We start from the raw sequence: 67,632 nt of genomic DNA on the forward strand, positions 1-67,632 counted from the left end.
ACTCTTCTGTACTCTTGCATTCAATACAAGATCATATGCCTCATGTAGCCTTTATTCCACCACAGTGTTTCTCATTGTCCTCTAACCATCTGTCTTCTTCATATGCAACATATACTCCACATTATTGCTCCTCCACCCATCTGCCTACCACACTGTTTTATCTTTCATTCCTTTTTCCTCTGTTTCAGTGTGAGTATATTCTGAGTAGACTTTTAAAGAATATATCACATGGCAAACATGACTTCAAGGTTGATGTGATCACTCCAGATAAGGGCTGAATGATATAATTTTAATAGAAATTGCAATATTTTATCAAATGCTTCACTAAATTTTGTTTCATTTTTTCAGTGTAGTCAAATCTGTTTATTTAAATATTAAACATTTAAAGTAAAAGGGCCAAAATGTGCTCTAAGGAGAGTGACTGCTGAGTCTTGTCAGCTGTTTAAATACATTTTCTCCTTAACAGAGTGGAATTCCCTTGCTGAAGATGTGTGTGCCTTAATCAAGGACTTTGAGGTGAGTGCAATAGATGACTTTCAGTATTCTCCCTACAGTAATCTGTAAATTTGAAAGTGTTTCCGCTGAATACATAGTCAGCTATAACAACTATTAATTGGCACTTTGACTTTTTCTGTCTATTGGAAAGACTGCAACATTAGTCTTGTAGGTTATATCCAAATCAGTTTGGATTTTGCAAACATAATACTACATAATACTACATAATATTATCTAAATTAAAAGTAATTCCATATTGGCGTGACTATCAATTCATATCTATTTTATTTATATAGTGCCACTTAACAACATGTAATCTGCAGAGAGGACTTATCTTCACATATAATGTTTCATTTCAATAGTTTCTGTTGATTAAAAACAGTGTTGGTCAAGTTACTTTTAAAAAATAATTACATGGATTAAAGTTCTCCGTCGCTGTGACGAATTTCCGTCAGCTGAACGGCCTGCATAGTTTGTCCAGACGGATTTTCCGTAAACTGAACTCTACTGGGAGATCGTCCTGATCGAGAAAGGGGAGGGTGGGTTGTGACGGGTGTTTGGTGTATGGATTTTATTATAATACTGATGTGATGTAACAGATTAAATTAAGTTTTGATTCCTTTGTGTTTGAGCCGCGCCCTCCCCTGATAAGTAAGGTGCGGCAAAAAAAAAAAGGAACACAAGTTGTCAATGGCGGGGGGGGGACTGGGGCTACAACTGTGTGGAAAAATTACTTACAGTAATTATTAGTCCTAGCTAGCTATAATTTACAAATACACGCCTTAAAATAGTATTTCGTTAGAGCAATATAGAAGGAATGCTGGACCGGTACCTGAGGCCTTTACATATTGGAAACCCCCATTAGAAAAGGCGTTTGTCAAGTCTGTGAACTGATGTCCACATAAGGTTACTCCTGGTCGCAGCTTTAATTCGCTGAAAGTCATCAGCGTTCAATGACCCAAACGGTCCAAATTATATAGTTTCAGCGTGGACAAGACAAGTAAGTCTGGAGCATGTAGAATTATCTATGCTATTTAGTTATTTGAATGACCTAAGGGGTTGCAAGACAAATATACAGGGCGAAGCTGTTCTATTTAGTCTGCATGCCAGGCATGAATCAGACTGCTTGCACGCTTGTCAACGCCAGCAAACTGACAGAAATTAGTCCTGATTTACAGTTTCCAAATAGACGGTCCAAATTATTTTTTTTGTCAGACTAACAGGGATGCTCAAGCCTTTACCTTATGGACAATCAAAAAGACGTTTTGAAAAGTGTACGGGCGCAATGATGTTCCGACATGATTCGTTGTAAACCAAAGCCGAGTAGGCTCCATCAGTTAACACGTCTCGCATATTAACATATCAGCATGCCAACAATAGGTTGGTTGATAATATAGCCTACCACAGGGTATGCTACAGCGTGAAATGGCCCTTAGGCTTTTGGGGAAACATGCGCTAATGTCTTAATGAAATGTTGACGTTACTGGAACAGGAAGACCATTGCATTTTATTTCAATTGAAGAGCTCACCCAAACGATTGCCTGTAGCTACGTTCACACACCTCAATTTGGCTTTAACTCGCAAAAGTAAGGCTATTCCTGTTTTTCTTTCTCAAACAAGGTTATTTCAAGACGTTTATGCATGGAACCTACTTAGAATTGATTTATATATGGAGGAAAAAGGAGTTTGAACTTGTTTTGACTGAAGGAATTAATTTTATGGCAAAAATACCAATTTGGCTTTAACTCGGAAAAGTAAGGCTATTCCTGTTTTTCTTTCTCAAACAAGGTCATTTAAAGAGGTTTATACTAGAACTAGTTGCTCAGCGAGTTAGAGCTAAAGTCATAGAATGTTTTTGTTCCAGCGGAGCCTGGACTTGGACAGGTGGGCACTGTTGCCAGATCTTGGACGAGAAACAAGCGACTGCCGTCCTGAAAACAAGCCAGAAAGAAACAATCGGTTTCTTTCTGGCTTGTACTAATAATACTAATAATAAATTAAAAAAAACGTGGGCAGCATTACAACTGTTTTGTGATACAGTAATAAATCTCTGCACTTAATTCTTTTTTTTTGTTGTTATTTGTAGCTGATCAACAAAAAGAAGGGCACCTATGACAGTGTGGGCCTCCATATACACAGCTCAATTAAAAACCACTTGGTATTCAGTAGAATTCTATAGAATAGAATTCTACTGAATCCCACAAGAATGCAAAGACTAAAACTTTTCCCCCCTTCCAGGCGGTTAAAATGAATGTGTGTGTAATCCACTGTGAAAGTTTTTATCCCTTGGAAACAAAACTGAACACTTGCATTAGGTCTTAGGAAGGTATGTGTAAAATTGGGCTAGGACAGTGGTTCTCAAACTTTTTTGGTCATTCCCCACATTGAACAAGTGGGGATTTCCAAGCCCCACCTGCCCCGGTCGCCCCAACAAAAATATTAAATAAATTAACATGAAAAAATAATATTAAACGCTTTTATTTTCTCTTTTTGAACTTTGTGTTATTTGATGTTATTGATTTTGATTCATTATAAAATATGATGTTACTTGGTGTTAGTTCAATCGAGTTGAAATGTAATTTATCGACAGGGGCAGGTGGGGCTTGGAAATCCCCACTTGTTCAAAGTGGGGAATGACCAAAATAGTTTGAGAACCACTGCCCTAAAACCTGAATTTTTTCTGGAAATTCAGCAATTACTAAATGATTGATTTCTCAACCTCTGTAGCAGATATAAACAAAATTCAATAAGTATTTGAGAGCTTACACCTGTGGCTTACTTTGGAAATTGAGTTTATTTACATACACCTTCACGAAAATAGAACATGTAAAAAGTAAAGTGCAGGAACAGCACTATTTTCAATAAGAAAAAACAGTAATAAAATTTAATTTAATTAAATTTAAATTTCATTTAATTAAATTTTATATTTAAATTATTTATCTATTTACAGTTTTTTCTGTTCGCTAAAGCACATTTTTTTGTAACTTTGGCTGTTTAAGCTGAACTCTTCACATATATACACAAACATTTCACCAATGTAGCAAAACTGTAGGCACAAAAACTGATTTGCACTGAGTTTGAAATGTTAGAAAGCAGAGTTTGCAAAATGTACCAAAGCAATCCATTGCACAACACTCTTTTTGCATAACTGTAAACACAACTCACTGCTTTACACACAATTTCCAAATGATGAACACACTCCTAGAAAAACTATACACATTAATGGATATTTTGTACACTATACTACTAATTATTAGACAACATGTGACAGGTGGACACAATTTTAGATAATCACTTCACCTTGCAATCAGCCTAGAAATAAGTCACAGGAAAGCTTTCTGTGTGGAGAACAATGGAAGGAGAAAGACTTGTCGGAAGAGTGAGGATCAGAGGAGGACGAGGCAGAGGACGTGAAGAAATAAGAGGAAGAGGACAACATGGACCGAGACAAGAAAATGAAGTCTTAGGAAGAGGACAAGGGGGGCAAGGAGCAAGAGGACGAGGAAGGAGAGGAAGGAGACAAAGACACATAATTACAGATGACATAAGGGCCACATTGGTTGACCATGTCATCAACCATGGCATGAGCTACAGGGAAGCTGGAGAAAGGGTTCAACCCAATCTGAGCCGCTACACTGTAACAAGCATAATCAGAACATTTCACACTGAGAACCGGTATGTAGAGTCATTTCATACTCTATACATTTCATACTTCATATCAACATTGCAGTATAGGCCTACTTGCAATTTGTACATAGAAATACATTGTACATGTAGGACAATATGTATACTTCTGTAATATGTAAAATACAGTAATGTACAAATGATGCCATTGCTACTTTACAGAATTGCTAGAATTCCGAGAGCTGGGGGCAGAGAAAGACTGTTCACACCTGAGCAGGAGATCCACATTGTGAATATGGTGATGGCGAACAATACCATAAGGCTGCGTGAAATTCAGCAGCGTGTAATTTAAGATGACACAACTTTTGCAAATGTAAATACTGTGAGCATCTCAGCAATATCACGCTTACTTGTCAGAAACAAAATTTGCATGAAGCAGGTCTACAGAGTGCCCTTTGAAAGGAATTCAGAACGAGTAAAGCAACTGAGTTGTGAATATGTGCAGGTAAGCAACAGTATTGGTGTTGAATTCAGAAGTGTATACATGGTCCTTTTACATACTGAAGTGTATGTATTTTGTTTGTTTTTTCTTTTTCAGAGAGTAATGGCGCTAGAGGCAGATGCCATGGGCCATGAGCTCATATTTTTGGATGAGGCAGGGATCAACCTCACTAAAACAAGAAGACGGGGCTGGAATGTCATCGGACAGTGTGCCATTACAAATGTGCCAGGGCAGAGGGGGGGCAACATAACAATGTGTGCTGCGATCAGCCAGAACGGTGTCCTTCACCATCATGCCACACTGGGCCCGTACAAGACAGACCTCATCATTGCATTCCTCAACCAGCTAAATGCCATCCTGACAAATGCACATCGAGCACACCAAACAAGATATGTCGTAATATGGGACAATGTTAGCCTTCACAGATCTGCTGCAGTCCGTAACTGGTGTCAGGATCATCCACATTTCACTATCCTCAACCTCCCACCTTACTCTCCTTTCCTCAATGCCATTGAGGAGTTCTTCTCTGCCTGGCGATGGCGGGTCTATGAGCGTAATCCCCAGCAGCGTATGGCCCTGCTACAGGCAATGGAGGAGGCATGTGGCTGACCAGGCAGCATGTCAGGGCTGGATACGCCATGCAAGGCGATACTTTCCCCGCTGTCTTGCACTTGAAGACCTAGCATGTGACGTTGATGAAATCTTGTGGCCAGATCCAGATAGGCGTATGGATGTTCAGTAACTTCCTTTAGTTTTCAGTACACTTGTATTGAGTTTTCTTGTGTTTTTATTTACATGTAAAAAAATATTTTCAGTTTGTTTTGGTGAATGTAAATAAACAGTCATGATTGAAGTGATTCCCTGTGTGTTTATATCAAACGTATTCATGATAAAAGTATGATTTACATTATGCAAAGAAAAGCACAAGCCAAATGTGTGTATCATTTATACCATTTGTGTGTAGTTGCAGTGTGGCCGTGTTAATCAAAATGATAGGTTGTGTGAATGATTTGCCACTGAAATGCAATTTTTACAAAGGTGTATAATGTTTTTCAACTTTAGTTTGATTTTGCAATGTATCTACAATGCTTTGCTAGATTGGTGTGAAGTTCTTGTAGTTGTGTGTAGAGTTTTGCCAAAGTTGCGAAAATTGAACTTTAGCAATCAGAAAAAACTGTAATTGCCATAATGCATTGTACTGAAGTTATGAACATTTTAGCCTTGGATGAAAGCAATTGTGCGCATCTGGAGAATGAATCCAAGCAAGCACAAGTTTCACACTTTAGACTTCTCTCTTATTTCAGGGAGAAATAGAAAGATTCCTGAGTAAGAGTGAGTGTGTCATAGCCCTGCAAAAAAACAGTTGATAGATGACTAAATAAGGGTCTGTCAGGGCATTGGTGGTATAGTGGAGAGAATAGCTGCTTGCCAAGCAGTTGACCCGGGTTCGATTCCCAGCCAATGCATTCTCTGCTCCTTGAATAATCAACTTTCAAATGTACCTTGCTATCTCTGGTTTCACATAAACTGGACCTGCAAAGTCCACGCCAGTAATTTCAAATGCTGGGGCCTCATTGATGCATTCTTTTGGTAATGGTGCACTGACCTGTTCTCCTGGTTTTACTCGTGCGCGTCTGCAGATCAAACAGCTCGTGACGCAGCTCTTGGTCATCTGTCGGGATTTCAGTATCCAATACGTTTCTCTCAGTTGGTTCAGTGTTGGTTGTAAACCTGAATGCATCACGTCTTCATGTGCCTTAATGATCAATAGTTCTGAAAACTTGTTGTTACTTGGCAGTATGTATGGATGTTTCTGATTGAAAGACCAGGTTGTTTCCTGTAATCTTCCTCCCACACGCAGAATTCCACATCCATCCAGAAATGGTTTCAACGAGATGATTTTTGAATGTCTGTCCATTTCCGTATTTTTCAACAGGCTGGCGATTTCCTGTGTGAAGTTGTCACTTTGAGTTTGTTTGATCCAGTACTGTCCTGCTCGTTGAATCTCCTCCGTGCGTAATGGTCCATTTCGTTTGTTTTGTGCCCGTGCGTTATGTACAAAGCGTTGTATCCATGCAGTGATCCTCAAAACTCTATTAAGTCTGCTATAACCTACTTATTTAAACCGAACAGCGGTGTCACTTTACAGTCTGGGTCAATCTTTTTGTCATTTTTTATGTTATGCACGACATACTCCATCACTTCATTTTCATTTGTCACCTGTGATTGGGATTCCTGTTCATGTGTGCAGTCTTTCAGCCACTCCGGCCCGTGCCACCAGAGCGCATCCTCTTGGAGCGCTTGTGCGCTCATTCCACAAGTTCCGTGGTCAGCTGGATTCTCCTTTCCAACGCAGTGTTTCCAGTTTTCCGGTGATGTCAGACTTTGAATTTCACTCACTCGATTCTCCACAAATGGCTTCCACTGTTTGGAGCTACTCCGTATCCAATGGTATGTTATCATTGAGTCTGTCCAGTAATGAATTTCATTGTCACTCACGTTCAGGTTGTTTGATATGAATTTTCCAAGTCTAGCTCCAATGAGTGCTGCCATTAACTCCAGCCTGGGAATTGTCATTTTCTTTAGTGGAGCAACTTTTGTTTTGGAAGCGATTAAGCTGGTTGTGCACTCTCCGTGTTGTTTTACGCATCGCAAGTAAGCTGCAGCACAGTAGGCCTTTTCACTTGCATCTGTGAATACATGAACTTCACACTGAACTGATTTGTTTTCACGCATTTCATCGGCTTTGTCATCACTGTCGTAACGACGTGGTACAGTTATTCTTTTCAAATGAGGAATTTCTGCGCACCATTGATGCCAGATTTGCGTGATATCGAAGGGAAGCTCTTCATCCCATGATATTCCTCTCTCCCACATTTCCTGAAAAAGGCATTTGACTCGAATGGTAAATGGTGACAAAAATCCAACAGGATCAAAGATGCGTGCAGCTGCCTGTAGCACCCCTCGCTTCGTGTCTTTTTTGTTCTGCAAGAATTCAATCAGTTCGTTAGTTTCAAACCTGAATTCGTCGGTATCTCTGTTCCATGTTAGTCCAAGTACTTTGAGTGGGTTTGGGCCTTTGATTTCGACCGTTTCCTCGTCATTTCGTTGTTTCCATTCGTTTCTTAATTCAGATGAATTTGTATTCCATTTACATAATTTCATGTTTGCGCTTGACATTATTTCTTTGGCTGTCTGAGACAATTTGAGTGCCTTTTCCATATTATCCGCTCCAGTAATTAGGTCATCTACATACATGCATTGATCCAGCATTTTGATATCCTCAGGGTATTTCTTTTCGTATTTCGTCAGATGGTGTCTAATAGTTGCGGCTAACAGAAAGGGGCTTGATGACGCACCAAATGGCACGCGTTTCATTCTCATTGTCACCAACTTGGGCTCTGTATAGGGAGTAGGTTTCTCTCTGAACCAAAGGAATCTGAGCACATCGCGGTCTTTCTCTTTCAGGCCAATTTGTAGGAAGGCTTTCGTTATGTCCGCCATCATGGCAACTCTGTGCTTCCTGAATTTAATCAGGACACTGAGTAAATCTGGGTTCAGATTTGGTCCCGTAAGGAGACATTCATTAAGCGAGAGACTGTCTTTCTCATGAGATGACGCGTCAAACACAATGCGCAACTTTGTCGTGGTCCTGTTTTCTTTAATTACTGGATGATGTGGCAAATAGTAAACTGGATTTTCTGTTTCTACATTTGGCACCTCTTCCACTATTCCCTCAGCCAAATATTCTTGAATTACTTCATCATATTGCTCGTAGAAGTCATCATTGTTATGGAAACGTTTTTTAAGGCCTTTCAAACGATTTCTAGCAATGCAATAATTATTTTCTAAATGATTTTTTTCATTACGCCAAGGTAAACTGACTTCATATCTACCTTCTTGTTGTTTCACAGACTGTTCGAACTTCCACAGTGCGTCGGTCTCTGGGTTCTGTTTGATGTCCGTAATTCCCAACGATTCTGTTTCCCAGAAACTGCGTAGTTGGTCACTCAGCGCTTGTCCCTCATCAACGCTGAGATGTAGTGTGTTCACGTCCACTGTTTCAGTTGTCACACTCATTGCATGGATTGAGACAGTTCCTTGTATTAGCCATCCGAATTTGCTTTCTACTGCCACTAGTCCGTTTTCCAGACTCTTTGTATGTCCTGTCACAATATGCCAATAGTAGTCTCCTCCGATCAGAAGTCCAAGGCTTTCCTGTTCCATAACTCTCACAGGATGGTCCGCAACTTGTAATCCATCGGCTTCGAGAGAGCGCCTTATTTCCTCGCTGGCCCTTCTGATAGGAGATGAACATACGCTTGGGGTTTCTAATAATTCCACTTCCACAGACATGTTGGTTTTAAGATTTCTCAGACTGGCTTTTACTTTTCTGGCTGTTATTCTTTTGGCATTACTGGATCCAAATACGTGTAATTTGATTACTTCTGTTCCCACTACTCGAAGATTCAATGCTTTGGAGATGTCTTCTCGTATGAAGCTACGCTGACTACCTCCATCTAACAAATATTTGGTAATTTGGCTTTGTCGTAGCGCATCTATCCAAATTGTTGTCGTTTGTAACAGTATCGCTTTTCCTTCACCTGGCGCAACTGTACACTGCGCTTGAGCGGTGTCTGCATTTGTTGGGTCTCGTGTCGGGTTTGACTGTTGGGCATTACAAACTGTTTTATGATGTCGTCTTTTGTTAAATGGATTAGAGGATCGTTTACCCGATTTCTTAAAGTTGTGTTTTTTATTTTGAATAGTGACATGGATAAGGCACTTGCCTCCTAAGCCAGGGATTGTGGGTTCGAGTCCCATCAGAGGTGTGCAGCACAGTGGGGCAGCGGAAGCGTGCTGGGCCCATAACCCAGAGGTCAATGGACCGAAGCCATCCTCTGCTATGTATACATTTTCACGTCAAACTCAACATCTACCACTAAAAAAACCCTGCAAAAGATGATGTAACGTTCAGCAACATCACAATTGACACTTGACCAACTCTGAAACCCTTTCTACACACTCTTAATTCAAACTCGTTTGGTGTGCACATGCGTGTCCTCCAATGTCAACTTTTCTGATATAAGTAAGAAAAAAAGAATTACTGTGTCAAAAGACTGAAATCTTTCACTTTTGTTAAATGGATTAGAGGATCGTTTACCCGATTTCTTTAAGTTGTGTTCTTTATTTTGAATAGTGACATGGATAAGGCACTTGCCTCCTAAGCCAGGGATTGTGGGTTCGAGTCCCATCTGAGGTGTGTAGCAGAGTGGCGCAGCGGAAGCATGCTTGGCCCATAATCCGGAGGTCGATGGACAGAAGCCATCCTCTGCTATGTATAAATTTTCAAATCAAACTCAACATCTCTCAATAAAAAAAACCTGTTAAAGATGATGTAACATTCAGCAACATCACAGTTGACAGTTGACCAACTCTAAAACCCTTTCTACACACTCCTAATTCAAACTCGTTTGGTGTGCACGAGTGTCCTCCAATGTCCACTTTTCTGATATAAGTGAGAAAAAAGAATTATTGTGTCAAAAGACTGAAATCTTTCACTTTTGTGAAATGGATTAGAGGATCGTTTACCTGATTTCTTTTTATGTTTTTTATTTCGAATAGTCACGTGGATAAGGCACTGGCCTCCTAAGCCAGGGATTGTGGGTTCGAGTCCCATCAGAGGTGTGTAGCAGAGTGGTGCAGCGGAAGCGTGCTGGGCCCATGACCCAGAGGTCAATGGACCGAAGCCATCCTCTGCTATGTATAAATTTTCACGTCAAACTCAACATCTATCACTAAAAAAAACCTGCAAAAGATGATGTAACGTTCAGCAACATCACAATTGACACTTGACCAACTCTGAAACCCTTTCTACACACTCTTAATTCAAACTCGTTTGGTGTGCACATGAGTGTCCTCCAATGTCAACTTTTCTGATATAAGTCAGAAAAAAGAATTATTGTGTCAAAAGACTGAAATCTTTTCAAAGTGCTTTACAGCTACATAAAATCACAAGAAGGCAATAAAACCATTAAAAAGGAATAAAAAAAAGAAAAGAAAAGAAAGAAATTAAAAAAGAAAGACATTTAAAACCCATTAAAATAATCATTAAGTAATTAAAAAGTGAAGAGTGCAGATAAAATACTTTCAGGTGTCATATGCACAGCTAAATAGAACTGTTTTCAGCCTGGATTTAAACATTGTCAGAGTTGAGGCCTGTCTCACATCTTCTGGAAGACTGTTCCAGATTTTAGGGGCATAAAACTGAAATGCAGCCTCACCTTGTTTAGTCCTGACTCTGGGCACCCGCAGGAGACCCCTCCCTGAGGTTCTCAGAGCCCGAGTTGGTTCATATGGCTCTAACATGTCAGAGATGTACTTTGGCGCTTGACCGTGAAGAGACTTGTACACAAGCAGAGCTGTTTTAAAGTCTATTCTCTGAGCGACAGGAAGCCAGTGCAGAGACCTGAGCACTGGACTAATATGGTCGTATTTCCTGGTTCTAGTCAGGACTCGAGCAGCAGCGTTCTGGATGTACTGCAGCTGTCTTATAGCCCGTTTAGAGAGCCCAGTGAGCAGGCCGTTACAGTAGTCTAACCTGCTGGAGACAAACGCATGGATCAGTCTCTCTAAGTCTGGTTTAGACACTATTCCTTTGATTCTGGCAATGTTTTTTAGATGGTAAAAAGCTGCTGATGTTACAGATTTAATGTGGCTGTTAAAGTTCAGGTCTGAGTCCAATATGACCCCGAGATTTCTAACTTGATAGTTAGGTATAAGAGAGAGAGTCTCAAGGTGACTGATAACACTTTCTCTTTGTTTCTGTGGGCCACAGACAATGATTTCAGTTTTGTCTGAGTTTAGCTGGAGGAAATTGTTTTGCATCCACACACTGATCTGTTCGATGCAGCGACACAATGTATCTACAGGCCCGTGTTCTCCAGCCGTAAGTGACACGTAGATCTGAGTGTCATCTGCATAGTTGTGGTAGGACACATTATAGCTGCGTATTAGCTGGCCTAGTGGAAGCATGTACAGATTGAACAATACGGGTCCCAGGATTGACCCCTGGGGAACCCCACAGGTCATAGCCATTTGGTCTGAGACACAGTTACCAATTTCAACAAAATATTTCCTGTCCTCCAGATAGGACTTGAACCAGTTTAAAGCACGACCAGAAATTCCCACCCAGTCTTCTAACCTCTGTAATAAGATCGCATGGTCAACTGTGTCAAAGGCAGCACTCAGGTCCAGCAGAACTAAGACTGTGACTCTACTTGCATCTGTGTTCAGGCGGATGTCATTTGTCACCTTGATCAGAGCTGTCTCAGTGCTGTGGTGGGGCCTAAAGCCTGATTGGAAAGTATCAAAAGCATTGTTAGACAGGAGAAAGTCACTAAGCTGTTGGTATACAACTTTTTCTAGGACTTTGCCTAAGAATGGCAGGTTTGATATGGGCCGGTAGTTGTTCAGTACTGTGGCATCAAGATTGCTCTTCTTTAGAAGAGGCTTAATGACAGCGGTTTTTAAGGCCTTTGGAAATGTTCCAGTCTGGAGTGAGATGTTGACTAGATGAGCAAGTTGTGGTAACAAACTGCTCAGCACAGACTTTAGGAATCTAGTTGGCAACTCATCAAGGCAGCACGTTGATGAACTCAGACTGCAGATGGTCTCTTCGACTGTTTTGTCAGTAACAGGTGTGAAATGTGTCAGCTCTAGGTGTCTAGCTGGCTGCAGAGTAGTTATTTGTGTTGTGGAAATTATTGCATTTTTAATGCCTTGAACTTTGTCATTAAAGAATATTGCAAACTCATTACACTTGGATGTAGAAATGAGTTCTAAAGGCAGTGAAACTGGAGGGTTTGTTAATCTGTTTACTGTAGCAAACAGGACACGAGAGTTGTTACTGCAGTTTTTGATGATTTCAGAAAAATAACTCTCCCTTGTTCTACGCAAAGTCTGGTTGAACACACATAGCTTTTCTTTGTAAGTCTCATAATGAACCTGGAGCTTTGACTTGCGCCATTTCCGTTCGGCTCTCCGGCACTCCCTTTTCTGTGCCCTGACCGACTCTTCTTTCCTCCATGGCGCCCTTTGCCTACTTTTAACCATTCTAACCTTGACAGGAGCAATGGTATCCAAAACATTTAAGAGACTTGATGTGTAAGAGTTCAACAGATCATCAACATCAGAACACAGGGTGTTCTCAAACCTAATCATTTCCATAAACTGTGTCCCTGTTCTGTCATTTATGAGTCTTCCCCGAACAACTGCAGACCCAGCTGGTGTTTTGGGTAAAGTAGATAGGTCGAAGAAAACACAGAAATGATCAGATAAAGCAACATCAACGACATTCACGTTTGAAATAACAACACCCCTTGAAATGAGCACATCTAGAGTGTGCCCTCTGTTGTGGGTGGGCTCAGTCACATGCTGAGTTAGACCAAACATTTCAAGGACAGCAGTGAGCTCTTTAGCTTCCTTGTTATGCGCTACGTCCACATGCACATTCAGGTCCCCTGTTATGACTAAACAGTCAAAAGCAGTGCACACAATTGAAAGTAGTTCAGTAAAATCATCAATAAAACAATTCTGTGGTGGTTTATAAATGGTGATATAAAGTATGGAAGATTGTTTTATCTCCATTTTGAATGACACATACTGAAATGACGAAAAAAACCCAAATGACAACTTGTGGGTGGGTATATTGTCCCTGAACATGGCACAAACACCCCCACCCCTCTGGTTTTCTCGTGTTTCAGACACAAAATTGAAGTGAGGTGGACTAGACTCAATCAGGACTGCATTTGCTGTGTTTTTGTCGAGCCACGTCTCAGTTAAAAACATAAAATCAAGATTGTGAGAGGAAATAAAACTATTAATTAAGAATGATTTGTTACTTAAAGATCTGACATTGAGTACTGCGTGTTTGAGATTAGTTATAGTTGAACTGGATGCTGTGTTCTTGCAAGTGATATGGATAAGGTTTCTCTGATTGGACAGTCTGATTGTCTCTCTCTTCACTCCATCCTTGGACCTCTGGTTGAGATGGTGTTTACCAACACAGAGGCCCTTAGTGTCCTAGACAACAGCATTGACGCTGTTGGAAATGACAGCTGTGGGCACCGTGGAGGCGGGCCAAGCTGGGGGGGCTTTGGTCGATGGAGTAGGCTGGGGAGGGAGAGGGGCTCGATGCTTCTTTGAGGATAGAATTCTTGATCTTGCCATGTTTGGCGTGAGAGGAACCATTTTAATCCCCGATTTCACCAAGCTTTCAAGGTGATCAGGAAATCTCCTGGGTGACGGTGGAGAAGAGAACGATGGTGAAACATCTCTGGAAGGTGTAGATGCAGCAGGTGGGTCCCAGGCCTGTGGTGAGGCCCGTGGTGAAGGCGATGGTGGAGCTGCTGAATCCTGTGTTTGGGATGCTGAAGGTGCTGCTGTGGCTGCTGTGGCTGAATCCTTTGCTGGGTCCTTGGGTGGCGAGGCAGGAGCTCTTCTCTGGCTCGTCTTCTCTCTCGGCGGCAGCACAGGACCCGGTCCTGGTCCTGGTCCTGGTCCTGGTCCTGGTCCTGGCCCTGGCCCCTTCTGATGCCTCAGAGCGTGGAGAAGATTATCCGTCAGTCGTCTCACTCCACCTCTGTTCAGGTGTGGGCCTTTTCTTTGAAAGAGATCATCTCTTTGCCAGAAAAGATTAAAGTTCTCGATGAAATGAGGTCCTCTGGACTCACAGACTTTGGACAGCCATGTGTTCAACTGAAGCAGCCGGCTGAATTTGTTGATCCTCCTGTCGATGTTTGGGAGAGGTCCACTTATGAATGTTGGTATTGTCACTTTATCAAGAAACTCAAACAGTTTCTCAAAGTCTTTTTTTAAGATTTCAGACTGATTCTCTCTGATGTCCACTGCACCCACGTGCACAATCAGCTGTTTCACCCCTTGGTGTTTTGCCAGTACCTCTGGTAGTAATCTTGTGATGTCAGAGACAGTGGCACTTGGATAGCTGCATGTAACCATTCTGTTTATGTTTATATTAGATATGGCTCCGTCTCCAAGCACAAGAGTATCTTTGACCTTGACACTCGGCACAGTTTCTCTGTCCATCTGCTGCTTTGTACCGTCTCTCTGTCTGTTACACTCAGTCACATTTGGCTCTGACAGTGGTAAAAATCTGTTTGTTAACTTTATTCCGGGTGATGTTACATATTCTCTGTTGATACCAACAGTTTGACGATTCTTCGGCTTTGCACCAAGTCCATCATACGTGCCTTTACAGAGTCTTGGAAAAGACACAGTATCATTTAGCTTTAAGTTGGAGGTAGCAGTTTTTTCACCCTTTCCTTTGGAAGTAAATGTGGACTTCTTACCACTGGACCGAAGCCATCCTCTGCTATGTATAAATTTTCAAATCAAACTCAACATCTCTCAATAAAAAAACCTGTTAAAGATTATGTAACATTCAACAACATCACAGTTGACAGTTGACCAACTCTAAAACCCTTTCTACACACTCCTAATTCAAACTCGTTTGGTGTGCACGAGTGTCCTCCAATGTCCACTTTTCTGATATAAGTAAGAAAAAAGAATTATTGTGTCAAAAGACTGAAATCTTTCGCTTTTGTGAAATGGATTAGAGGATCGTTTACCTGATTTCTTTTTATGTTTTTTATTTTGAATAGTCACGTGGATAAGGCACTGGCCTCCTAAGCCAGGGATTGTGGGTTCGAGTCCCATCTGAGGTGTGTAGCAGAGTGGCGCAGCGGAAGCGTGCTGGGTCCATAACCCAGAGGTCGATGGACCGAAGCCATCCTCTGCTATGTATGCTTTTTCAAATCAAACTCAACATCTATCACTAAAAAAAACCTGCAAAAGATGATGTAACCTTCAGCGACATCACAATTGACACTTGACCAACTCTGAAACCCTTTCTACACACTCCTAATTCAAACTCGTTTGGTGTGCACATGAGTGTCCTCCAATGTCCACTTTTCTGATATAAGTAAGAAAAAAGAATTATTGTGTCAAAAGACTGAAATCTTTCACTTTTGTTAAATGGATTAGAGGATCGTTTACCCGATTTCTTTAAGCTGTGTTTTTTTTTACTTTGAACAGTCACGTGGATAAGGCACTGGCCTCCTAAGCCAGGGATTGTGGATTCGAGTCCCTTCTGAGGTGTGTAGCAGAGTGGCGCAGTGGAAGCGTGCTGGGCCCATAACTCAGAGGTTGATGGACCGAAACCGTCCTCTACTATGTATAAATTTTCAAATCAAACTCAACATCTCTCATTAAAAAAACCTGGAAAAGATGATGTAACATTCAACAACATCACAATTGACAGTTGACCAACTCTGAAAGCCTTTCTACACACTCTTAATTCAAACTCGTTTAGTGTGCACATGAGTGTCCTCCAATGTCCACTTTTCTGATATAAGTAAGAAAAAATAATTATTGTGTCAAAAGACTGAAATCTTTCACTTTTGTTAAATGGATGAGAGGATCGTTTACCCGATTTCTTTAAGCTGTGTTTTTTTTATTTTGAATAGTCACGTGGATAAGGCACTGGCCTCCTAAGCAAGGGATTGTGGGTTCGAGTCCCATCTGAGGTGTGTAGCAGAGTGGCGCAGCGGAAGCGTGCTGGGCCCATAACCCATAGGTCGATGGACCGAAACCCTCCTCTGCTATGTATGCTTTTCCAATCAAACTTAACATCTCTCATTAAAAAAATCTGTTATAGAGGATGTAACATTCAGCAACATCACAGTTGACAGTTGACCAACTCTAAAACCCTTTCTACACACTCCTAATTCAAACTCGTTTGGTGTGCACATGCGTGTCCTCCAATGTCAACTTTTCTGATATAAGTAAGAAAAAAAGAATTACTGTGTCAAAAGACTGAAATCTTTCACTTTTGTTAAATGGATTAGAGGATCGTTTGACCGATTTCTTTAAGTTGTGTTTTTTATTTTGAACAGTCACGTGGATAAGGCACTGGCCTCCTAAGCCAGGGATTGTGGGTTCGAGTCCCATCTGAGGTGTGTAGCAGAGTGGCGCAGCGGAAGCATGCTTGGCCCATAACCCAGAGGTCGATGGACAGAAGCCATCCTCTGCTATGTATAAATTTTCAAATCAAACTCAACATCTCTCAATAAAAAAAACCTGTTAAAGATGATGTAACATTCAGCAACATCACAGTTGACAGTTGACCAACTCTAAAACCCTTTCTACACACTCCTAATTCAAACTCGTTTGGTGTGCACATGAGTGTCCTCCAATGTCCACTTTTTTGATATAAGTGAGAAAAAAAGAATTATTGTGTCAAAAGACTGAAATCTTTCACTTTTGTGAAATGGATTAGAGGATCGTTTACCTGATTTCTTTTTATGTTTTTTATTTTGAATACTCACGTGGATAAGTCACTGGCACTCCTAAGTCAGGGATTGTGGGTTCGAGTCCCATCTGAGGTGTGCGGCAGAGTGGAGCAGCAGAAGTGCCTCAGTGGCCTAATGGATAAGGCACTGGCCTCCTAAGCCAGGGATTGTGGGTTCGAGTCCCTTCTGAGGTGTGTAACAGAGTGGCGCAGCGGAAGCATGCTTGGCCCATAACCCAGAGGTCGATGGACAGAAGCCATCCTCTGCTATGTATAAGTTTTCAAATCAAACTCAACATCTCTCATTAAAAAAATCTGTTATAGATGATGTAACATTCAGCAACATCACAGTTGACAGTTGACCAACTCTAAAACCCTTTCCACACACTCCTAATTCAAACTCGTTTGGTGTGCACGAGTGTCCTCCAATGTCCACTTTTCTGATATAAGTGAGAAAAAAGAATTATTGTGTCAAAAGACTGAAATCTTTCACTTTTGTGAAATGGATTAGAGGATCGTTTACCTGATTTCTTTTTATGTTTTTTATTTTGAATAGTCACGTGGATAAGTCACTGGCCTCCTAAGCCAGGGATTGTGGTTCGAGTCCCATCTGAGGTGTTTAGCAGAGTGGAGCAGCAGAAGTGCCTCAGTGGCCTAATGGATAAGGCACTGGCCTCCTAAGCCAGGGATTGTGGGTTCGAGTCCCATCTGAGGTGTGTAGCACAGTGGCGCAGCGGAAGCGTGCTTGGCCCATAACCCAGAGGTCCATAGACCGAAGCCATCCTCTGCTATGTACACATTTTCAAATCAACATCTCTCATTAAAAAAACCTGGAAAAGATGATGTAACATTCAGCAACATCACAATTGACAGTTGACCAACTCTGAAAGCCTTTCTACACACTCCTAATTTGAACTCGTTTGGTGTGCACGAGTGTCCTCCAATGTCCACTTTTCTGATATAAGTAAGAAAAAAGAATTATTGTGTCAAAAGACTGAAATCTTTCGCTTTTGTTAAATGGATTAGAGGATCGTTTGCCCGATTCCTTTAAGTTGTGTTTTTTATTTTGAACAGTCACGTGGATAAGGCACTGGCCTCCGAAGCCAGGGATTGCGGGTTCGAGTCCCTTCAGAAATGTGTAGCAGAGTGGTGCAGCGGAAGCGTGCTGGGCCCACAACCCAGAGATCAATGGACCGAAGCCATCCTCTGCTATGTAAAAATTTTCAAATCAAACTCATCATCTCTCACTAAAAAAGAACCTGGAAAACATTATGTGACATTCATAGCATCAAATTTGACACTTAACAGACTAAGAAACCCTTTCTACACACTCTTAATTCAAACTCGTTTGGTGTGGACATGAGTGTCCTCCAATGTCCACTTTTCTGATATAAGTAAGAAAAAAGAATTATTGTGTCAAAAGACTTAAATCTTTCACTTTTGTTTAATGGATTAGAGGATCGTTTACCCGATTTCTTTAAGTTGTGTTTTTTATTTTGAATACTCACGTGTATCTATTTGATACATTCAACCACTCTGAAAGACACTCTGAGAAAAACAAACAAGCTTCAGTTGTGAGATCTATTTCTTTTTGATGTATCAAGGAATGGATCGTTTGGTCACAAATGGTTGTTAATTTGGAAGCGTTAAGAATGTAGCAAACAAAGGGGAATTAGCTCAAATGGTAGAGTGCTCGCTTTGCATGTGAGAAGTAGTGGGATCGACGCCTGCGTTCTCCAGTCATCTTTCCTTTGTTCTTTTGCTCTGTGGAGGAAATGATTAACAGCTGCATGTAGCAAACGTGGGTGTAAACTGAAAGAAAGTCAGCTCTTTCATATTAGCCTGAAGTCAGACTCAAAATTCTTCACTATAGATTCAATCGCCCAAATTAACTTAGTGTAAGCAAATAAAAATATTGCGACAAAAGCATTGTTTGAAAAGCCTGCTTGTAAAAAGTCGAATCAGAAATATTAACAAACCAACAACTTAAAATTCAAACCCAACGAGAATGGAATTTGACCCCATGCGTGCAAAGCACAATGGATTAGCAGTCCATCGCCTTAACCGCTCGGCCACCTCGTCCTGTCGCTTGTAAGTTTGACCATAAAAATTTCCGTCTTAAACTACAGCTGGTATAATTTCGATCTCAAATTGAAGCCTCATTAGATACACTGGCCTTGCGTGCAGAGGGTATGAATTCATCCCCCTTTCACAAAAATTGAATCATTATTATCTAAATGTGGTTTCATGTAGGGATGTTTGATTTAAAATTGGGCGAAACAAAAGCAATTACACTTAGGACAAGTCAAATTTAGGGTTGGGGTTATTACAATCTCTTCAGTATATACCCAAATCCATTCATTTAGTCACCACTCATAAGGAGTTACCAGAGGTAAGCGTTGGAAGGAAGATCGACTGGTAGAACGAGATCCTCCAGTCGTGGTCAAAATGGTCTGATCCCTAAACTCTTCCACTTGAGGCAGCAACTGGTTCTAAGCAAGAAGAGAGCCCTCAACCCTTTTCCAACTAAGGATCAGAGCCTCAGACTTGGAGGTACAATTTTATTCCTGGCTGTTTCAGACTTGGCAGCAGACCACCCCTGTACCGGCCGGATGACTCAGGTGAGACCATGTGGCCTAACGGACAAGGCGTCTGACTTCGGATCAGAAGATTGAGGGTTCGAGTCCCTTCGTGGTTGTCTTGTTTAGTTGTATGCTGTCATATATGTACAGAAATCAAGAGCACTGTACTGAGTACTAACCAAATAAACATATGGTGAAAGCTGGTAAGTACTTTGCTAGTTATACTCCATGTCAGAAATCCTCTGAATGGCATTCTATTAAAGTCGGAGGATTTTACCAGTCTGTTACTGGTAAAAAAAAAATCCAAAGTTAAGCTGATGTTGCGCAATGATCTTGGCTTCCCCATACTGCCTACACTCAAGCAGTACAAAAAGATGAGAGACTTGAATGAGTAAGTTCTATCATGTCGAGTCATTGTAGCATATAACAAATGATAAAATAATTGCATTCAAAGCATTTTTTGAAGAACTAAAAGTCTTTCAACTCACCTACTGATAACATCCAAATCCGCAATACCAAAGGAAAGCTGTATACAATGTTTGTGTGACTTAAATAGTATAGTATATGTATTATATTATCTTAGAACTTATAATACTTATAATACATTGCACAAACACACACTAAAAAATTTAAAAAAAAAACGTCTCACATGCCCGGCACAGACTACCCAGGCTCCGCCCTCGCAGTGACGCAACACCTTCGGCTCTGCTACACTTACTCAGGCAAACTGCTCATTCAGGTGGATTCGAGTTCCCGAAAAAATGGGAACTCCACCCACTTTGTCGGGAAGCAATCAACTTTGAGCAGCGCCCACGGCCCAGGGTAGAGGCTTGTTCAAGGTAGTGACGTGGTTGAACTGCCACTCAACCCATGGATTGTACACGGAAGCGCTTCATTCAATATCAACATGGAGCAGCGTCAAGCTTTCGACACTGCTGTAGATGCTGTAATGAAAGTGTTCGACGGGAGATTCTCGTTAAAAATCGAGCAAAGAACAGCCCTTGAATCATTTCTTGACAGGAAAGATGTTTTCGCCTTGCTCCCTACTGGCTTTGGTAAGAGTTTAATCTACCAGTTAGCCCCGCTGGTAGCTAAATCATACGTCAAAGGAAAGAGTGGTGTGATTGGCTTAATCTTAGGCACAGCCTTTTCTGGCCACAACCAGTAGCAACCCGAGGGAGGCGGGTTGACCAGGCCATTTCGAATCGTATTCGTTATGGTCTTGGTCAGACCAGAATCTCGAAGAAATTTGAAATGTTAATCAGGCTAGGCACAGACTGGGACCTGAACCTGAACAATGTGATGACAACAACGCGACAATTCATTGGAGTACTGAAATGCGCGGTTCCCAGAAGAAGAAGAAGACATGCCATTGGCTGTTACAGGGACACTGAACATCCGACTTTGACGTGACGGACGGTTAACAAGTTCAACAACCACCGCGGCTCTTCCCGTTTGGTCGACAGAAACTTTGAGCGAACAGCAGCTAATGTCCAGGCAGGAGGAAGGACGAAGGCAGAAGGCAAGAATCAAACTGAAGCTGAGTAGCATTAGCTTTATTTACCACCATGGCTCTGACTTTACTCAGCAAAAGGCACCGAATCCGCTAGCATGTCATCAATTGAAATGTTAGCTAACTATGATGACAAAAGCATGGCCCTTGGCGTCTTCACCTGTTGTCTGGCAGTGTAAGCTGCATTTAGTAGTCAGCCAGACCAGCCACTAACGTTAGTGAGTCATTACGTTTGCTTTTGTGAACTAACTGACACAGGCAGAGACAAAGAGGAACAACATTTGTTTAAAGCTGCAATAATGAACAATAATCGATTATTAACCCTCTTCTACATTTTCACAAGTTTTTTGGCCATAACTTTCACTGTATGACTTGAAATGGCATGATTTTTGACTAGGATAGGAAGCTTAAGTTTATGTAATGTCTCAAAATTTGGTTTTTAATTTTTTCCATTGTCAATAATACACTGTGGGCAAAAAAAATGCATGGTTGGGAATGAAAGCTTTACAGACATACTAACAGTAAATAAGGGGGGTGGGGCTTAGCAAAGGGTCAATACAGTTGTATACATGTGAAAGTGAAATTTGGGAATTGCACAAAACTAATGTCAATCTTGTATTCTGGTTATTGATTGGTTCCTTTGGCACTAAATCATAGATTAGCATGAAAAAAAATGCTTTGTCAGAAGTCCCTGTCCTCTAGCCTCCACTTGCTCCTTTCTTTTCACGCAGACTGCTCCTTCTCCATTTGCAGGTGTCGCTAGTGAGCCATTTTAAGTGTATTTTCTTCCAAAGAAGAGAGAACAAATATTTTATAAATGATACTGAGATTTGGTAATGATTTATTTCAACCAGTTACTCTTTCTTAAAACAAATATTTTGATCTTCCTCTTGCCTCAAAAAATAGCAGGAGTGAGCTACTCTGCCGTTTTCAAGGTTTTTCAAATTTAAATTTTTAAACACTAGTCACTGGTCAACATGGAATTCAAAACAATACTGAAAAATATGTGAAGAATAAGCTAACAATCATCTTTTAGTTTATTGTGGGGAGATTTGCTAACACAGTTTAAGTCAACTACTTCACAACCAATGGCATTTATTTAGATTTTTGCAAATTTCATGTTTCATAAATTTTTTATTTTTTCTTCTTTCACTATGCAGATAAGTGTTGTGAATTGATTTCGTGGAGTAAACTGAAAAGGTGAGTACTGCACTGCAGTTAAGGATGTCAAAAGATTACACCTGTCGTATTTGTGGTGCTACAGTGAATACCCTAAAGGGGTTAGTGATGCATCAAGGGCTTCATAAAAATGAGCCACATTATCAGTATGCATGTTGTATGGAAAGTTGTAAATTTCAGTTCAGAAATTACAATGCTTTTCAATTTCATGTTTACTGCCATCATTGGCGGTCTTCTAACGTGTCACAGTGTCAAACTTTGCAGGATCCCTTTCTTTGTCAACTTCCACGTTGTCAGAAACAGTTGCTCAACCTTAAAGACCTTCTCTGTCACCTAAAATCTCACATTTCAAGAAGAGAGGTAGTGAATTGCCCATTTAAAGACTGTGATAAAACTTTTTCAGTGACATCATCTTTCACAGCCCACCTATCTAGGAAGCACAAAAAGTCCACAGCTCTGCATGTCTCTGGTGCATACTGTCCTCCTTCAGTTCCTAGTGAGTCTCAGCCTTCTGTTGCTGAAAGCCGGGCAGATGAAGGGTCGGCTGATGAGCCTTCCAAGTACACCATGTATTGTTATGTGTGGTATGAATATTTGTCTTTCTAAACCACAATATATTAAAACCAGAAAACTATTACTACTATTACTTTGATTGTTATTGTTGTACTGGACTCAGTTGTAACAAAATTAATTCAGTTGTTGTTGAAGTTACTTTTAGCTCAGTTTGTCACAAAAATGTTTCCATTTTCTCTCGTCCTTGTACACAACCGGAAACTCGACTTTGGCAGCGGAGAATTTTATGCTGTCTGTGGACCAGACCATTGTGAAGGCCATATCAGAATCTTCAGTGACGCTCTTGCTCTGATGTTTGGTTCGTACTACTGTATGAACATATCTTACCCATCAGCCAAAGCATCAACTTTGGAGTTCTTACAGAGGTAAGACAGCACAAGTCAATTTAATACATCAAAATAAGATGTATAATGCACATACTGTAAAACTGACCACTGCTCAAGTGCTGAAATGATTAGTACAAGGTTCCCAAACTTTGGCAACTCAAGGCCCACTTGAGCCAGCATTTGGGACAGACAAGCACTTGACCAAAGTTATGTTCTTCTCCCTGAAATAGTATTTACAATACTACTACTAATAATGATAATCACTTGGATTTATATTGCGCTTTACAGAAATCATTATTCATTCATACACATTCTCACCAGTGGTGATAAGCTAAGTTTGTAGCCACAGCTGCCCTGGGATAGACTGAGGGGAGCATGGCTGCCATTTCGCGCCAAACGGCCCTTCTGACACTGCACGAAAAGAGGGATTTGTGTCACTGTGGACGGCAGTGAACTTCCGCGAATTTGCCTAATTTTCGGACGCACCTGGGCGCTTGCAGGCAGACAAACTTTAAGTTTGTTGAGCGAGAAAATCGTTGGAAACGAACGCGACTCGCGGCGGGCTCTCACAGCGGGGTGCTAATGGCCCAGCGATTAGCACCCCGCTGTGAGAGTGCCTGGACCTCTCACTGGCCTCGCTGGTATTGGACAAAAAAGGCACGTGATTACATGAAAAAGCTCCTGTAAAGCTGTCCGCCCATTGGCCAATAAGGTTAATATATGCATACTTTATATGGGCATATCACTCAGCAATTATGATTAATAATTGTGATTATGATTACTAATATTCCTGGGATGTTTGTGTACTTCATATATTCACGTCAGTCTTATAAGCTGCACTATGACTAGGCTAATGCAGGCATGAATGATGTGAATCTATTGAGAATGAAAAAGGAAACGTCCTCATCCTGGATCAGAAGCTGGCTTCTGGGAGCTGTTGGAATAACCAATAAATAATCCATGCACAGCATATTGACAACTTGTCTATAAAGCAACGAAAGTCATATTGACAGCGTGTATGTTCTTACTCTCTTTCACTCTTCTGTGGTGAGACTGTGAGTATTTCGGGTTGGCTTCAAGACGCGCCTGTAGCACAGCACACAGGTCCGTCACGCTGCTGAAAAAAACAAACAAGAGGAATGAATAAAAGACCAGTGCTTAAAAGTATCAGTGCCAGCCGTGGTAAAAGTCAGCGCCGCTCACCCTCGATAGTGTCCCTGTCTGCCTCTCTGAAGTTCGGACTGTTTGACACCGCCTCCTTCAAGCGACTCGTTACATCCATATTGTGAGGTGACCGTAGCCTGTAAAAACAACAGGCCTATGGTTAATAAAAAAAAAATGCATTAACGTAACGTAACATCGGGTCCAACTAGATTTTGGGAGAACATTCACTTATTCTTACCCTTGACCTGGATTATAATGCCACGGTGAGTTATGCAGGCGGCGAACTGCTTCCTATAAATTGAAAACACGAAATACATTTTTTTAAATACAGCAACTCACACTGGTTTTCACGTGATGGACAAAATTAAGTTGAGTTTAGCCTAAAGCCACAGTCAATAACCTACTCTTACCGCGATTTTCGGATTCTGTATCCGCCTTCTCTTGGGGGTGCGCTCTTCAACTTCTCTGGAATGTAACTCCAGTCCGTTCTCGACGGCCATCTTGCCTCCAACCTAGCGAATCTCGGTCATAGCATTCAACAGGACTTTCATTTTATCTGCCTGTAAGCAAATGAGTAAGTAAGTTTAATATACAGCACATTTAAAATCAGCGAGAACTGTCCCAAGTGCTGTACAGTGTCAACAAGACTAAAATTAAACAATCAAATGGTCATGTGCAAGTAGAAAAAAAAACACAAACCTGTAGACCCGCAGAGAGTTGCTGGGGAGTTGAAAGCAAGTTGTCTTCCAGCCATTGTATTCCGCAAACCAGGGCAGTTTTCAGCGATTTCTGTCTGCCTTTCTGCCGCCAGATCTGCTCCTTAAACTTTTTGTTTACACTGCACGACACAATGTTTCTCATACGTGATTGAACGAGAGCTTATGCGAGCCGTTAAGCTCCACCAATCATATGCGTATACGTCATTACACGGAATACTTGCGAGACAACCTCCCGTCCTTTTGCTATTTAATGTTGTCTGACCACAGCTGGCAATTTGCACTGTGTTGACACAAAAATGGACTCTGCAAGGAGAAAGAAAAGACCTCGGCGATATTGTGACCATTGTGACACTAAATTAAGCCATACACAATAAAGCACTGAGCGCACTACTGCACATTATGTATACAGGCCAGATTTCTATATTTTTATTTCTATTTTATTTAAGAAACCTTTTAGAATATTGCTGTTGCATGCTTATTTTATCTTTATCTTATCTTTATTATTATACATTTGGACATCCAGTGCGGGCAACAAAGAAAATAATTTCTTTGTTCAGGGAAACACGTTTCTAACTGCACACATGACAATAAACCTTTGAATCCTTGAATCCTTGAATTTTGCCCACAAAAAGCGGTATTACAAAAGAGGTGTTTGGGAGAAAAAAACCCAGATATGCATCACCTGTCACCACCAGACAGCGTGCACCTCTTCTTTTTCAAGACAACACAGCAACAAACTTGGCTGGAGTTGGAGGTGATGGTGAACGTGTAGAAACAGGCCTGCCCACCCCCCACCTCACCTCACCCCACCCCACTTGAAAATGACTGTGGCAGCTCCTGACCTGATCACTGGCATTTACATATTAAAGGCTCTCCTAAGTAGGGGAAGGGAGGGGGGCATGGGGGAGCAGTTGCCAGGTCAATTTGTGACAATTTGAGCCAAGTTTTCACTTTTACCACCGCAAATGCAGGGGCTCAACGTATGCGGACATGTAAGGGGCCACATACATCCGCAAATCCCTCTTTTCATGCAGTGTGACCACCTTCAAACATTCATACACATACACAGTACTCACATTTTAATCTTTTCATTATGTCACTGTTCCACAGTTCCCTGTATGTCCAAACACTCTATCACAAGCAAACTCTATCTACACTGTTGTGTAACCTTATTGCAAAAGTAAGAAAACATTAAATTACAGTACAGTCCACAGTTACTAAAGCTATTTTTTTTTTCATTTGACAGGTACCCCTGTACCGGGCTGATGACTCAGGTGAGACCATGTGGCCTAACGGACAAGGCGTCTGACTTCGGATCAGAAGATTGAGGGTTCGTGTCCCTTCGTGGTTGTCTTGTTTAGTTGTATGCTGTCATATATGTACAGAAATCAAGAGCACTGTACTGAGTACTAACCAAATAAACACATGGTGAAAGCTGCTAAGTACTTTGCTAGTTGTACTCCGTGTCAGAAATCCTCTGAATGGCATGCCATTAAAGTCGGAGGATTTTACCAGTCTGTTACTGGTAAAAAAAAAAGTTAAACTGATGTTGCGCAATGATCATGGCTTCCCCATACTGCCTACACTCAAGCAGTACAAAAAGACGAGAGACTTGAATGAGTAAGTTCTATAACATCGAGTCATTGTAGCATATAACAAATGATAAAAGAATTGCTTTGAAAGCAACTTTTTGAAGAACCAAAAGTCTTTCATCTCACCTGCTGATAACATCCAAATCCCCAAATGTGTAGGCGCCCTTCCATGACACATGACTTTTAAAGATATATCAATATATTTGATGCTGCTTGTCCTGGATCGGATCACAGGGGAAGCAATGTGAGCAGTTGGTAGAGCGGAGGACTGTAGGTGCCCAACAACAGTTATCCTTAGGTCGCTGGTTCAATTCCGGCTCGAAGGATGTGCCAAGCTTTTGTATACAGAGGCTCTTTTGGCCAACTCCGTCAATCCTTTCAAAGCTTTTGGAATATGCTGTTTTACGAAAAACTGTTCCACTCTCTATCGAACTTGCTAAGGGCTAGTGGCGCATTGGATACGGATCAGAAGATTCTAGGTTCAACTCCTGGCTAGCTCGGCACGCTGGTTTTAGTCTCTCACTTCTCCCACTGCTATAGAACAGGATCGCTTTAAACCTTCTACTCCCTGGGTATCCCAGCTCACTCACGCCCCAAAGATACCTCACAGTGTGTCGTCTTGCAACACGTGGCTGACCCCACACCGTAAGGAAAGCTCGTCTTCCTCTTTATCTCTGCTGTCAATGATTTTGCTCCAAACACAAAAAAAAATATGCCTGCCAGCCACATGCCGCTGAGCTACATATGCTATCCTTGGGATACGAAGGTGTTTCGGATCACATCAAAGCCACACATGACAAAAACCCACAACCAGCCGTGATCGTATAGTTGTTAGTACTCTGCGTTGTGGTCGCAGCAACCCGGGTTCGAATTGGGGTCACGGTAACCCCCCGACCGAACTTATTTGCATCGCTGAAAAAAGATCCCACTTTCAACTTAGATTTCTTAAACTTTTAAAAAAATTATTTTGTCTACAGGCCTCTGTCCCATATCAAAGGTCTGAAAGAATCAAACAGCACAAATGCAGAAGGTCTGCCCATTTAAAGAGCATAAAAAGGGTCAAAGTATCAAACAGGCCCCAATGAGAAATAGTGCCTTTTTAATGAGTCGCTAAGGCCGCATATGTTCTGTGTTTTTTAGCTCTTCTAAAGGGAGGGTTTCCACACACCGTCACACCCAAAGTATAAACATCCTAACAACAGAAGACGAAAATCATGTGCCAAAAGAATGGATGGATAGACCTGACAAAAAAGAACCAAAACAAAAAGGCTGAACTTTTGCGCTGGACAATGTGAGGGTATATTGAGCATCAACATCTGTGTTGGACGATGTGGAGACTTTCCCAGATAGATGCCAGATATGTTTTTGTAAGGACTAAATGCATGATAGAAACTGGGGCTGATTTGATCTGAAACGCATCTGAAACTGATGGTTTCTCATCACTTTTTGTGTTTATTTAACTGATAAACAGGCCCAAGCCCCTGGCTCCCTTCCATAACTCATTTGGTACAGCAGAGAACTGCAGGTGTCCCATGATACGCATCTTAAGCCTGGTTACATGCATTTATACAGGATTCATGAAAAGGATGTGGGCCTTGCTCCCTTCGATAGCTCAGTTGGTAGAGCGGAGGACTGTAGGTGCCCAACAACAGTTATCCTTAGGTCGCTGGTTCAATTCCGGCTCGAAGGATGTGCCAAGCTTTTGTATACAGAGGCTCTTTTGGCCAACTCCGTCAATCCTTTCAAAGCTTTTGGAATATGCTGTTTTACGAAAAACTGTTCCACTCTCTATCGAACTTGCTAAGGGCTAGTGGCGCATTGGATAATTCGTCTGACTACGGATCAGAAGATTTTAGGTTCAACTCCTGGCTAGCTCGGCACGCTGGTTTTAGTCTCTCACTTCTCCCACTGCTATAGAACAGGATTGCTTTAAACCTTCTACTCCCTGGGTATCCCAGCTCACTTACGCCCCAAAGATACCTCACAGTGTGTCGTCTTGCAACACATGTGGCTGACCCCACACCGTAAGGAAAGCTCGTCTTCCTCTTTATCTCTGCTGTCAATGATTTTGCTCCAAACACAAAAAAAATATGCCTGCCAACCACATGCCGCTGAGCTACATATGCTATCCTTGGGATACGAAGGTGTTTCGGATCACATCAAAGCCACACACGACAAAAACCCACAACCAGCCGTGATCGTATAGTGGTTAGTACTCTGCGTTGTGGTCGCAGCAACCCCGGTTCGAATAGGGGTCACGGCAACCCCCCGACCGAATTTGTTTGCATCGCTGAAAAAAGATCCCACTTTCAACTTACATTTCTTAAACTTTAAAAAGAAAAAAAATTGTCTACAGGACTCTGTCCCGTATCAAAGGTCTGAAAGAATCAAACAGCACAAATGCAGAAGGTCTGCCCATTTAAAGAGCATAAAAAGGGTCAAAGTATCAATCAGGCCCCAATGAGAAATAGTGCCTTTTTAATGAGTCGCCAAGGCCGCATATGTTCTGTGTTTTTTAGCTCTTCTAAAGGGAGGGTTTTCACACACCGCCACACCCAAAGTATAAACATCCTAACAACAGAAGACGAAAATCATGTGCCAAAAGAATGGATGGATAGACCTGACAAAAAAGAACCAAAATAAAAAGGCTGGACTTTTGCGCTGGACAATGTGAGGGTATATTGAGCATCAACATCTGTGTTGGACGATGTGGAGACTTTCCCAGATAGATGCCAGATATGTTTTTGTAAGGACTAAATGCATGATAGAAACTGAGGCTGATTTGATCTGAAACGCATCTGAAACTGATGGTTTGTCATCACTTTTTGTGTTTATTTAACTGATAAACAGGCCCAAGCCCCTGGCTCCCTTCCATAACTCATTTGGTACAGCAGAGAACTGCAGGTGTCCCATGATACGCATCTTAAGCCTGGTTACATGCATTCATACAGGATTCATGAAAAGGATGTGGGCTTTGCTCCCTTCGATAGCTCAGTTGGTAGAGCGGAGGACTGTAGGTGCCCATCAACAGTTATCCTTAGGTCGCTGGTTCAATTCCGGCTCGAAGGATGTGCCAAGCTTTTGTATACAGAGGCTCTTTTGGCCAACTCCGTCAATCCTTTCAAAGCTTTTGGAATATGCTGTTTTACGAAAAACTGTTCCACTCTCTATCGAACTTGCTAAGGGCTAGTGGCGCAATGGATAATTCGTCTGACTACGGATCAGAAGATTCTAGGTTCAACTCCTGGCTAGCTCGGCACGCTGGTTTTAGTCTCTCACTTCTCCCACTGCTTAAGAACAGGATCGCTTTAAACCTTCTACTCCCTGGGTATCCCAGCTCACTTACGCCCCAAAGATACCTCACAGTGTGTCGTTTTGCAACACATGTGGCTGACCCCACACCGTAAGGAAAGCTCGTCTTCCTCTTTATCTCTGCTGTCAATGATTTTGCTCCAAACACAAAAAAAAACATGCCTGCCAGCCACATGCCACTGAGCTACATATGCTATCCTTGGGATACGAAGGTGTTTCGGATCACATCAAAGCCACACACGACAAAAACCCACAACCAGCCGTGATCGTATAGTGGTTAGTACTCTGCGTTGTGGTCGCAGCAACCCCGGTTCAAATTGGGGTCACTGTAACCCCCCGACCGAACTTGTTTGCATCGCTGAAAAAAGATCCCACTTTCAACTTAGATTTCTTAAACTTTTAAAAAAAATATTTTGTCTACAGGCCTCTGTCCCATATCAAAGGTCTGAAAGAATCAAACACCACAAATGCAGAAGGTCTGCCCATTTAAAGAGCATAAAAAGGGTCAAAGTATCAAACAGGCCCCTATGAGAAATAGTGCCTTTTTAATGAGTCGCCAAGGCCGCATATGTTCTGTGTTTTTTAGCTCTTCTAAAGGGAGGGTTTTCACACACCGCCACACCCAAAGTATAAACATCCTAACAACAGAAGACGAAAATCATGTGCCAAAAGAATGGATGGATAGACCTGACAAAAAAGAACCAAACAAAATGGCTGGACTTTTGCGCTGGACAATGTGAGGGTATATTGAGGATCAACATCTGTGTTGGACGATGTGGAGACTTTCCCAGATAGATGCCAGATATGTTTTTGTAAGGACTAAATGCATGATAGAAACTGGGGCTGATTTGATCTGAAACGCATCTGAAACTGATGGTTTCTCATCACTTTTTGTGTTTACTTAACTGATAAACAGGCCCAAGCCCCTGGCTCCCTTCCATAACTCATTTGGTACAGCAGAGAACTGCAGGTGTCCCATGATACGCATCGTAAGCCTGGTTACATGCATTCATACAGGATTCATGAAAAGGATGTGGGCTTTGCTCCCTTCAATAGCTCAGTTGGTAGAGCGGAGGACTGTAGGTGCCCATCAACAGTTATCCTTAGGTCGCTGGTTCAATTCCGGGTCGAAGGATGTGCCAAGCTTTTGTATACAGAGGCTCTTTTGGCCAACGCCGTCGATCCTTTCAAAGCTTTTGGAATATGCTTTTTTACGAAAAACTGTTCCACTCTCTATCGAACTTGCTAAGGGCTAGTGGCGCATTGGATAAGTCGTCTGACTACGGATTAGAAGATTCTAGGTTCAACTCCTGGCTAGCTTGGCACGCTGGTTTTAGTCTCTCACTTCTCCCACTGCTTTAGAACAGGAGAGCTTTAAACCTTCTACTCCCTGGGTATCCCAGCTCACTTACGCCCCAAAGATACCTCACAGTGTGTCGTCTTGCAACACATGTGGCTGACCCCACACCGTAAGGAAAGCTCGTCTTCCTCTTTATCTCTGCCGTCAATGATTTTGCTCCAAACACAAAAAAAACCATGCCTGCCAGCCACATGCCGCTGAGCTACATATGCTATCCTTGGGATACGAAGGTGTTTCGGATCACATCAAAGCCACACACGACAAAAACCCACAACCAGCCGTGATCGTATAGTGGTTAGTACTCTGCGTTGTGGTCGCAGCAACCCCGGTTCAAATTGGGGTCACTGTAACCCCCCGACCGAACTTGTTTGCATCGCTGAAAAAAGATCCCACTTTCAACTTAGATTTCTTAAACTTTTAAAAAAAATATTTTGTCTACAGGCCTCTGTCCCATATCAAAGGTCTGAAAGAATCAAACACCACAAATGCAGAAGGTCTGCCCATTTAAAGAGCATAAAAAGGGTCAAAGTATCAAACAGGCCCCAATGAGAAATAGTGCCTTTTTAATGAGTCGCCAAGGCCGCATATGTTCTGTGTTTTTTAGCTCTTCTAAAGGGAGGGTTTTCACACACCGCCACACCCAAAGTATAAACATCCTAACAACAGAAGACGAAAATCATGTGCCAAAAGAATGGATGGATAGACCTGACAAAAAAGAACCAAAATAAAAAGGCTGGACTTTTGCGCTGGACAATGTGATGGTATATTGAGCATCAATATCTGTGTTGGACGATGTGGAGACTTTCCCAGATAGATGCCAGATATGTTGTTGTAAGGACTAAATGCATGATAGAAACTGGGGCTGATTTGATCTGAAACGCATCTGAAACTGATGGTTTCTCATCACTTTTTGTGTTTATTTAACTGATAAACAGGCCCAAGCCCCTGGCTCCCTTCCAGAACTCATTTGGTACAGCAGAGAACTGCAGGTGTCCCATGATACGAAGCTTAAGCCTGGTTACATGCATTCATACAGGATTCATGAAAAGGATGTGGGCTTTGCTCCCTTCGATAGCTCAGTTGGTAGAGCGGAGGACTGTAGGTGCCCATCAACAGTTATCCTTAGGTCGCTGGTTCAATTCCGGCTCGAAGGATGTGCCAACCTTTTGTATACAGAGGCTCTTTTGGCCAACTCCGTCAATCCTTTCAAAGCTTTTGGAATATGCTGTTTTACGAAAAACTGTTCCACTCTCTATCGAACTTGCTAAGGGCTAGTGGCGCATTGGATAATTCGTCTGACTACGGATCAGAAGATTCTAGGTTCAACTTCTTGCTAGCTCGGCACGCTGGTTTTAGTCTCTCACTTCTCCCACTGCTATAGAACAGGATCGCTTTAAACCTTCTACTCCCTGGGTATCCCAGCTCACTTACGCCCCAAAGATACCTCACAGTGTGTCGTCTTGCAACACATGTGGCTGACCCCACACCGTAAGGAAAGCTCGTCTTCCTCTTTATCTCTGCTGTCAATGATTTTGCTACAAACACAAAAAAAAATATGCCTGCCAGCCACATGCCGCTGAGCTACATATGCTATCCTTGGGATACGAAGGTGTTTCGGATCACATCAAAGCCACACACGACAAAAACCCACAACCAGCCGTGATCGTATAGTGGTTAGTACTCTGCGTTGTGGTCGCAGCAACGTTGTGGTTGCAGCTTTTTATGTATTCTCATGCTGGTGCTGTCGTTGACAAACGAGGGTGCTTTCATGTTACCTCAAAGACACCTAAATTATTTTATTATGTTACATCAAATACACCCAAACTATTTCTCAGTCTAACGACCTCATAACATGACTGGCGTCACACAGGTGTCCGTGTGTGTGTGCGTGTTTGTCTGTGTGTGTGTGTGTGTGTGTGTGTGTGTGTGTGTGTGTGTGTGTGTGTTGAATTCAAGATATATAGTTTGACGGTTGGAGTGGAGGAATGTTAATATGTCAACATGATCCGGCGTCAGACTTGCCCTTTTTTTGGTTACAATATTTCCAGCATCTGAAAAGAGACGTTCTGATGGAGTGGAGGTTGCAGGCACAGACAAGTAGGATTTGGCTAGAACTGCCAGGTTGGGGAACCTTCCTGCATTTTCCTTCCACCATTGAAGTGGGCTAGTATCCCTTGGAATGCAATTCTCCCCAAAATACAAAAGAACCTCATTTCTCACAGATTCACCCTCACCACTGTCCTCCTGGCCAATATCCTCAGTGCTGCCCTCCCCCTCAGAGTCCGAGCCAAGCAGAATGTCCAGCAAAGAGGTGTTCTTTTGCTGGGGATCGGCCGAGTGCTCCTGCTCAATCGTTTCCAGTTGTTGCTTGGCTCTTTTGATATAAATTATCAGAGCCTGAATCTGTACTTGTACCTTCAAAGCATCCTCGGGTGACAGGAACTTCATCCTACGAAAGCGGGGGTCACGGGCAGCCGCAATGATGGCCACATTTTGTCCATTCTCTTTGAAAGCAGACTCAGACTCCCACCTTGCCTTCATCTCTTGGTCTGCAGCAATCTGAAAAGAGTTCACAGAAGCAGACTTGTATGTGGTTTTCTTTGTAGACTTATCAGAATCAGAATCAGAATCGCTTTTTATTGCCAGGTATGTGGACACACACGAGGAATTTGATTCCGGTTACACCTCACTCTCTTTAGTGCAACAATTACAAAAAAAATAGACAAAAAATAGACATAGTACAAGATTAAATCAGAAGTGCAAATTGGTGCATGGTGCAAGGATGAAACACTGAAGTCCGGTTTTAGCTGTTTAACACAGAGACAGCCTGAGGGAAGAAACTGTTCCTGTGTCTTGTTGTTTTGGCGTACAGAGTTCTGTAGCGCCTTGCAGAAGGGAGGAGTTTAAACAGTTTGTGTCCAGGGTGTGATGGGTCTGCAGAGATGTAACCTGCCCGTTTCCTGACTCTGGACAGGTACAGATCCTGGATGGAGGGCAGGCTGACACCAATAATCTTCTCTGCAGACCTTATTGTCCGTTGCAGTCTGTTTTTTTCCTGTTTGGTGGTTGATCCGAACCAAACGGTGATGGATGAACAGCGAACAGACTGAACAATGGCGGTGTAAAACTGGATCAGCAGCTCCTTAGGTAGGTTGAGCTTCCTGAGCTGCCGCAGGAAGTACAACCTCTGCTGTGCCTTTTTGATGGTAGTGACTGTGTTGGTCTCCCACTTCAAGTCCTGAGAGATTGTGGGGCCCAGAAACCTGAAGGATTCCACTGCAGACACTGCGTTGTTGGTGATGGTGATGGGTGGCAGAGTGGGGGGGCTTCTCCTAAAGTCCACTGTCATCTCCACTGTTTTTAGCGTGTTCAGCTCCAGATTGTTCTGACCACACCAGCAGACCATCCGTTCAACCTCCCGTCTGTATGCAGACTCATCACCGTCCCGGATGAGGCCGATGACTGTTGTGTCATCTGCAAACTTCAGAAGTTTAACAGACGGGTCTCTTGAGGTGCAGTCGTTGGTGTAAAGGGAGAAGAGCAGTGGGGAGAGTACACACCCCTGGGGGGCACCTGTGCTGATGGTCCGGGTGCTGGATGTGATGCTCCTCAGCCTCACCTGCTGCTTCCTGTCAGTCAGGAAGTTTGTAATCCACTGACAGGTGGAGGAGGGCACAGTGAGCTGGGTGAGTTTGGTGCTGAGGATGGCTGCGACGATGGTGTTGAACGCCGAACTGAAGTCGACAAACAGGATCCTGGCGTACGTCCCTGCAGAGTCGAGGTGTTGCAGGATGTAGTGCAGTCCCATGTTAACGGCATCATCCGCTGACCTGTTCGCTCGGTAGGCGAACTGCAGGGGGTCCAGCAGGGGGTCTGTAATGTCCTTCAGGTACCCCAACACCAGTCTCTCGAAGGACTTCATGACTACAGATGTGAGGGCAACAGGCCTGTAGTCGTTCAGTCCTGTGATGGTGGGTTTCTTGGGGACCGGGATTATTGTGGAGAGTGTGAAGCATGAGAGGACTTCGCACAGCTCCAGGGATCTGTTGAAGATCCGGGTGAAGATGGGGGCCAGTTGGTCAGCGCAGACCTTCAGGCAGGAAGGTGACACACCGTCTGGGCCGGGTGCCTTCCTGATCTTTTGTCTGTGAAAGACTGACAGAACATCCTCTTCACAGATCGTGAGTGCTGGTGGGGGGTCAGAGGGGAGAGGTGGCAGAGTGGCAGGTGATGTCAATGGGGGGGGGGGGGGGGGGGGGGGGGAGGAGGTGTGAATGTGTCAAACCTGCAGTAGAACACATTCAGCTCGTCAGCCAGTTGACGATTCGCTGCAGTGTTTGGGGATGGTCTCCTGTAGTTGGTGATGGACTGCAGGCCTCTCCACACAAGGGTTGGGGAAAAACGGATTACATGTAACGCCGTTACGGTAAAAGGATACAAAATAAAAGTAACTGTAATCCGTTACAGTACAAGCAAAAACGATGTACTCAGATTACACGGAAGCCTTCACCTTCAACAATCGCAAGGGGCCTCATGTCCTTCACAATCATAGAGACGATCCTGTTTGTGTACACACTAGCCTCCTGGGGTGTGCAAGGTGCCTGGTTCTTTTTATGAAAAAGGTCCGCCACACTGCTTTCCTTACTCCTGTAAAAGCAAAAAACATAAAGTACATGAATATTCACAGCAGCAAATCAAAAATATAGCATCGTCCACATCATTGCTGTTATTATGATACATTTAGCTAACAGTAGGCTATACTACTGCCATCTCAGAGGCTCAACTTAAAAAATGATTTATGTAATTGAAATTGTCAACTTGTAATGCGTGTTTACTACATGGATCTGGTTGCTACTAGATCGTGGAATTTCGACAGTCAACAGGTAGACCAGAACTACATAATGGCAGAGTATAAAATCCACCGTCCGGTGTTAGCAAATAGATAACACAGAAGAAACATGTCGGGACTGGTAGCGCTAACAGCTTTAAACTAGGCAAACATGGGACCTGTTCTAGTCGTAATTAAAAGACGTAAATTTTACGCCGGGAATATAACTAGAGAACAACTCAACAGTCTAACGTAGCGTTTATTCAGAGAGGATCTTGAAATTAACAGAACTTACGGTGTTTTGCTGCCATCCTGACGAGCTCCAGGGTGCTTTCGTTTTAAGTGTTCGTGCATCGCTGATGTACTGCTGTGGTACGCCAAATTAAATTTGCATAGTCTGCAAACAACCACATTGTTAGCAGCATTAAGGGTGAAAAATTCCCAGACTTTGGAAGACCATGTGCGTGATTTTTTAGCTATATGCTCTTCAGTGCTCCAACTACTGCTTGCCGCCGCCATCGTTATGAATTCTTCTTTTTCCGTTTTAAACTAAGGCATCTACACCGATTGGCGACTCTGGTGCATATTTGCTGCCACCACTGGACTGGAGTGAGAGTTCATCTAGTAGGTCGTTTGGAACGCGGACAAAAAAAAATAAAAATTAGCGACGTATAAAACGCAAATTATTCATGTCGACGAATTTATGACGTCGAATAAGTCGAATACGTCGACTATTTGACCCAGCTCTAGTGCCAAAGCATGCTGAGCTGTTTGATGAGAGATATTACAATTGTATTGTAACTGGTAATCTTGCTGTATAGCACCTCCTACTTTTCAGTTCAAGTTTGACATAGATTTAGTCAGCAGTCAAATGTTCACTCAAGTCTCATCACACAAAAATACAGAACTCTTGCATCTACCGCCATGAGGGGGCAGCTCTAAGCCACACTCACTGCCAACAAAAGACAGGCAGAGTGTCTGTGGCGCAATCGTTTAGCGTGTGTGGCTGTTAACCGAAAGGTTGGTGATTCAAGCCCACCCAGCGACAATTTTTTATACCAAAAAATCCACTGGTCAGCAACCAGTTGCATGTTTGGTAGCAAATCAAAAGATTCACGGGGTAACTTGTCCCACTGAACCCACAAGTTATCCTTTAAGTCATTTGGTTGACATGCTTGCAAAATTCAAAAAGGCTGAGAGACCAAATGAGGGCAGTTGGGAAAAAATTTGACATTAAATCTCTTTCTTTAAAGCTTTAGTCGGCAGGTTTTCAAAATTAAGAGTCTAAAGTCGAACTGATACAACTTTCAGGTCCCTCCCCGAACCTCTAACAAGCTCCGAATCGCCCCCCAAACCCCTCCCCCTCTGTGGACGAGGTTGTGCACGTAAGTTCACAGCAGTGTGAGCGCACACAAGCTGTGTGCAGACTCACGCTCAGCAGCGTGTGCACAAGCTGTGATTGACAGGTAGGATTCCTCCACCCTAATTTGATTGGTTAAAAACAGCCGGGAGCGCTCGGTTTTTGCAAGCATGATTACAGGCTTCAAAGGGAGGTACAGATTTCGTTATTTTTCCTAAACAGACTATTTAATATTCTACTTCCAGAATCCCATGACAGTTCAAGCTAATATGACTAAAAAAAAGTTGCAGACCGCAGCTTTAACAAGTCAGAGCAGGAAGTTATTGACTACTTGTTGTGTGCTACTTTACTTGTTACCTACACAGCAGATATCAACCTTATGACAAACATAAATAAATCGAACACATACTCTAATGAAGGGATGAGAGGTGGTAATGATCGATGCCACGCCCACAGACAGCTACAGCAAGTCTCTGTGGCGCAATCGGCCAGCGCGTTCGGCTGTTAACTGAAAGGTTGGTGGTTCAAGCCTACCCATGCGTTCAACTACAATTCGACCAGAACTGGATCGCACCATTTTGCAAGAGGGGGAGGGCCGAGTAAATGTCAATATGCCAAAGAACTAAAGAAAAGTTATTGAAATCGAAAACTGTGTTTAATTAGTTTATTTTCCATTAAAAATGTTGTAATTCATTAGAAAATTCTAAGAATGGGCAACAATATTAATATTATATTATCACTACCTCCGAGGGCCCCCCAGGCCGCTGGGCCCTTAGAAACGTTACCACCTTTCCCCGCCTGGCGGCGCCCCTGGTGATGCCCGCCTCCACCAGGCTGTGCACCTGCTCCACCTTCGCTAGAAATAAAACCACCGCACTGTTCATGCGGGCAGCGGACTTTACCGAACCGTGCCCGATCACCTGCCCCACGGCCAGCGCCACTTCCTCCACGCTGCACGGAGAGCCGGCACCGACTCTGATGCCGTGCTTCCGGGACAGCATGGAGAAGCCGCCAGACGCCATTGCGGCCGGGAAGCGCACCAAACAAATGCGAAAAAAACCTCGAAATTAACCTCACAAGACTACACAAAGTACACAGAACTAACACAACTAATGAAACATTTAACAGAGAAAACAAGGATAGCGAATAAAGGGTAGAAAAACCCCCTTTGCACTTAGCCTTTCTCTCAGCTCTTCCACTCACACTCCTCTCACCAGCAGAAGAAGAAGAAGAAGAAATGGAGAGTGAGGATGCGCAGTGGTGGAATAGGGGGAAAAGGCCGAGGAGCACGAAGACACCGTGCTGTCCCAGATGAAATTCGGGCCATAATTATAGATCATGTCATCATTCATAGCCACATAATTTAGCTTGTTTTTTGTTTGTGTTTATATTACAGTATATGTGTGCTATGTATATTTTTCTTTTCCTTCTACAATACTATACTGTATGGAAGTTACGTACCTCACAGTATTTGTGTGAATAAAAATGGTTGGTATGAGTGTATTGTGTGTGCTTTGAGGCTACTCTTACTGTGAAACTTTTTTCCTTCAGTTTTATACACTATTGTATTCTGTTAGGTAGTCCTATGCCATAGTGACAAAACAGCTAAACAGTTTGACTTGTAGTGCTCACGCAATGCCAAAAGGACAATGCATTTTGGGGGCACTGACTATTTGAATGAGAAAGAAACTTCATTTTGACACATGGCTGAACTGTTTAGAGGGAGATATGAGCTTTTGCTGGTGAACCATGGTGTTTTGCTGAACCATTCAGTTTAGTTTTGCAAAAAGTACTAAAGAGTGTTTAAAACGTCCGGTCTGTTTCAAGAAATGAGCCTAGGCAACTGAGAAAGATCTTTGCAATTTGGGTGGCACTGACTCTTTTCATGGGAAAGAAATCAGGTCTGAAGCATGGGTGAACAGTTTTGGGAGAGATATGTGCTTTTGCAGGTTAGCTATGGTGTTGTGCTGAACTATAAGAGTGTTATGCCAAATGATCTTAGAGTTTTGAGAATGTAATTTCTGTTTCAAGAAATGAGCCAAACCAATAGAGAAAAACTGTAATACGACGTTTGTTTGAATGGAAGGATATATAAGAAACAATATAACTTGATACTTACTGTAAGATTGTTTTTTTTAAGTTGGCAGAGACAACGGCTCGATGAAAAATCCCTCTTCTGTAACGGCTAACTTTTATAATACTCTAACCTAACGAAAACAAAATCTTTAATTTGTTTTTTTGTTGGTTTTGTTGGAGGAGGGGGAGCGGGAGCGGGAGGGGAAGGGAGGTTAACTCCAAGTTAGGGCTTCACCTTGATTGGCCGAGTTCCATTGTGAGCTCGGGCGCTGATAGGCTCGGTTCATTGCGAGTCGGTGCGACATTGGCTAAACCGTTCAATGTGAGAATGGAGAAGTAGGAAGCCTATTGGAGGGGAGATGCAGACTAACGTGCGCGAGGTAGCGCCAACGAGGCTTAAAAATCATAAACATGCATGTATTGTCAGCCTAGGCTCACTTTCACACACCCATTCATTGGTCCTGCAGACTTTGCTAAAGGTATGTGATGCCCACTTGCCCATCTCACATGGATTGCATGGCAATCAAATAAATGGATTGTAGGAAATAAGATCTTCTAACCTATGGGGGGAGAGAACGGCAAAGCTGAAGAAAAATGTGTCTGACTTGACAAGTTTAAGTAGATAATAAAGGAAGCAGAAACTGAAAGGCGACAAATATCTGATTGCAATGCTTTTAAAAAAAAGAGATGGTTCGAAACCCCATAAGTTGCGTTTGACGCCTTCCACACTTTGGAGTGACTGAGCTTCCGAGTGGGCTTTCTGCAGCTCCAACAGAGAATAATCGGAGGCACCTGTGCCCAGCAAGTTTCCAGCTGTAATTGAGGTGAAGTGCTATAAACACCACATCAAAACAACTGCCCCGTGTGAGGGTCAAACTCACGCCCTTCACATTATGAGACTGACGCACTGCCTACTGCGCCAACGAGGCCTGCAAAACATAAATATGCATGTATTGTCAGCCTAGGTTCACTTTCCCACACCCATTCATTGGTCCTGCAGACTTTGCTAAAGGTATGTGATGCCCACTTGCCCAGCTCACATGGATTGCATGGCAATCAAATAAGTGGATGGTAGGAAATAAGATCTTCTAATCTGCAGCCCCCTGTGACACCTATGGGGGGCGAGAACGGCAAAACCGAAGAAAAATGTGTCTGACATGACAAGTTTAAGTAGATAATAAAGGAAGCAGAAACTGAGAGGCGACAAAGATCTGATTGCAATGCTTTTAAAAAAAAGAGATGGTTCGAAACCCCATAACTTGTGTTTGACACCTTCCACACTTTGGAGTGACTGAGCTTCTGAGTGGGCTTTCTGCAGCTCCAACAGAGAGCAATCGGAGCCAAGTTTCCAGCTGTTACTGAGGTGAAGTGCTATAAACACATCAAAACTCCTGCCCAGTGTGAGGATCAAACTCACGACCTTCAGATTATGAGACTGACGCACTGCCTACTGCACCAACGAGGCCTGCAAAACATAAATATGCATGTATTGTCAGCCTAGGCTCACTTTCCCACACCCATTCATTGGTCCTGCAGACTTTGCTAAAGGTATGTGATGACATGGCCTGTTGAGCACGTAGCTACTTGTTCAAAAGACCTGTTGTCTGGACTTGAGGTTAAACAATCAACTCACAAGTTTCTTTATCTGGCTTTCATTCTCATTTTGAAAGTTTATGGAAAGTTGCAAAAGAGGTAGTTTCATATGGGATAAACTTGACTGAATTGTCCCATGTCAGTCTATGTCAAGAGAAGGAGAGTCTGCAAAGGTGCTTTTGTCACACAGCGTATTCTATTATGCTAGCGTGATTAACTTCCTATCCTTTGTCATGGGTCTTGGCCAGGGTGCAACTTGCTTTTCTAAAAGAGACATAGTTCAAATGCCCATAAGTTGCGTTTGACACTTTCCACACTTTGTAGTGAGTGAGCTTCCGAGTGGGCTTTCTGCAGCTCCAACAGAGAATAATCGGAGGCACCTGTGCCCAGCCAGTTTCCAGCTGTAACTGAGGTGAAGTGCTATAAACACCACATCAAAACACCTACCCCGTGTGAGAGTTGAACTCACAACCTTCAGATTGTGAGACTGACGCACTGCCTACTGCGCCAAAGCTCTATCTATCTATCTATCTATCTATCTATTGACATTTTAAATTAAAAGGTAGCTGTTTAGCTACATTAATACAACGTTTGTTTGAATGGAAGGATATATAAGAAACAATATAACTTGATACTTACTGTAAGACTGTTTAAGTCGGCAGAGACAACGGTTCAATGAAAAATCCCTCTTCTATAACGGCTAAATTTTATAATCCTCTAACCTAACGATAACAAAATCTTTAAGTTGTTTTTTTGTTGGTTTTGTTGGATGAGGGGGAGCGGGAGGGGAGGGGAGGTCAACTCCAACTTAGGGCTTCACCTTGATTGGCCGAGCTCCATTGTGAGGTCGGGCGCTGATAAGCTAGTATATCGTCACGGTGATTGGCCGAGCTCCATTGTGAGCTCGGGCGCTGATAAGCTAGTACATCGTCACGGTGATTGGCCGAGCTTCATTGTGAGCTCGGGCGCTGATAGGCTCGGTCCATTGTGAGTCGGTGAGACATTGGCTAAACCGTTCAATGTGAGAATGGAGAAGGGCGAAGCCTATTGGAGGGGAGATGCAGACTAACGTGAGCGAGGTAGCGCCACAGAGACTCTGCCTGGCTTTTGTTGGCAGTGGGCGTGGCTTCTAGCTTGACTGCCCCCTCATGGCGGTAACATTTCTACCTTAAAATAACAGCTTGAAAAAAATTGTGCGGCTAGAATGAGTTTTAATATTACGATTGGCCTGTCTCCTATGCCCTTCGGGGGTCTGAGTTGGAAAAACTGCGCTATGTAACTTTGCTGGACCGGCTGGGAGCGGCCCGGGAGCTGAGCGGAAGTACTTCGACCTGCTTTCTGGCACACCTACCGCAAAAACAAATAGACCCCTCTCACGCTCCCAGGTACATTTGATTACTCTTACCTTCTCGCTCGGCATAGCTTGCACCTTCTGACTCCTCGCCGGTTCGTCAACAAACGTGAAACGTGAAACGTGAAAGCGAAAGGGTGTTGTATTTACGACAGTGTAACCGTACATTACCTCCAAGCCTGTAGGGGGAGCTCCATAATGGGCTTTTTGAGGAGTTACATTGTATTGCTTTAATGGTAATGATAAGTTAACTTTACTATTTTGGAACAACCAGTTTTACGCTGAGTATGTTTTATTTGTAATTTAACTGTAGAAAATGTGAATTTGAAGTGTTTTTATTGTACATTTTTGTGCTGAAGTGGAACAACTTAAAGTACTCCTCAGTACATGTGTATAAAAACATTTACAGGATGAAGCAGTAAAATTAAATATACTGACTTTGCTTTATATAGATGCTAAAAATTTAGACTACATACCATTAATATGCTATCTTATCAATAATACGCTCAATCACACTTTTTGCACATTTATATTAATAAAAATGAGTATTAAATGCAACTTATCACTTTACTTTGTTATTAGTTTACGTGCTAAAGTGTAAAAAATGCCCTTAAAATTACGTTAAAATCAAATATGAATATGCAAAAACTTTAGGATATATTTAAAAAATAAGCTTTCGGTGCACTGTTACGAAGATATGATTATGAAAATACAGTTTTTAAATGTACAAAAATATATTCAACAACATTTTAAATAAATAACTTTAACTTAAAATCTTTTTTTTTTTAATCAATTCCAAATAAGTTGTAATATTGCAAAGATTAAAAGAGTTTTAATGAAAAAAAAAGCTCAAAGTGTGACATGAGCATGATTCTCAAGTTCTGTAGATATTACACGTTTTTATTAGTACTTTAAATACTTTAAAGTTTGTGTATTTTGCACCGGTTTACTACTCAGTGCCCTTCCTGTTTTACACACGACGCCCAAAGAAGAGGAAAAACAAGATAAACTACTCTGATATGTGTTGAAGAAATGACGACATCTGCCTCATTTACTCAAATATATTCACATAAACAAAGGAAATGCACAGTTTTTACATGTTGAATTCAGTCTCTACACCGACATCCTGCTGTTCAGAGCAGCTATGTCCTCCATCTTCTCAAACAAGCTGTGGTCACGGCGTTGTTTCTTTTGCTGGTCAGCACGTGGTACCTGCCCCCACACCTCTGGATGAGCGCCATCAGCTCCCCGTTCCTCAGGATGTGCTGCTCGGCACTCTCTCCTAAAGTTTCCCCCCACGTGAAAAGCACCAGCGTGCGCCTCCAGATCCCTTCCCCGAGCAGGCCCACGTGCTCCTCCACGGCCCTCCAGAATCTTTTTCTTGCAGTCTAAGTTGTCCTTTTCTTTTTCCTCTTTTGTCTGCCGCAGTTGTTGCTCGAGCTCTTTTAATCATTCATTCGCTGCTTCTATTTCCCTTTCTTTTTCCTCCAGTTGTTGCTCCACATCTGTTTTATAATACAGATAAAGAGTTTCTTTCTCCTCCTTTGTTTCCTTTATATTTGATTTATTTCTCTTTTTCCTCCAGTTGTTGCTCCACATCTGTTATTAACTCAGAGACCATTTCCACTCATGACTTCCAGCTGTGTGAGGAGCATTACTGCCCCCTGCTGGACTGATTAGAAGTTATTAAGCTGCAGCAGCCTCTCAGCCATAGATATGTATAGAATGGCTTGATGTCTCGTCCGCGTTGCTGGTCAACGGAGTCGAACGTCCGCAGATGGCCGCCATCTTACCACAGGCAGCTCTCTCGCCGACAACATTGTGTTGATGGTGAAACATTCAAGACATAACTTGCTTAATTCTCAAACGTTTAGGTTATTATAAACATCAAAGTAGTAAGCTAATTATCACACTACAGACGAAGTCCATATTTATTTTTTGAAATAAAAATTTAAATATTTCACGTTTATTTCCCCCATGACTGAACTTTATTTATCCCTTGGGATGACTCCCTCAGGGAAATTCAAGTCCCCAGTAGCTCCAAACACACACATAGGATCTCTATAAATCCAAAATACAGTATAATATAGAATAATTAATATAATATATAATTAAAATATAATTAATATAGAATAATCTAAAACAAAGTGTAAAAAAAGAATATAGGCTATACAAGATATACAAAGTAAAGAGAGTTAATTAAAATAAGTTATAGCACTATGGTTGAGTTTAGAGTTCTCAACGGGCCTGAAAATTAACTGCGGTCACGCCATCTGCGCTTCAGAGAGGCACGGTCGCGCGATCTACACTTGAAAATCGAGTGCGCGTCTACATTGCGTCGTACGGTAAAGCGTTTGAGCCCAATGCACGATGTATATGGCCAAATTAAAATATTCATAAAAACAAAAATTCAAATAGTTTTCTGCAAACTCCACCAGATTCTTGTTCTACATGTCCCCAGCTACCTTTGTTGGGATTTTCAAGTTATTTCACTGCATCATTTTCTAATAATCTGATGCTGAAATCATCGGTGACATCCTCCCATCTCTTTATAACACTCTTCTTCTTTCCTTTTGCATAATGTGGTTTCATTTCACCATTTCTGCCTTTTACTTGCTTGATGTCCTTGTATGTGTGTATGTGTGTGTGACCATATTCCTTATTGGACATCCAGCCCTACCTGCACCAGCCCAAATCAACTGGTCATCTATACCTTGTCTGCACCTCTCATCAGTGCACTACAGCCAAACAGGGAAGAGACAGAACCAAACTGAAATTATCACCACAACACCTCACAGTGAGCAGTTTAAAAAATAAGCAAGCTAACTCAAAACTGTGTATGAAGGAGGCCCAGGCATGACCTGATTCTTTTTTTTTTAAAGTATTTTTTTGGACTTTTTATGCCTTTAATGTTCAGACAGTTGGAGAGAGACAGGAAGCAGAGAGAGGGGAAAGACACGCAGCACAGGGCCGCTCGGTGCGGGAGTCAAACCGGGGCCAGCTGCAGCAAGGACTGTAGCCTCTGTGCATGGGGCGGCTACTTAACCCACTACGCCACCGACCGCCCCATGACCTGATTCTTGACTTGGAATGATGTGACGTTGTGGAGCTTTAGCACCATGGACTGGCAATTCCAGAGCTCAGAGCAACAGTGGATGTGACAAATATCTATGCAGCATGTGAGCTACAACACATCTCCAGATACTCCTATCCTGGCTTTCATGTTGCTTTACTGCTGCATATTCCTAAATGTTGAGATTTCAAACACAAGGTTCACGGCTACTTCTGACATAGCTTTAAATTTAGCTTTACTGCAGGAATTTCCTATAAAGACATGTTGGAATTAAAAAATACACTGTTAGATAAACAAAACAAACAATTTGTCCCTTTTTTTTTAGCTGTTGCCCAGATGTTCCTGTGTAATACCATGTATTTTATCGAGATGTGGTTTTATGGGGTTAAATATACCATATCTCTCCATTATTTATCTGCACTCCTTCATTTTTGGACTTATTTCCCTTTTTTAAGTTTCACATCTCCATGTTAAACTTAAGTTTCCAGCTTTTTAGAAAAAGGTTTGCATTCATATGACACAGCAAATAAACTATTTCTTGATAACAATTTTATGTTGTACACAGCAAGATAGATCACCTATACCCTTAAACCTATAGCAACACTATATCAACAGTTCAGTGTAGGCATTAGGATGGAAAATAAATGATAGTTTTAGTTGTGTAACGGCTTAACTGTAATGTCCTCATTATGTGATCTTCACTCATATATAGTTCTGTTAAATCATTTTTAAATATGTTGAGTTTTAAATATGTTAAATCTGATTGCTACATCAGATTTATCAATATTAAGTTTCTTTGGGAATCTGAGAGGACATTTTATTAAAATTCGCAACAAAATCTTCCATGCAAGTGGCCACTATGATAGGGTGTATTTTTTAAACCGCTCACTGTGGGCTGTTGTGGTGATGATTTCAGTTTGGTTCTGTCTCTTCCCTGTTTGGCTGTAGTGGACTGATGAGAGGTGCAGACAAGGTAGAGATGACCAGTTGATTTGGTCTGGTGCTGTCACCCCCATGGACTCATGTTTTCAGTTTGATGTTTTAGGTTACGCTTTTGTGTTTCGGTTCATGTCTTGGTTTTTAGTTTTGCCATTGCTTTTCCCCTCACGTCACGTACCAGTTCATTAGTTGATTCACTGCACCTGTTTATTCCCCACTAGCTGCACCTTGTGCCCAATCACTCTCACTCCCTATTTAGTTCTCAGTCCTTTGTGTTTCTTTGTGAGATTCTTACCTTGCCTGCCTGCCTGCCTGCCTGCCTGCCTGCCTGCCTGCCTGCCTGCCTGCCTGCCTGCCTGCCTGCCTGCCTTGCTTCCCTCGCGCTTTTTGTTTGTACTTTGTTTTTGTTAATAAACCCAGTTTTTTTTATTTTGAAGTCCGCATCCGTGTCCTACCTTCACCTCCCCTACACCCCCCTGACAGGTGCAGGTAGGGCTGGATGTCCAATAAGGAATATGGTCACACACACACACACACACACACATACAAGGACATCAAGCAAGTAAAAGGCAAAAATGGTGAAATGAAACCACATTATGCAAAAGGAAAGAAGAAGAGTGATATATAGAAATGGGAGGATGTCACTGATGATTTCAGCATCAGATTATTAAACAATGATGCAGTGAAATAACTTGAAAATCACCACAGAGGTAGCTGGGGACATGTAGAACAAGAATCTGGTGGAGTCGGCAGAGAACATTTTGGTTTGGTTCTAAATTAAGTTTTCAAATCTGACTATGCAGAAATGAGTTTGATTCTGAATATGCTTCAATCATTTTGTTTTAATCATTAAAAAGAATGTAAAACCACCAAGTAATTACAGGTGTATGTATTCCAACAAATGAAAAATCAACTTCGATATAGATTTCTGAGTTCGGGGTGCACTTGAATGCACCATAAATCCGTGCACACGCTTTACCGTACGACGCGATGTAAACGGGCACTCGATTTTCAAGTGTAGCTAGCGCGACCGTATCGCAAGCCTAAGCTGCCATATCTATCGCAAGCCAATGCTGCCATATCCACACGTCGAGAGCATACACTATATATCTTAAAGATCGCGTTCTGTTTTTTTATATCACGCGTGGTATAAGGACACCCGTAAAAAGCGCCCCTTTTCCTCCTTACGGGACGCGCTGTATAATGCTTGAGCACGCGTGCCGAAATACACCACGCGTCCTCTAGATGGCCAGTGCCACACTGAACTTACCTTTACACAGGGGATGTTACAGCTTGTTTATTATGTTTTATTATATATAATATACAAAGACATAGGCGCAGTGTGCAGTTGCAACACTGACAGCAATGTCCAACACATGTTAAAATGATGTAGCATAAAATAAGAAGACACATACAAGGCAGTTTAGGCACACAAAGATGTTAAAAGCAGTGGCTTAAGACAAGAAGCTAAAAACTTGGGGAAGAAAAACACCCTACAGTCACGAGGTGAGCATCTAGAGGACGCGTGGTGTATTTCGGCACGCGTGCTCAAGCATTATACAGCGCGTCCCGTAAGGGGCGCTTTTTACGGGTGTCCTTATACCACGCGTGATATAAAAAAACAGAACGCGATCTTTAGGATATATAGCGCGTGCTCTCGACGTGTGGATATGGCAGCTTTGGCTTGCGATACATATCCACACGTCGAGAGCACACGTTACAATTCTTAACGATCGCGTTCTGTTTTCTTATATCACGCGTGGTATAAGGACACCCGTAAAAAGCGCCCCTTTTCCTCCTTACGGGACGCGCTGTATAATATCGCTGCCATATCCACACGTCGAGAGCACGCGCTATATATCTTAACGATCGCGTTCTGTTTTCTTATATCACGCGTGATATAAGGACATCCGAAAAAACCCCCCTTACGGGACGCGCTGTAATGCTTGAGCACGCGTGCCGAAATAAACCACGCGTCCTCTAGATGGCCAGTGCCACACTGAACTTACCTTTACACAGGGGATGTTCCAGCTTGATTATTATGTTTTATTATATATAATATACAAAGACATAGGCGCAGTGTGCAGTTGCAACACTGACAGCAATGTCCAACACGTGTTAAAATGATGTAGCATAAAATAATAAGACACATACAAGGCAATTTAGGCACACAAAGATGTTAAAAGCAGTGGCTTAAGACAAGAAGCTAAAAACTTGGGGAAGAAAAAACCCCTACAGTCACGAGGTGAGCATCTAGAGGACGCGTGGTGTATTTCGGCACGCGTGCTCAAGCATTATACAGCGCGTCCCGTAAGGAGGAAAAGGGGCGCTTTTTACGGGTTTCCTTATACCACGCGTGATATAAGAAAACAGAACGCGATCGTTAAGATATATAGCGCGTGCTCTCGACGTGTGGATATGGCAGCTTTGGCTTGCGATAGTATAATGCTTGAGCACGCGTGCCGAAATACACCACGCGTCCTCTAGATGGCCAGTGCCACACTGAACTTACCTTTACACAGGGGATGTTACAGCTTGTTTATTATGTTTTATTATATATAATATACAAAGACATAGGCGCAGTGTGCAGTTGCAACACTGACAGCAATGTCCCACATGGTAAAATGATGCAGCATAAAATAATAAGACGCATACAAGGCAATTTAGGCACACAAAGATGTTAAAAGCAGTGGCTTAAGACAAGAAGCTAAAAACTTGGGGAAGAAAAAACACCCTATAGTCACGAGGTGAGCATCTAGAGGACGCGTGGTGTATTTCGGCACGCGTGCTCAAGCATTATACAGCGCGTCCCGTAAGGGGCGCTTTTTACGGGTGTCCTTATACCACGCGTGATATAAGAAAACAGAACGCGATCGTTAAGATATATAGCGTGTGCTCTCGACGTGTGGATATGACAGCTTTGGCTTGCAATACGACCGTGCCTCTCCGAAGCGCAGATGGCGTGACCGCAGTCTTTTCATGGGACAATCCTTAAGAAATGACACTTTGCTACAATGTAAAGTAGTGACTGTGCAGCTTGTATAACAGTGTAAGAATGTAAATTTGCTGTTCAGTACACAGCCATTAATACCTAAGCCACTGGCAACATAAGTAAGTACACAGGCTAAATGACGACATTACAGAGCTGGTGGATGGTAGAGACTTTGCGCTGCGCGTTCTCGTACTAGTTTCTATTGGGTCAGTCTCTCGCTTCCCGACTAGGCTTCTGTACTGCGGGAAGTGGGCGTGGTTTTGTCTAAACTGGGTTGGAAAAAGGATACACGCGTCCTGCTCCGCACGTTCGCGTTTCATGCTTGCCGTTGCTAGGCAACGTCACGCGCTTTGAAGAACTCTGCTTGCTCTGACGTAACAAAGGCGCTCATCTGTGACGTAGGTTTCTTTCTAAAGACATCTGAGACATAAAGTCTCATTTCAGCTGTTGGTCTGTCCACCGAACACAGAAGTATTTATCAGTTTGCAAACTTGGACTACTGAACAGGAAAATAATTATTATCACTTTAACTGAATCTGGAAACATGTTAGGATTGTTTGCTTGTGCTTCTCACCGGATTGCAAGAGGTCTCGGACTTTTCAATCCCCATCCACCCGTACCAATCCTCAACCCTGAAGTTGCACGACTCATAAAGCGGTATCAGGACAATGCTTCTTCCACAGGAACAGAAGGTCTGTTTAAAGTCAAACAGCCGGAGAATCAGTGTAACTTTAGTAAGGTTTATGACTATGCACAGGAAGGTTATTTTTCCATCAGCGTACCTGAGGAAGAAAGAATCACTGAATCAGAGGACACAGAGACCCCAAAGCCCCCTAAAGGAGGAGCTGTTTCACCTACAGTTCAAACTAAAGTTCCAGCTGCTGAGGATGACTCTCCTTCAACCAGTGGCCACAATTTAACCGCCAAACAAACAGTTCCAGAAGTCCAGCATGGAGAAGACAGGAACCAGCCTGCAGCTCCAACACATTTTAAAGAAGGAGCCTTCAGAGGATTAAGAAAGCTGCATCAGAAATCTGCCATTTCAAGAGGACTGGACTGCTTATCTCATGAGACATCTGATGATCCTTATGTGATGCACAGGTGGCATTTAGATAATGAGAATCTGAGACGTTCTGCAGATGTCAGAGATTCTCAACCTGTAGTTCAGAAAGAAGAAAAAAGTAAAGAATCAGAGGACACACACCAAAGCCCCCTAAAAGAGGAGCTGTTTCACCTACAGTTCAAACTAAAGTTCCAGCTGCTGAGGATGACTCTCCTTCAACCAGTGGCCACAATTTAACCGCCAAACAAACAGTTCCAGAAGTCCAGCATGGAGAACGTTGGGATGTTCTTGCAGGTGTTGATACGATGAGAGACCCAGCAGCCGATGCAAGGAATGAGGATGGTTTGTCCAGAAGCAGCTTGGCTCTGCATGAAGATCAGAATGGTTGGATCATCAGAAAGTCCCACCTGTTCTGCAGCAATATCAAAGCTGCGATTGACAGCACCAGAAGAAGAGTGAGGCTTTGGACGAACCGAGCCTGCACAAGAACTGCATCTGGTGTGGAGAGGATAGGACAAACACTTTTTTTCCTCTTCGGGAGAATCCATAATGTGTCTCCAGATGTAATTATGGTTTTACTTCTAGGTTGGCTGATGTTACTCAGTCTTCTTTTCAGAGGTCTTTTCGCTGCTTTTCATAAGATTCAAAGAATGATTTGCAAGATTTTTTACTGAACCCAGAGATGATCTTGCAGCTCCAAGAACCTGATATCAACCTGCTTATGTTTCTTAGTCACCATAGTTTCATGGACCTTCTTTAGACACACATTTGACAGAACTCTTAGAAACATTTTCAGCTGCTTTCATCCAGTCCAGCTCTGACTTTGACGCAGCTGTGACTGAGAACTGCAGCTTTCCACAAGACGACTAAAAGAGACTTTATTCACTAAATTCACGAGACAAAACATTTTCCCTCCCACGGCTGCTCCTGTGGGGGTGAAATTTCTGCTTCCATCCCCACAGAATAATGCTTTGAATCTAACTCAGGAAAAGTCATGTAAACATACAGAAACACCCAGATATCTTTAAAATTTTACCTCTTTTTAAAAAAATGCTTTGAATCTAACTCTGATTATAAATGTTGAGAGGACCAGGCGTCCACTAAACATATAAGAAGAGTTAAGAATTCAGGAAAAGTCATGAAAACATACAGAAACAACCAGATATCTTTAAATTTTTTACCTCTTTTTAAAAAAAATCTAATTTTTATTCTATAATTAGATGTGAACATATAATTTACAATTTAAAAAAAAAAAAATATATATATATATATATATATATATATATAAATAAGAAATGTATTTGTCCATATGTTTAATTAACATTTCATTTCTGGATTTAAACATTGTCACATTGTCCAGGCCCCTGCTGGACCCGTGGAGCCTGACTATGTAAACCGAACATTTTTCCATATCCTAAATGTACAGGTACACTTGGGGATGTCACGCCCAGAGACTCATGTTTTTAGTTTTCATGTTTAGGTTATGTTTTTGTGTTCAGTTCATGTCCAGGTTTTGAGTTTTAGGTTTTGCCATTAGTTCATTCCCCTCACCTGTTCATTCCCCACCAGCTGCACCCACTCACTTAATCACTCACTCCCTATTTAGTTTCCTGCCTCCCCTTTCAGTTTGCTGGATCTTTGTTACTGTTACTGTTGATGTTGCTGTTAGTTGTGATGCCACGTTTCCATCAAAGTTAAGTATTTATTATCTATGCCATGTTAAGTGTTTTGTTTTGTTTTTCCAAGTATTTATTTAAGTCAAGTATTTTGAATCCGGCTTTGCCGCGCCTTTTGTTTTGTACTTTGTTTTTTTTGTTAATAAATCACCCTTTTCTTTGAAAGTCCGCATCCGTGTCCTCCCCTACTACACCACACCCTGACAGAAAGATCCAGCCAAAAATGGACGCGGCGGACGAGAACGCCTTTTGGAAGCTGGTGGGGAGGTTCTGGGGCTGCTTGGCACGGGACGACACCGCCTGGCAGCAATTAAACGTGGCTGAAGACCTGGTGGACTTCTTTTTAAACAAACAGGTCCTCCAGCACTTGCCGGATGTGGCAGACATCTGGGCGGAGGTCATGAGCGTGCAGCGCTCAGCAACCCAGGACATTTTTGGCTTGGAGACACATGAGGTAACCCTGCTGTACAGCTTCTCCTCAGCCACAGTCACCAGAGCCCCGGCAGTTCCAGTGCCGGCCCCGGCAGTTCCAGTGCCGGCCCCGGCAGTTCCAGTGCCGGCCCCGGCAGTTCCAGTGCCGGCCCCGGCAGTTCCAGTGCCGGCCCCGGCCCCAGCCGTTCCAGAGCCGGCCCCGGCCCCAGCCGTTCCAGAGCCGGCCCCGGCCCCAGCCGTTCCAGAGCCGGCCCCGGCCCCAGCCGTTCCAGAGGCTTTAGAGCCTGTCCACGACCAAGAGGCCACAAGGCCTGTCCACGAGGCTTTAGAGCCTGACCACGACCACGAGGCCACAGGGCCTGACCAAGAGACCTCCGGGCCTGACCATTAGGCGGCAGAGCCCGACATGGACTCACTAGTTCGAGCCCCTCCCTCCCACCCCCAGACCTTGGGGATGTCTGGGATCCATCCCTTAAAGGGGGGGCTCCCCCCCCCGTCGGAGGTCCGTCCGACCGTGGGACGGTCCCCACCTCCTACTGCCACGCCACGGGATGTCTGGCCGCCCGCCAGACCACCGCCTCCTGCTGCCACGCCACGGGATGTCTGGCCGCCCGCCAGACCACCGCTTCCTGCTGCCACGCCACGGGATGTCTGGCCGCCCGCCAGACCACCGCTTCCTGCTGCCACGCCACGGGATGTCTGGCCGCCCGCCAGACCACCGCTTCCTGCTGCCACGCCACGGGATGTCTGGCCGCCCGCCAGACCACCGCCGTCTCCTGCCGCCACGCCGACGGAAGTCTGGGCGTCCGCCAGACCACCGCCGTCTCCTGCCGCCACGCCGACGGAAGTCTGGGCGTCCGCCAGACCACCGCCGTCTCCTGCCGCCACGCCGACGGAAGTCTGGGCGTCCGCCAGACCACCGCCGTCTCCTGCCGCCACGCCGACGGAAGTCTGGGCGTCCGCCAGACCACCGCCGTCTCCTGCCGCCACGCCGACGGAAGTCTGGGCGTCCGCCAGACCACCGCCTGTTCCGGCTACGCCGTCTGCGGTCTGGGCGTCCGCCAGACCACCGCCTGTTCCGGCTACGCCGTCTGCGGTCTGGGCGTCCGCCAGACCACCGCCTGTTCCGGCTACGCCGTCTGCGGTCTGGGCGTCCGCCAGACCACCGCCTGTTCCGGCTACGCCGTCTGGGCGTCCGCCAGACCACCGCCTGTTCCGGCTACGCCGTCTGGGCGTCCGCCAGACCACCGCCTGTTCCGGCTACGCCGTCTGGGCGTCCGCCAGACCACCGCCTGTTCCGGCTACGCCGTCTGGGCGTCCGCCAGACCACCGCCTGTTCCGGCTACGCCGTCTGGGCGTCCGCCAGACCACCGCCTGTTCCGGCTACGCCGTCTGGGCGTCTGCCAGACCACTGCCTCCTGCTGCCCGAAGCCGGTACCACGCCCGTTTCTGGTTCCCCGACCGGCTTCGAGCCCCTCCCTCCCACCCTTGGACTTTTGTGGGATGTCTGGGATCCACCCCTTGAGGGGGGGGGCTCTGTCACGCCCAGAGACTCATGTTTTTAGTTTTCATGTTTAGGTTATGTTTTTGTGTTCAGTTCATGTCCAGGTTTTGAGTTTTAGGTTTTGCCATTAGTTCATTCCCCTCACCTGTTCATTCCCCACCAGCTGCACCCACTCACTTAATCACTCACTCCCTATTTAGTTTCCTGCCTCCCCTTTCAGTTTGCTGGATCTTTGTTACTGTTACTGTTGATGTTGCTGTTAGTTGTGATGCCACGTTTCCATCAAAGTTAAGTATTTATTATCTATGCCATGTTAAGTGTTTTGTTTTGTTTTTCCAAGTATTTATTTAAGTCAAGTATTTTGAATCCGGCTTTGCCGCGCCTTTTGCTTTGTACTTTGTTTTTTTTTGTTAATAAATCACCCTTTTCTTAAGTCCGCATCCGTGTCCTCCCCTTCTACACCACACCTGACAGGGGATAATTGTCCATAGACTCTGAACTGGATTTCTCATTTTGAAAAATACCACATCAACCCCTTTGAGTAATGCTGAGCAATGTTACATTTATGCCCTGTGACACCTCATCATTGACTCCTATCCTCCGTGCATACAGATGATCTGTGATGGAGGTCATTTCATTTCCAACATTGAGGCTAAATGGCCGGGATCAGTTCATGATTCTTGGATCTTCCGAGCATCCTCACTGGCACAGAGGTTTGCACAAGGTGCAAGAATTTTACTAACCTGAAGGAGTGTACTTTTGAAGTAAGGTGTAGCATAGGCAGAATTTTGGTAATGTAATGAGAGGTCAGGTGTAGAGGTCATCTTAAGGAATTTAAAGTGCTTGTCATACTTTATTATAGTTAGCCATATAAGGCACATATTGCATCAAATTGCCTAAAGTCTTAACACATGTATATCCATCCAACATTTCTCTTATTCTGCAGGAGAGTTCAATGGTGTCCTGCTTGGGGACAGGCTATGCATGCTGGCCGTACCTCCTCACGCCATATCCTGATCCAGGAACAAGGGCATGCACATGCTAAAACAAGGGCACGGATAGAAATGACCTTTGGCCAAATTACATACAGGATCATTGCTTAAAGTTCTCAGGCACCATGGCTGACTTCTGACAGAGCCATCTTAAATTAATAGTATACTTCATATTTTATACATTTTGTCTTGTGGACAACTTTTCAGGCTCAAGTCTTTTCTTCGTTGAGTTCTAGTGCCTGAAAGGACTCAGTTTCTCCTGATACAGTGAGGGACCTGTACAGGGACACATATTTCCTTTGATCCTTATTGTTGTGACCTTTGACTTAGAACTTCTTTTCATAATTTAGCATTGACAGTAGCAGTTTAAGTCAGAGCAAGTGTAAGAAGGCTAAATAGACAGAGATGATTTATAACTTTCCACACGTTTAGCTCATGGTACCCCACTGTGAATATAAATGTAAAAAACACATTTCTAACACGTTGCATGAACTGTACAAAAATGACAAGTTTGAGTTCAAGTTGTGTTGAATTGTTTAATTATTATTACATGTTTCTCAAGCTGTGGAGAGAAAACAGAATTAAATACAGTTCACAACACGAAATTCTCCTTTATCTGAATTTATACTAACATCCCTCTCCAGTTTCATAATCTCTAGCTTGATCTTTTTTATTTTCAGTTTCTTCCATATCTAGTTTGGTGCTCTCTTTATTGGACAAACACATTTCTTCAAAGGCTACTTACCACTCTGAAATATTTTCCTGTACTTTACCTTCACCTGCTGCCAGGTACGCTTTTGGCTGTTAAGATAGCTCCTGTTGAGATGTAACAGTGAAAAATTAATATGTGGGTCACACACACAGGATAATATAGTCACAAAGTATGATGATGCGTGTCGATTATTGGGTTATTAATGAAGTGAGCAGGGCCAGTATATTTGTGCTGTACATCTCATACAGAGACAATTCAACATGCTTTATGTAAACAAATTATAACACAAAGAGGAGAGCATAACTACATGAGGACAGTAAAATGAATGTCAATGGTATGAAACTTTCATAACTTACGCATTTAGTTTGTCTGCAGTTGTTAGCCGTGCCGTTTCTTCGCTTTATTGATCGCAGCTGTATTACCATTTCTGGTTATGACACTTTTAAAATCCTCATACAGCTCCATCAGCATTATTTGTTCAGTTGCCGAAAAAATAACAGCGCTTGTCTTGCTCTCATTTTCACACAGATCTCCGTTTTTCCACCATCCACTCGTCAGGGCTTCTTACGTTCCTCGTGCACTCGCACTAAGCTAGGCTATGTAAGCCTCGCTTGGATTAGCCTCACCGAGATGCAGCTAAAATATCTTCGAGGAACGACTTGAGGCCAGAGGCACGGGAACACATTTTCGGCAGGGGGTGCTGTTGGTGGGTGGCGAACTTTTGAAGGGGGGGTCTGGGAAATTGCATCTAAAAATTTTTTTTTTTTAGATGCAATTTCCTCAATTTTAGGGCATGGCAAATTCCATCTGACTCACTCCTTCAGAATCCACCAAAGAGTTGGTACACACAACACAATCATTTCTGTAGCAATCAGAATCAATGGTAGCAACTCATGAACTCGCTCTTGCCAGCACTACCTACGGCACTGAAAATAGCAATTAAACACAAAGCACTCGGCGGTGCTATACATGAAAATAGCTATAGTGTTCCCACGACACTCTCCTCAGTATTCTGCGAAGGGCTGGCAGCAGTGCTAACAGGGATCACATCGGTATCAGCGGCAGCTACCTTGTCCTGACGCTCCAGTGCTTGGTATTCTTCGTCCGATGCGTTGGGCTGTGGATTACTGATCTTCAAAAGTTTGGGATTGAGGAGGCTTTGAAAAAAAGACGAAATTCTCTTCTGCGACATGTTTGCTACTCTTATTGAAACGTTCTACTCAGCGGGCTCGCAGGTTTTGTTTCGAGGAATCTCAATCACGTCAGGACAAAAGAAAATCTGATTGGCCACACAACAAATTTTATTTATTTAAATATTTATTTATTATTTTAAGAGCTAAGATATTGCCATCCCACTTCATGTACACAATATATAATATCAGCAGAGCGGAAAACAACAGTTTGAAATAAATAAATAGCCGTAGCTTTATTTTCATGTCAGTTTCAAAGCTCCGCCACCAGGGGGTGCTGCCGCACCTCCCGCACCCCCAGTTCCCGCGCCACTGCTTGAGGCTTAAACGGGAGATGGCGCTAGTTCAAGCGACGCTTTCCGGCTATAGCCTGGCTTTCTTTAGCTACTTTCTAGGAATACCCCCCTGGTGGTGCTCGTGTGAGTGTTGTATACAAATGGATACCGAGGAGGAGAGTTTATGTTGCAAGGAGTGGGACATTTTACAGGCCCAGGACAACGGACAGTGTGTCACACGGACAGAGGGATTTCCTCATCTGATTCACCCAGAAGTGCTGCAGATGGTGTTTTACATCCCTAAAATAAATTGGAAGAAGAGACCAACACCAGAAGGTCCCGATGGAAACTGAGTGAGTTATTTCATATAATAACACTGTTCGAGCTAACGCTGCTTATTTTCAGAGGTGTCAAAAGTAAAAGTACTTTTGTTTTGTAATTACAACAGTAGCACATGATATTACATAGCTGTTACAGCATGTACGCCATAATGAGAGACTGTGTTGTTACTGGAAAACACTAAAAACCTAACAAGGACCCACAACAAACTCAACCCAATCAGTGCAGAATCAGCTGATTGTAAGACAAGTACACTGGTCTACTTTTTACTCAGATTAATTACTTGTGTTGGAAGGGAACTCTTGACACCTCTGCTTATTTTGCTACACATAGACAGTTTGCTGTGCTGAGAAAATAACCAAACCTTTGCTATTTGTTTATCTTTCTTCAGTCAATGTAGGCTTGTAGCATACCGTGCTGTCTAAAAGGAGAACGACTAGGCCTAGGAAACAGGAGGGTATTGCCCAGCTGTATAGTCGGAGCGATTAGACAACGATACCCATCCTCCACTGGAAATTACAGCGGCTTCAGAGGTGCAGAGGACATCTTTTGAAACTGTATTGCCAGGAGCCTACTTATAGCTAAAACACTGGGATGCTTTTGAAGGTCAAGTTATTTATTCTTTTACTTCAGCACGCTCGTTATGACCAAAATATAATACAAAACAAAAGTCTTTTCGTGTTTTCATTTGAAAGGCAAATTACAGTAAAAAAGAAAAGAAAAAGAACTCAATGTGCAAATATTAGCCTAAAAAAGTAAAATGTTCACAGTATGCCTTGTACACATGTAAATACTGTTTTGTGATTTGATTGTTCATAAGGAATGTTTATACTAACATTGTAATTTGTTGTACACTATTTTTTCTATATTTACTATTTTATGCAAGTTGCAGAAATGAAAAGACATAGAGAAAGTCATTCAACTTACTTCTAACACATTTTCTTTTTTTTTTGTATTTATATTTTATTGTTTTTCCAGGGGAAGGGGAAGTGGGGAGCAACACATATTAAGAACAGAACTATACAGGGAGTTTGTCACATACATATACATACAATAGGGTACATTTATATTATATAATCATATTAATAAGGTCGAGCTGTTTGGCCACTTGGCTGGGACAAAGAAATACCATTTCAGCCATTGCTCTAAAAAGAGTTCCATTTTTTGGTTAACATAGGCTGTTATTTGTTCCATCTTGTGTATTTCCACCACAATGTCTCTCCACATATCAAGTGTTGGGCTTTCTGGCTGTAGCCATTTCCTCGTAATGGCTTTTTTGCTGGCCACCAGCAGAAGGTTCATTAAGTATTTGTCCACTTTCAGCCAGTCTTGAGGAACACATCTTAGATACAACGTCTTAAAGTCCAGTGGCAAATCTTCTCTAAAGATATCTTGTAATGAATTATGTATTTCTGACCAAAAACCTTGAATTTTTGGGCATTCCCAAAAAACATGGTGGTGATTTGCAAATTGTTGACCACATTGTCTCCAGCAGACGGGGGTGGTGTCACTGAATTTAGATTTCTGGGATGGAGTAATAAAGTATCTGATGAAGTTCTTCCAGTTAAATTCCCGCCAGGTCATTGAACTGGAGCATTTCCATTGATATTGCCATATTCTTTTCCATTCTTCATCTGATATTTCATTTCCTGTTTCCCTTTCCCATTTTGCTTTAATATATGTTGTGGAGTGAGTGTTGAACTGTGATAGGCAGTTATACGTGGCTGATATAATACCTTTACTTAGGTTTGAATTGTATGCTCTTCTGAACAGTTCAATAAAGTTGTGATTTATCTCTGTTATATTTTTAACCTTTGTGTTAACATAATGTCGCAGCTGTAGGTATCTGAAAAAGTCTTGCTTATCTAATAGGTGCTTTTCCTGTAACATCTCAAAACTGAACATTGAGTTATCCTTCATAATGGTACATAAAGCTGTTATTCCTTTTGCTGTCCATATTTGGAATCTATTATCCATTGTATTTGGTGTAAAATCAGAATCATATGAGCACCATTTCAGAGGGAGCAAGTCTCCCTCTAATTTATACATTTTCAGCATATTTTTCCACACTTTCAAAGTAAATTTTACCCATGGGTTATCTGTTTTGTGTATGTAGTGTTTTAATTTGGAATCTGCTACAACTGCTTGTATAGGGATGGGAAGCAGCCTGTCTTCAATGTCTTTCCATTGTGCAAGGTATGATGGGTTGCACCAGCATAATATTGTTCTTATCTGAGCCGCAAAGTAATATTCTTTAAGAGATGGTAAGGCCCAACCTCCCTTTTCTTTCTTTAGTTGTAATGTTTTGAGGTGGACCCTTGGTCTCTTCCCCTGCCATATATATCTAGACAACATTTTGTCCCATTCATTAAATTGACTCTGGGATATTTCTATTGGCAGAGTCTGGAATAAATACAGCAACCTTGGTAGTATGTTCATTTTTATGGATTGTATCCTTGAGCTGAAGCTATGAAAGGGAATGAGGTTCCACCTTGAAATGTCCTCTTTAATCTTTTTATCTAGAGGGGAGTAGTTATAATCTGATAGTTTGGAAAGATCTTTTGGAATAGTGATACCCAGGTACTTAATATGTTTTGTTTGCCATGGCCATGGGTATTTGGTCTTTATCTCAACTGGTATATCATAGTTATAAGATAATACTTGGGTCTTGCTTACATTGACCTTGTACCCTGACAGTTCCCCATACTTCTCCAGTGCTACCATTAGTTGGGGCAAAGAGTGTGTTGGGTCACTGAGATAGGTTATCACATCATCTGCATAACAAGCTATCTTCTGTTCTCTTTCTGCAAGATTTATACCTTTGATTTCTGAGTTTTGTCTTATATATTGAGCAAGTGGTTCAAGAAAAAGTGCAAACAATAGTGGTGACCAAGCGCATCCTTGTCTTGTTCCCCTCTCTAGGGTAAAACTATTAGAGAGATGACCATTAACTTTGACCCTTGCTGTAGGGTTATCATATATTGTTTGTATGGTGTTGATGATCTTATTGTGGAAATTAAATCTGTGTAGGACTCTGTATAGAAAGGCCCAGGAGACCGAGTCAAAAGCTTTCTCTGCGTCTATACTAACCATTATTGCCTCCATTTTGGTCTTAATTACGTGGCTAAGAATGTGTAAGGTCCGTCTTATGTTATCTTGTGTTTGGCGCTGGTGTATAAAACCTGTCTGATCATTGTGGATCTAACACATTTTCAACAGCTGTGCTGTGTGCAGTCAAAGTCAATGCAGTATCACCCATATCCTGGGATTCACAGAAAGAGTACAGATGCAATATTATGTTTACAGTTCCAGTAATGAATTCAAGTTTTGAATGTAACTACAAGTGGTTCTGTGGAAGAGCTAAAAGTAGAGAAGACATTGAACTTACTTGTGACGCATCTTCACCAGTGTCAGATGATGGAGTAGCATCAAAGCCCTGTAATAATAAGAACAATAAATATACATATACAACCCTTACGAAAAACCACTATAGAAAAACTAAAGGATTTCGGTAGTAATCTATAATATTTCTATGGTGTTCTGTAATACCTTTACAGAATACTGTACCTACCTCTAATACCTTTATTGCCCTATGAGCAAATATGTGCGAGAATAAGTGCACTCAGTGTTTTCTCTGTTACCTATTTAAGTCACACAAACATTCTATACAGCTTGCCTTTGGTATTGCGGATTTGGATGTTATCAGCAGGTGAGATGAAAGACTTTTAGTTCTTCAAAAAATGCTTTCAATGCAATTATTTTATCATTTGTTATATGCTACAATGACTCGACGTGATAGAACTTACTCATTCAAGTCTCTCATCTTTTTGTATAGCTTGAGTGTAGGCAGTATGGGAAAGCCAAGATCACTGTGCAACATCAGCTTAATTTTGGATTTTTTTACCAGTAACAGACTGGTAAAATCCTCTGATTTAATAGCATCCCATTCAGAGGATTTCTGACATGGAGTACAAGTAGCAAAGTACTTAGCAGCTTTCACCATGTGTTTATTTGGTTAGTACTTAGTACAGTGCTCTTGATTTCTTTACAGTAATGACAGCATATAACTAAACAAGACAACCACGAAGGGACTCGAACCCTCAATCTTCTGATCCGAAGTCAGACGCCTTGTCCGTTAGGCCACATGGTCTCACCTGAGTCATCCGGCCGGTACAGGGGTGGTCTGCTGCCAAGTGTGAAACAGCCAGGAATAAAATTGTACCTCCAAGTCTGAGGCTCTGATCCTTAGTTGGAAAAGGGTTGAGGGCCCTCTTCTTGCTTAGAACCAGTTGCTGCCTCAAGTGGAAGAGTTTAGGGATCAGACCATTTTGACCACAACTGGAGGATCTCGTTCTACCAGTCGATCTTCCTTCCAACGCTCACCTCTGGTCACTCCTTATGAGTGGTGACTAAATGAATGAGATTGCGAATGCATAAGGGCTGAAATCGTTTTCCACTGTGTGGTGATTAGGCTCACCCTCTTGGATCAGTGTGATAAGCGTAGTCATCTGGAATACGCTGAGAGTACAGTCTCTGCCGCTCTTCTTTGAATGAAGCCAGATCAGGCGGTATGGGCATCTGGTCAGAATATCATGTAGATTCCCCCCAGGGGAGATATTTTGGATCAGTTGCACGGTGAGGAGGCCTGAGGGAAGGTCCAGGACTCACAAGAAATAAACCATGCTGTTCTTGCATTGGTATTTCTGTGTGTCCACCCGAGAAGAGGTGTAGATTTCTCTTCCTGCTTCTGAAGAGTGCAGACGTGTCTCTGCTTCCTCCTGCTGCTTATTGCTTTATTTGCTTTTAAATCATTTTATTTCTTTCCACAAATCTTGGATATAATTTTATTCTTTTTCTTTTAAGTGAACCAAGACTTTTTTTAATCATTTTTATCAAAAAGTCTTCTGGAAACTGTTGTGTGGAAATTCCGTTGCAGCTTCCTGCTTTTGGAGGAGCTCAGCTAACTGAAACTAATTAGCAGCAAGATGCCTCCCTTTTCCACTGACGATTACCACAAGCTACTCCAGAAGATAGCAATACTGGAAACAAAAATGTATCGGCTTGAAGTGAACGTGGAGATAAATGGACAACATGGGAATGAAACTACTCTGCCAGTATCCCAAAACACTGAAAGGGAGCAGGCTAACCGGAAGCTAACTGGCACCACCGAGACACGGCAGGAGCCTGGTGTAAATGGAAAATATTCAACCAGTCATCCCTGGAACCCCCTTGGTGCTAAGCCATAACACTACAAATCGCCTCCCTCAGATGTGGGAAGACGGTTATCAGGCAGAACCCAACACCTGGAGACCCACAATGACTCCGAGTGGCCTGCACTATCACACAAGAATGTCTCTACCCCGATACCAAAGAAAAAGCAACGATGGACCGAGACCACTGTAATGGTATGATATGACCACCAGGGGGCTGAGGGTGGCCAGAGGTATGTAAGGTGGATGAAGGAGACGTGAGGAAGAGAAGTAATAAACGTGACGAGTTACACATCCTGACTGTTGGTCCTGAATCGTTTATATACAAAGAACACAGGAACAATACATGGTGTCAGAATTCAACAACCCAAGACAGGAAGAGTCAACTATTCGGTACAGTTTACGGTGGATTACGTGAGAGAAGTGTGAGTCGTGAGACGGTGAAGAAGGAGCGAAGTCAGCGAAAGCAAAGAAGCTAGTGACCAGCTAACAACGCCAGCATGGATCACATCTTTACCATCACACCACCCGGGGCTTTTGACTACGAGCCAAGTTCGTGGCCTGCCTGGATCAAACGTTTCGAGCGCTTCAGAATCGCGTCTGGACTGACAGATAAGGACAGCGCTTTCCAGGTGAATTCTCTGATTTATACAATGGGCGAGAAAGCCGAGGACATTTTGAATTCATTTGCGTTAGAGGCAGCTAAAGAGGACAATTACGACGAAGTTAAAAAGGCTTTTGATGAACACTTTGTTGGCTCCCACAACGTCATTTACGAACGAGCCAAATTTAATAGGAGATGCCAAGAAGTAGGTGAATCTGCTGAGAGCTTTATCACCGCAGTGCATAAGCTTGCCGAGCATTGCAAGTTCGGTGTCCTGCGTGAGGAACTGATCCGAGACAGGATTGTTGTTGGCATACGCGATGCAAAATTGTCGGAAAAAATGCAGCTAAATGACAAGTTGGATTTAAAGACTGCAACAACGCAAGTGAGGCAGCACGAAGAGGTGAAAAAGCAACAGGCAGTTCTACGGTCAACCGAGGCATCGGAGCAAGTGGATGCGATATCCAGGAGAAAGATGAGTGGGAAAAAGTCTGCGCAGGGATTCAGCCCCTCTCACCCGCAGCATACAGTTAAGGCGAAACAGTGCGGGAAATGCGGCAAATTCCCGGATCATTCCTGGAAAGACTGCCCAACAAAGGAGTGCAGGAAATGTTTAAAGAAGGGACACTATGCTGCAGTGTGCAGGACTGCACAAAAATTAGATTCAATAGAGGAGGACGATTCAGCAGCTTACCTAGGGGCTGTGAACCACTCACAGTCACCTACATGGACTGAGACACTTACTGTAAATGGCACACCTGTATGTTTTAAAGTGGACACTGGTGCATCTGTGACTGCCATTCCTGAAACGGAATATGATGAACACAAACATGGCGCTTACACAGCAGCACGCAGGCCTCTCCTGGGGCCTTCAGGCCAGCCTCTGAATGTCAGGGGGCAAGTGACTGCAGTCATCCAGAGGGGAGATAGAAAGATTGAGGAGCACGTCTTCATCGTGAAAGATCTCACCACATCGCTGCTGGGTCTCCCTACCATCCGGAGACTGCACATGATCCCTCAGCTGAACAGCAAACACGACACTGAGGCATCCTTCCGCTCAACATACCCAGAGGTCTTCCAAGGGCTAGGCCAGCTCCAGGGTGAATACAAGATCAAACTTAAAGGAGATGCCCTGCCCTACGCACTCTCAGCACCACGGAGAGTGGCCATTCCTCTCCGCGCCAAGGTGAAAGAGGAGCTAGACAGGATGGAGGAGTTGGGGGTCATAGCCCGCGTGGAAGAACCCACAGAGTGGTGCGCGGGCATGGTGCCGGTCGCGAAGCCCTCAGGAAAAATTCGCATATGTGTAGATCTGACTCACCTGAATGAAAATGTCATCAGAGAGAGACACATACTGCCTGCGGTGGATGAAACGCTGGCCAAACTCGAAGGGGCCAGAATCTTCACCAAGTTGGACGCGACATCAGGCTTCTGGCAGGTGCCGCTACACAAGGAGTCGATGCTGCTAACAACGTTCATCACACCAGAGGGCCGCTACTACTTCAAAAGACTGCCCTTCGGCATATCGTCTGCCCCGGAACATTTTCAAAGAAGGATCTCCCAGCTCATCGATGGCATAGACGGAGTCCTTTGCCACGCAGACGATGTCCTCATCACAGGACAGGACCGGGCAGAACATGACAGCAGGCTACACAGAGTGCTGCAGAAGTTCAGAGAGGCTGGCCTCACCCTCAACGAAAAATGCCAGTTCGGTCTGACTGAGATCCGGTTCCTGGGTCACGTCATCAACGCCCAGGGCATCAGAGCAGACCCAGAAAAAATCAAGGCGATCCTCGAAATGCCTGAACTGAAAGATGTGGCGGATGTTCGCCGCTTCATGGGCATGGTGAATTTTGTTGGCAAATTTTCACCCCGCCTGCCTGACCTCACAAAGCCCATCCGTGACCTGCTGAAGACGGAGAACAGCTGGGCATGGGGGCCACCCCAGCAGAAAGCGTTCATAGAGACAAAGGAAGAACTGGGGTCAGAGACAGTGTTAGCCCAATACAGTCCAAACCATGAAACCATAGTGTCTGCAGATGCCTCCTCATATGGGCTAGGGGGGGTCTTGACACAAAAACAGCCAGACGGTGAGTGGAGACCTGTTGTTTTCATTTCACGAAGCCTCACCAAAGCTGAATCACGATATGCCCAAATTGAAAAAGAGGCATTGGCGTTGACCTGGGCATGTGAGCGCCTGCGAGGATACCTAAGTGGTCTGGACTTTACCATTAGAACTGACCACAAACCACTCCTCACACTCCTGAAGTCCAGAGCATTGGATGACCTGCCGCCAAGGATTATCAGGTTCAGACTCAGGCTGCTCAGATTCAACTTCAACATCACCCACGTCCCAGGTAAAAACCTAATAACTGCTGACGCACTATCGAGGGCACCTCTTCCAGCTACAGGCACAGAGGTGGAGCACAACCTGGAAAAAGAAAGTCAAGCTTACCTGAACAGCGTGGTGGAAAGCCTGCCAGCCACACCTACAAAACTGGACCAGATTAAAAGTGCCCAACACTCGGATGATGCCTGTAAACGCCTCAGCCGTTACATTGCAAACGGCTGGCCTGAACACAGACGCGACGTGCATGAACTGCTGCTACCCTACTGGCCAGACAGGTCATGCCTGCATGTAGGGGGAGGACTGCTCATGAAAGGTGAGAGACTGATCATCCCAGAGCACATGAGAGCAGACATCCTTCAGAGACTGCACCAGGGACATCAAGGCATCAACAAATGCCTAGCTCGAGCCAGAGAATCAGTCTGGTGGCCCGGCATCACGTCCGCTGTGAAGCAGATCGTGGAAAGATGCGAAACATGTGCACGTGAAGCTCAGACACCTGTGGAGCCCCTCCTCACTACTGAGCTCCCGAGCAGACCCTGGCAGAGAGTCGCAGCAGATCTTTTCCAATGGCAGAATGGGAACTATTTAGTTCTGATTGACTACTTCTCCCGCTATATCGAAGTCTGCACGCTGCCCAGCACTTCAGCAAAACAGACTATAGCCAGAATCAAAGCTGTGTTTGCCAGACACGGCTGCCCTGAAGTGTTAGTCACAGACAATGGTCCCCAGTTCTCGTGCATGGAATTCTCTCAGTTCACACAGGATTATGATTTCACCCATGTGACAAGTAGTCCCCGTTATCCCCGTAGCAACGGGGAGGCAGAACGGGCTGTGAGAACAGTCAAATCCCTCTTAGAGAAAGAGGGAGACTTTCACAAGGCACTGCTGGCCTACAGGGCCACTCCACTGGCCCATGGATTCTCCCCATCCCAGCTGCTGATGGGCAGAAGGATCAGAACGTCGGTTCCAGCGTCTCCAGCACAACTACAACCAGAGTGGCCAGATCTAAAAACATTCAGAACAAAGGATGCCGCGGTGAAGCTGCAACAACAACAGACATATAACCGGAGACATCGCACTCAAACGCTGCCACCTCTGCAGCCAGGACAGCAGGTGTGGGTCAGACCTACAAACACCAGAGGGACTGTCGTGGGGCCGGCGCACACACCACGCTCATACGAGGTGGAGACAGCAGAGGGAGGACGGCTGCGACGCAACCGCTCACACCTCAGGGAAGTACCAGTACCCCCAGAACCAGGTGAGACCGTAACAACTAGGTCGGGCCGACCATCTAGGCCTCCTGAAAGACTGGACCTTTGAACATTGGACACAGAGAAAAAAAATAAATAAATAAATAAATAAAAGAGAAAGACACTGAGCTCTAAATGAAAAAAAAGAGAAATATAATAACAATACTTGAGCACTAAATGAAAAAAAACAAGGAATAAGAAAAAATAGAGAATATTCTTGAGCTGTAAAAGAAAGATGTTTGGTTCTGTTCTGTTCTATTTGAAAAGCAATGTTCAGATACAAGATGGCTATGGTAAAATAATATTTCTTCATTAGGTTCTCTGATTCAATGCTGGAGCTTTAAGGTTTTAATTTAGAAGTTTGAAATGAGTAAAAGTGAATCTTTAAGTTTACATGCTAAATGAAAATAAGGAAATAGCCATACTGTTTAAAGATGTTGTTATGTTAATGGTTTGCCTGAAACAGTTAAACTGCCAGCTAAAAGGGGGAGATGTAATGGTATGATATGAGC

The 67,632-nt window shown here is 43.2% G+C and overlaps 1 long non-coding RNA gene and 7 other non-coding genes across 8 annotated transcripts; 6 read left to right on the plus strand and 2 right to left on the minus strand.

Moving 5' to 3' along the window:
- The first annotated feature begins 17,113 nt into the window (after nt 1–17,113).
- On the plus strand, nt 17,114–17,186 carry trnar-ccu (transfer RNA arginine (anticodon CCU)). Its single transcript has one exon. It is a non-coding gene; the product is annotated as a tRNA-Arg (tRNA).
- A 448-nt stretch (nt 17,187–17,634) lies between these two features.
- trnar-ccu (transfer RNA arginine (anticodon CCU)) lies at nt 17,635–17,707 on the plus strand. Its single transcript has one exon. It is a non-coding gene; the product is annotated as a tRNA-Arg (tRNA).
- Nucleotides 17,708–19,616: 1,909 nt separating this feature from the next.
- On the plus strand, nt 19,617–19,689 carry trnar-ucg (transfer RNA arginine (anticodon UCG)). Its single transcript has one exon. It is a non-coding gene; the product is annotated as a tRNA-Arg (tRNA).
- A 4,875-nt stretch (nt 19,690–24,564) lies between these two features.
- LOC142385511 (uncharacterized) lies at nt 24,565–25,082 on the minus strand. Its single transcript, XR_012770196.1, has 3 exons — nt 25,028–25,082; nt 24,739–24,888; nt 24,565–24,619 (listed from the first exon to the last, which is right to left on the minus strand). It is a non-coding gene; the product is annotated as an uncharacterized LOC142385511 (long non-coding RNA).
- Nucleotides 25,083–28,240: 3,158 nt separating this feature from the next.
- trnay-gua (transfer RNA tyrosine (anticodon GUA)) lies at nt 28,241–28,329 on the plus strand. The gene is given in 2 exon segments: nt 28,241–28,277; nt 28,294–28,329. It is a non-coding gene; the product is annotated as a tRNA-Tyr (tRNA).
- Nucleotides 28,330–29,619: 1,290 nt separating this feature from the next.
- Nucleotides 29,620–29,708, plus strand: trnay-gua (transfer RNA tyrosine (anticodon GUA)). Its single transcript is given in 2 exon segments — nt 29,620–29,656; nt 29,673–29,708. It is a non-coding gene; the product is annotated as a tRNA-Tyr (tRNA).
- A 2,668-nt stretch (nt 29,709–32,376) lies between these two features.
- Nucleotides 32,377–32,465, plus strand: trnay-gua (transfer RNA tyrosine (anticodon GUA)). Its single transcript is given in 2 exon segments — nt 32,377–32,413; nt 32,430–32,465. It is a non-coding gene; the product is annotated as a tRNA-Tyr (tRNA).
- A 29,318-nt stretch (nt 32,466–61,783) lies between these two features.
- On the minus strand, nt 61,784–61,856 carry trnar-ucg (transfer RNA arginine (anticodon UCG)). The gene has a single exon. It is a non-coding gene; the product is annotated as a tRNA-Arg (tRNA).
- Nucleotides 61,857–67,632: the final 5,776 nt, after the last annotated feature.

The sequence above is a fragment of the Odontesthes bonariensis genome, chromosome 8, assembly GCF_027942865.1.
Source record: "Odontesthes bonariensis isolate fOdoBon6 chromosome 8, fOdoBon6.hap1, whole genome shotgun sequence".
Classification (NCBI taxonomy): domain Eukaryota; kingdom Metazoa; phylum Chordata; class Actinopteri; order Atheriniformes; family Atherinopsidae; genus Odontesthes; species Odontesthes bonariensis.